The following is a 72,089-nucleotide window of genomic DNA, read 5'->3' as shown; positions in this document are numbered from 1 at the left end:
TAATAATTACTTGAGAATAATTATATATACTTCAGATATATATGAATATAAATCAAATATAATTACATGAAGCATACAAATACACTGTGGTAGAGGAAAATTAATTAATGGTCCATTTATCCATAAATAATTAAAATACATATTTGTTGATTACAATAAATAATTTCAAAGACAACAATTAGCAACAATTATATTTTACCCAATATCTTTCATGCAAACCCTAGTCCAATTTCATCAAACATAAATTTACAAAAACAAAATTAATAAAAAAACCAAACCCTAGATCTAGATCTACATGCACATGAAACTTCATAAAACTAACTAATTGTTCACTAAAATCAAGAAACATAGACCAAATAAGGATATGATCTTGTTCCTCTACCTAATTTACCCTAGTACATTCAAAACTTGGGTTTAATTTGCTTCATAAGTAGCTCAAGCACCATAGAAGAGAAAGAAAAGTAAAACTATAATTACTCATTAACCAACCTTTAAAACTTTAAAAAAAGTGTGGAATAATATTTTCTTACCTTCTACAACCTCTCCACCAAAGGATTTGAGATCAAAACCTTCCACCCTTAGTAGAGCGATTTTTGGGAGGTGTCCAAGGCCTCCCTGCCTTTTTTCACGGGTTAGAGTGAGTGACTCGAGAAGGAATAATGGGGCTGCAACCATTTATACAACGGATATTTGTAGGGGCGACTGGTGATTGAGCCGTCCCTACAAATCTAACAGTAGGGGTGGCTGGTGAATGAGCCGCCCCTACAAATATACCCATTTATAGGGGCGGCTCGTATCACCAGCCACCCCTACTGTTAGATTTGTAGGAATGACTGAAATCATGGGATCCGAGCTCACCCACTGTAGGGGCAGTTGGTAGTGGAGCCGCTCCTAAAAAAACTCCGTTGCTAAAAATCATTTTTGTAGTAGTGGTGGTGCGGCGGGCCGCTAGGGCGCGCCGGCCGTGGGGCGGAGCAGGGTGGCACGGTGATGGAGTAGGGCCGCCGGGCCACGCTGTACGTCACAACGGTAGGTGGAAGGAGACGTATCGCTGACTGTGACGGGTTTTACAGTACCATCCATCCCAACCCATTTAATCCCTTGTACTAAACAAAAAAAAACTAGAAGGGCTCCAACCATCAAACTAAACATGAAATGGGTTCAACAAAGGCAGAGAGGGAGAAGAAGGCGGATGATCGCTGTAGCCGCTGCCGTTCACCGGTCGACGGACGCTAGTGCAGACGCAAAACTCGACGACTTGCCACTGCCGCTAGCGTCTCGCCCTTGTTGCGCGCGCGCGCGGCTCCTCACCATCGGACCTCACGTCCTCACCCCAGCAGATGCTGACATGGACTAGCGCAGCACTCGAGGATTTCAATGGACGAGAGTAGCAGCTTTACGTGATTTTGGATCGAGCTGGCTTCAAAAAAGAAAAAAAAAACAGCAGACTCGGCTCGTCGGCGCGGAACGAAGAACAACGCCCCGGCTCAACTCACGCTGACGACGGGCCGTCTCGCCTGGTGGTCCAGCGGGACACGCGTGGCCCTTCTTCGCGGTGTAGCAGCGGGAGCGGCGTGCGACGCCGTCGCATACAATTTTCTTCCCAGATCGACGAGGACAACATAGCACGGCGCGGGACATATGCAGCCGGCGAAAGCGGCACGCACAGAGGTATTAGTATTAGGGTGGTCGCAGTTTTCCGGGACGTGCATCCGTCCGTCCGTCCGGTCCAGCCTCGTGAGCACACATCCACATCGCATCTGCTGCGCCAGCTGCAGCTCCACTACCACACACCCGGCGCTTTATTTCTTTGCATCTACAGCAGACAGGACACACGGTCTCATCCACATATTATTCCACTCCATGCTTAGCCACAAGCCCACAGGTGGCAGCCTCAGTTTAGTGACCCACTCAAGTGCAAGTGCGAGTAAGCTGTGCTCAAGAGGAAACAGCAAGCAAAGTGATAGGCCAAAGCTTCCCCACTTGGTACATCGCAAACAAATACAAACACCAACAGGCTGTAAGAGGACGGAGAGTGGTGTCCTGCTTCTTAAGCCGTGCTAATGGAGGCAGACTTGATGAGCCTCGGCTTTGACTTCTACTTGCAGCCACCGCCTTGCTTCTTCGACGACGAGCCCCAGGACCTAGGCGTCGTCGACAGGTACGTATATGTAGATGACCCACCTCTCTGTTCGTTCGTGTTCTTGAGGGCAGCCGGGCCAGGGAGAGAACAGTAGTGACCTGACTGCATGGCCTCTTGGCTAGCTGCTCCAGCATCATGTACGTGCCGAACGAGGCTGAGTCAATTACCACCGGCCAGTACCTCTCCTGCGGTGAGGACTCGAGCTCGCCTGACGGCGCCAACTCCTGCTCAACGCAGCAGCCGGTGGCGTCATCACCGTCGTCGCCGCCACCGCCACGGGAAGCGGCGACGACCAAAAACGTAGTCTGGGAGAGGAACCGCCGCAGGAAGCTCAACGCGAAGCTCTACGCGCTCCGCAGCGTCGTCCCAAACATCACCAAGGTGGGTGAGTAGGTATATACGTATTATTTTTAGTCCACACTCCACAGCCATGATACATGGACGGGGAGATGAGCACCTGCAGTGCCTTTTAAGTTTTAATTTGTTGCGTACGTGACGTTGCTGCAGATGGACAAGTCGACCATCATCAGGGACGCCATCGCCTATATCGAGCAGCTGCAGGAGCAGGAGCGCCGGATGCTCGCCGAGATATCCGCTCTCCGCTCCTCTGACGACACCACCGCTGGTGCCGCCGTCGAGACGGAGGATGCCGCGACCGGCCAGGCAACGAACGACTGTGGCGACGACAGCAACCCGTGGAGGAAAAGGATGAGAATGGCGGCGTCCGACGATGGCCTTCCCCTTTCCATCGACACCTCACCGCCACTCCAGATCCTCGAGGTAATTAAATAAACTGAGATCGACCAAGACAACCGAAACTTGCCGACACTTAGCAGCAAGGTACTGAGCTGTCTGCCGCCACATCACGATTGAATACGCATTTGCAGGTGCAGGTGTCGGAGGCGGCAGGGGAGAAGGTGGCGGTGGTGAGCCTCCGGTGCAGCAGAGCAAGGGACGCCGTCGGCAAGATTTGCCGGGCGCTGGAGCCGCTGCGCCTCGGGGTCGTCACAGCCAGCATCGCGGCCGCCGGCGACACCATCGTCCACACCATGTTCGTCGAGGTAAACGTACGTACGCGCAGTCTAGTGTTCTTTGGCCTGTTCGCTGGTTGGTTTCTAGACTGATTTAGAGTGGCTGGTGCTGGTTTATTGTGAGAGAAAAACACTGTTGGCTGGCTGGTTTAGGCACCAACAAGCGAACAGGCTTATGCCATGCCACACGTCCGCACTCAGATCGGTCACATGCATCGCTTTCCCTTCTCTGTATGCCATGTCCTCGGCGGATGACGTCAGCCGGTGTGACGTCAACGTTCCGGCCTACCGGGGGTTTCTCTTTCTCTATCAAGAGCGTGCTTAATTTCTCTATTGTCGTTGTCATTAGCATTATTCGGGGGATGGGGCAGGCAGACCTACCCTTGAGACTTGAGTTGATCACTTTTTTTTTCTGGGGAACTAGTGTTTTACTGCCATTTTTACTTTACCAAGCCAGTTGAACTGCTTCTCGTCTTTGTCTACATTTTTTTTCTCTGTTCCGTTGGCGGCCGCTTTTGTTGGACGGCTCGTCCAGTCACGGTGTGAATCCGAATGTTTGTTTCAAAAGTTCGTTGCATCTTGTCCATAGAAAAAATCAATCCTATTTTTGTCCCATGTATAAAAATATCTTGCGTTTTACCAAACTTATAGAACATAATTTCAACATTTTGACTCCAAATACAGATATTAAAGAAAATGTATTCTATATTGAAGCTAATAATAGTTATTTGGTATCATATAAATATTTATATTGTTTTTTGTATATTTTGGTTCAATTTGAGATAGTTTAGCTTAAAACAATCATATGTGTCAACAAACGTTGGGCGATCTACTGTATCTCTTATAAAGATAAACCCCACTAGCAATTTATCTTGACATACAAAGTGTCCACATCAGCATCCACTAACACATCCAACTAACACATGCCATTATGTCTTCATTCAAGCTATTTACATTAGCAAACCCCATCATTTACTAACATATATTTAGTTGTCTACATCAGAATACTAAAAATCATCCACTAGCATGTATTATGATATTTATTCAATCATATTAGTAAATATAACTAGTATAATTGCACCAGCGATTCCCGCAGCAACGCGCGGGACATTCTTTTAGTTATTGATAATTTTTATAGAAATTCTCTAGATTTAGCCAAAAACGTGTGACCGCCACGTGTCAATATTGTATTCATTTGTCATGGTAGGACTATAAATTAAACTCTGACTCACAACCACATTCACACACGATATATTTCCATATAAATTCGTGGTCTCTTTAATAGTACTACCTTCAATTAAATCTTCACTTCTGGGATGACCGATGGGTCGTGAGACGTGACTTGCAAGAACAAAAGATATGAAGTGCGAGATAGGGGAATTACCACTTTTGTAAGTTACTCTTTGGAGTTCCACACTGTCCGTTCCAAAATTAAGGTGTCCTTTGTTTCAAATCAAACCTTTTTAACTTTGCCTATTTATTGTGTATAGTTAAAACTATTTAATTAACAAAAAAGGAGATATTTAGCTGTTATTTGAGAATTTAGTTGAATTTAATAAGATGCCTTGATCACATTTGCTGCACATCAGGTTTGTGAAACTACTATCATTTCGAGTCACATAGATTCAGCTCACACTGTCAAGGAGACGAGAAATGGGTGGATAAAGTTGTTTGCTACAACAGATTGAAGGGGAGGGCGGAAGTGGATCTAGTCACGGATGCAAGATGATTCACGAACTCGTAAATAGTTTAATTTTTTACAAGTTATGCAGATAACTTGTAAAATTAAATCTTGCACCTCTAGGTCCAATAGCAAGGAGTTGCTATAGACATAGGAAGGCGAGATAGGGTACCATGTACATCAACCTTAGTTTTGACTATATTTGAAGCATAGGGAGGACAAAGGACCGTTTGGCAGTGTTCTAGATTCTCTTAGAAACGCTTCAGATTCAGTTTTTCATTGGAAACATTTCTCCTAGAATCAAAATCACTTTGTGAACTGTTTGGTTTGTACGTTGGATTCTAATTCTCAAAAAACATGACAGTAATTAAAATGACAAATATAGCTGCCTATGTTAAATTGAACATTTTTCTCCAGTTCCTGTCTGTCGCAAAATTTAGTGGATGTGCTCATATATGTTTTGGTTTTTTTAAATACATAACTTTTATTAGGTATGTAAACATATCGTTTATTTAGGTGCATAGTAAAAGTTATGTACTTAGAAAAGCCAAAACGACCCATAATTTGGGAAAGAAGGTGTTACTTCACGTTTCTTCTCCTCTGGCGTGCACATGGCACTTCACTTTTCTTCTCCTTCGGCGTGCACATGGTCATAAGTGGAATGTCTGCCATTGTTGCTATTTCTCTGTCCCTTGAACTTCTCTATGGCCAAGCCCGTGTGGGAATGGAGACGTACAAGGACCATTCTATCTGAGAGGAGTGGGATCCGAAGGGGGCGGAGCTGGAGGTGGAAACCGATGGTCTGCCTCCAAGGCTACAGACGGGAGCTCGTAGAAGGCCGCCACCGCTAGGTCATGGGTGTGCCTCCATGGCCACGGACTAGAGCTTAGAAAAGGCCGCCACCGCTGGACTGTGAGAAGCAGAGGGTGGTCACAGGGTAGAGCGGGCTAATAAGGAAGCATTGATACGTTTCTAGTGCGATACCAAGTTTGAGTCAATTCATCCATGTAGTGTCAAAAGCAGAATCGTTCCTTCCTGTTTCTAGAACGAAACACTATACTTTTTTTTTTGTTTGACAGCGATTCTTATGTTTCAAGGCAAAATTGGAACTGCTCTAGCATACCAAACGAGCCCTAAGTGAACCACAACGGATTTCCGTACACCAGTTGGGTCTTTCAAGACAGGCTCTGGCTAGCTGGAGATTATGTTTAGACATAATATTATGGCGGTAATCTTCTAGTGGGAAACAAAGACGATTGCAATTATCAATTTCAACGGAGATAAAAAAACCACAGCACATCTATGCTGAATCTATACTGATGCCAATATTAGTTGTCGTGCAAGCTGTTTTTTCTGAAACATAGAAGTGTTTTTTGGAAGGCTAACATAGAAGTGTTTTTGATATGCAGATTGAAGAAATGGATGGTGCTCAATTAAAAGCGACAATAGAGGCTGCTCTTGTACAGCTCGATGTGCCCAGATGTCCACTCAAGACCACGAGTAATTGGGAGGATTGATTGATGCCATGGAAGCCTGACTTCTAAATAACCGGCGTGTATCCATTTTTGTTGTTTTTTCGCAATGAGCTAAGTAGTATTGCATCTGTTCCAAAATGATCTATTTTTTTCCAAAACGAAAATGATTGTGATTCCATGCTCCTTCCATCTACAATATTTGTCCATATCACACTATGATCACATACTGAGGAAAATACTACTTTTCTTAAAAAAAAGTCAAACGATAACCCAGACCTTTACTTTAATAAGAGGTTTAGATTTGAGAAGTGGTTACAAATAGTCTTTTGGGAAAGTAGTGGAGAAAGCTTGGGAAACTCCTTGCTATGCTAAGAAGAGTATGGATATTTGGCAATTTAGAGTTAGAACTTTCAGAAGGTTAGTTAGAGGCTGGGTTCTAACCAGATTGCTAAAATGAATAAGTAGAAGGTTCAGTTGTAAGAGAGTATGGTAGGTTTGAAGAGTTGGCTGAATTGAGAAGTCTGATTGATTCAGAACCAGAGAGGATGGGGGTTTTAGAATCAGAGTTGGCTAAGTTTTGGAGAATGCAAGAAATTAAAATTAGGCCGAGGTATAGAGATAGAGATATTCTGGAAGGACATTGGAATACAGCATATTCCCATGTTGTAGCAAATAAAAGAAGTAAAAAGAAAACAATAGATCACTTAGAAGGCCCTAGTGGACATGTTCATGACCAAAGGTTTTTATAAGTCCCTTTTTGCAAAGGGACCTAGTGTAGTGTCTTTGGGGTGTAGTTTTTTTGGAAGAGTCTGATAAGGTCAACATAGAAGAGAATAGAGATGAAAATGGACGGAAACCCCCTCAACTGTTTTCTACTTCTACATTTAAATAGGAAAACGAAAGTGAAAGCGATAAAGCCAGACACGAAAACAAATACAAACTTACGGAATATCAAGAATTTCGAAAACGAACTCATTCAAGCAGAATTATGTCGAACACGATCGGTACACGAAAGATCAATATGAAAGACCGACCTGTAGGACCAATGGCATAACAATTAACAAGTGCATAACAATTAACATGTGCTACAACTTTCATATAAAAAGTATCTCCATTTGACACTGTATAAGAAAGATATGATTTTTCTATGGCGACAAACGCTTGTATGCGATAAATATATACACTGCTGAAACTTTGTTTAACTTTTTTATCATCTTAAGCGACCTCAAATTAAAAAAACTCAAAACTACAAAGTTGTAGATCTCGTCGAGAGCTATAATTTCCATCTAAAAATCATATTCATCCTAGATCGTATGAAAAAATACAATTTTTCTAAGATTCCGACTTGCCGTAGTTGAGTTGGACTTAGTGGGCCAAAATCGGTATATACTGTATTTAAAAAACAGGATATCCCGAATAAAAAATGAAAAAGTAGAAAATGGTCAGGATAACATCTAAATCGTTTTGGACCCGTTTTTGAATTTGGCATACTATATCTCATACCTGTTGTTCTCAGCCTAAGCCTTCGAACACCAGGTGATTACTAAGCTAGCGAGAACCCGCGAAGGGAGTGTAGCGAAGATGTGACGAAAAGGGAATGGCGAAGTGAGTCTACGGACAATTGGTTTCATTACTCATCCTCCTTTAACAGCGACCTCTGAGGGTCATATTTATACATGCCCGTAGGCTTTACACAAGGCCAGACTGCTCTCACAACTGCTCTAGATTCGGAGCATATCCCAACAGATTCAGGGCAATTCAGACCAGCGGTCACCACCGCCCCTGGTCGTTACCATCCTTGGTTAACGCCTGGTTGCCCGTGACACCAGGAGGGGACAACCTAGGTCGAGCTGCCTTCAGCCTCCGCGGACTGCGCTTTCGGTCCTCAACCGGCCTCCCTCATTTTCCAGTGGCGGAACTACGGGGGTGGCAACCAGGGGTCGGCCCCCCTGCTCATTGTCGGTGGCCCAGCCCAGCATAGAAGAGAAGGGGTCACGGATCGTATCATGGAAGGGAAACGTCTTTAGACTCCCACGCATCGGGCCACAGCGCATCTGTGACTTTACGGGCGGCTTCTCCGGTTCTCCACGCGGAGGATGGTGCTGACGAGTGGACGAGACGACGGTCGAGGGCTCGAGGCGTAGCGCCGTCCCGTCAGGCCGTCACTGTGTCGTGGCTCGCTTAGTCGGTGCGGAACTGCCGAACTTGGCTGGTAGCTGTAATGCCGTAGGACTATCAACAACAGGAGCAGCCGAGCAGGAGCAAGTCTCCAGGTGCAAACGATTCCTATTTTTTTGAATCGCTAATTTGCTATGATAATCATGGAAATTTTTTAATTCGGTTTGTATGCTAATTCAAGTAGGAACTAATGGTTCCTAAATTTGTCTGCCCCCGCTTTATGATTTAGCTGGTTCTGCCACTGCTCACTTCGCCCCTTCTTTTGACTCGGGCGCGCTTGCCTCCTTTCACCGCTCCATCTGCTACCGCGATGAAACTTGGATACCACCTGCAGATGATATACACTCATGGAAGAATGGCGAAATGGATGTCACTGGTGCTGCATCGATAATTCTGTGCTTGCGGAATAATCCATTTGAGTAAGAAATATAAAACTTAATATCTGATTATCGGTCCCTAAGTTTTTTTTGGCTTAGGATCGACACGCTTGTGTATAATACTGACACCATGAACACCACCTCTTCCTTAAGAGTTCTTATTTCCCACATTTCGGACGCCCTAATGGATGAAACAGAGGAAACAAGCTAAGCTACATGGATCAAACAGGCATGAGAAAGATAAGAGGGAGAGAGCAGGCTCTGCTGTTGGGTGGCATTGTGGTTTGTCCGGTGGAAAAAAAAGGTATGTTTTATCTTTGTGGTATGACTTTCCTCCTTGAACTGTAAAACTAGATATCATACCCACGAACTCTCAAAACTTTTCGAACTATCAGCTTGCGTGGTATCAAGTAGTTTTGAAGGGAAATTTGTCTTTTTTAATAAGCGATAGTGTTTTGAACCATAAAAAATGTCTCTAAATTTTTATAACTTTTAGAAAATAAGTACTAGAGATATCTTAGGATAAAAAATCCAAAAAAATTTAGAGTTTGTGATAATATCTATGGAAACTTTAAAATATATATATTTAGCTCTAGGAAATCGAGAAAAGTATCCTAAAAAATCTATAAAAGTTTTAGTAACAAATGTGACCTTGAATTTGTTCAAGTGGGAGGACCTAGAGGTTGTGAGAGGTCAGATAATGTCAATAGCATGGAGATCAATTGAAGGCTCACCAATGATATTGTGTTTTTCAGTAATTGGAGATGAGCCGTTTTGTAGTGAACTTAATTAGATTATGTAAGCTACATTTGACTTGTGATTGCCATTTGACCTAGCTAGCTAGGTTGCCTGTGTACTTTTTCTTCTGAAAAGATGCCCAAGTGCAAATCTTGGCTTCAATGAAAACTTGAGATATGTTTATCTAAATTATGTTCTTGATGGCTAATGTGAACTGCTATGGATTATGGTGTGTTGATGAGTAATGTTATGGATGTTGAACATGCTTGAAATTATACAGTTAGTGTATATTAATTGTATATAATCATGTCAATTCGTAGGGATAGATGTATATACTGTTAAACTATTGGTCGGCAAAAGCTTGTAACAAAACATGTGTCGGTATAACTAATAGCGTCTAACTGTCAGTCGGTACAAATGTGTCGGTTGGTATAACTTTATACCGCCACTTACACCATCTAGTGCCATCGGTCTCTAAAGTGTTATACCGACGGATCCTTAGTCGCTTTACCAACTTATAGCAACACTTATGGAGTCATTGTTCTTGGTGTATGTTTTAGTGGCGGAGTCGTCATCCGACTCAGTCGTGCTCGATCTCTATCATCAACATTGGACAAGTAGCATGATGTGAGAGAGGAGCCGAGAGGATGGTGTAACATGATAGAGTAGCATGCCATAGGCATCACCTCTTCACGCCACCCTTGACTGATGAGCCGCTCCTATGCTTGACATCCTAGCCGGTGGTCCACTCCAAGGCTGACGACTGCTCCTCTGCGCCGTCCTCACACAAATTAGGCGCAGGCCAAGGCTAGCCGCTTCGTGTCATACCTTAGGATCAGAGACTTGCAAAGATATGAGGATGGGTTCTCCACTGACAGTGGACATCCCTAGTGTACAAAATCAATGGACACTCACCTAGAGGTGACATCCACACTAAATCTGTGACCTCCACACCAAATCCAAGAGTCTCACGGACACCGCTCCATCGGACTCAACTTTGGCCTTCGTTTAGCGGTAAGTGGGAGGCAGAGGCATCTGGGGCATGCCTGCCACATGCTCAAGATCATGTCATGCACAATAGCTAGGCAACCGCAGTACTTCACAAAGACCTACAAGGGCAGCAGATGGAAGGGGCTCTCGGAGTATCCATGGTGGATGGTGGTGGGCGACTAAAGGGGAGGTTTAGGGAAGAGATATATGAGATGGGGAATTAGGGAGGGCAGAGCGGATAGAATGTGCGGGGTGAGGCGACGGAATAGGCAGATGTCTGTGCTAAGTGGACTACTTGCGGTAGCGTGTGGGATTGATAGGAGCGGCGATGGTTGAGAGTGGGACATTTGTTCACCGGACAGACGATATCATTTGTTTTTTTATTTGTATATGAGATTATCAAAACATAACCTAAGATAACATCTAATTTGTATCTAAATTTTCTATCTTTGTCATTATGGAACAATTAAAATAACCTAATGTACCCTCTCTATATATATGTTTTTAAATCGCAAAATTCTCTTCTTATTTAATGTGTGAAAAAACTAATTCAATATGAATAAATAGTAGCAAAACCATGTTGAATGCTCCAATGGAAAAGAATTGTGTCGATAACTATGTTTGGATCAGTTATTGCATTTTTGCTAAAAAAATTAATAATTTGTACAATGATAGTTTAATATCAAGAACTCCAATACATGCTATCATATAGTAGGGGGGGCGTTTGGAACAAGGGATTTTTGAAGGAAAATCATATGAATCTAAAAACAAAGGAAAGGAACTAAACTGGACCGTTTGGAACAAATGAAAGTATCAATTCCTTTCCTCTATTTTACTGTAGCTGGATGCACTTTTCACAGGAAATAAAACATCTACTCGTGAAGAAGACAGGAAAAAAGGAGGGTAAAGCAGCTTGTCAGGGTGTCAGTGACTCACATTCGAGCTACGGCAAGTGAAGTGAAGTTACATGCTGCTATTGTTTTTTTTTGCCCTTTCACTACTACAGAATAGCACTTCACTACCGGCCTCATCACTATCGGATTTAGGAGAACCAGCAGTGTTGATCCTTTACTAGCGGTTCTTCGCTCTGAAAACCAGAAATTGATTTGGGATGTGACCGAACCGGCAGCGATGACAATTATCACTGCCTGTTTGTGTCTCTAACCGGCAGTGGCTTGATGGCCACGTATCACTGCCGGTTCAAGCCAAGAGCCGACAGTGATTGGGCTCTATCACTATCGGTTCTATCCATGGACCGACAGTGATAAGCCTACAGCACAAAAAGGCTGTAGCCATCCTCTTCTTCCTCCTCTCTTCCACCCCAAGAATAGAGGCGCGCGTTTGAGCCCTTCCCTCCATTATTGCGGCTGCTCTTCACCATGAAGCTAGTGCTTGGATTTTGAAGAATGGCTTGATCTTTTTACTTTAAGGTTAGTAGCAAACATCCACTCCTTTGATTTTGTTTCTTAATTAGCTTCATTTTGATGACTACATTGCTTGATTCTCATTCTAGTTCTTTCTCCATTCTAGAGAGTACTTTTCCAATTGGAAATTTTTGCCAGGCACAAATTGTGGTGAATCCATCATTCCAAAAGGTTGGCGTCTATGAACATATTAAAATTCCTAGCTAATTATTCCATGGTGGTCAAGATCATCATTATTAGTATGTGATGCTATAATTAGTTCCAATAAGTAGAGTAGATTCTTTTACAATTTGTTGAGAAAATTAATCTGTCACATAACAACGCATTATTTGGAGCTACATTGTTGTTTGTGATCACGTCTCCAATTTTAGACTTATTTTTAAAATTAGTGTCTCCATTTTTATGTGGCATGAAGTAGAATAGTTGTTCTTCATTATTGTGCAATATTTTTTTTATGGGGCTACGTTTTTCAATTTATATGGGCATTGTTTGTAGCTATATTGTTGTTCATGATCATGTCTCCAATTTTAGTCTTTTTTAAAATAAGTGTCTCCATTTTTATGTAGCATGGAGTAGAATAGTTATTATTCATTATTATGCAATAATTGTTTTTTTACTATGATTTTCAATTTACACGACCGGGGCTATAAATTTCAATTTTCCAATAATTAGTGTACAATAATGTTTTCTAAAAATGATACTTTCGAGCTACAATTGTTGTTCATGAAGCTCAATTTCTTATTAATCCTTTGTAATTACTGTCTCAATATTTTCTTGTGCAGAGATGGATCGAGAGTGGATGCATCTGTCCCGAACGGACAAGCGATACATGCATGGCGTCAGCCAGTTTATCACCGATGCCAAAGCCCAAGCTGGGAATGGAAACCATATCTTCTGCCCATGCAAAGATTGCAAGAATCAAAGGAACTTTTATCAAATTGAGTCTATACGATCGCACTTGATTATCAGAGGGTTCATGCTAAACTATACGATATGGACTATGAATGGCGAGGTTGGTGTGAATGTTCCACAGGAAAATGATGATGATGTGGTCATGCCTGACGTAGCCATCCACGATGCTGATGAGGAACCCGGTGTCAATACGAAACATATGGCTACAGTTAATAATGTGTTTAGGAACACGCTAGTTGACGACACCAATGATAATAATGATGTCATTTCTCAGCTGCTACGTAATGTAGAGGCCATATGTCTTAGTGAAAGACAGCTAAGAAAGCTAGAGAAAATGAGACAAGATGAAAAAACACTATTGTATAAGAATTGTCTAATGAGCAAACTGAAAGTCGACATCATGCTATTAGAGTTCAAATCGACAAACGGATTGGGCGATAAAGGCTTCGATCAGTTATTAGGTATAATAAGTAAAATGCTTCTAGAAAAAAATAAGTTACCAGAAAAGACATACTTGGCCAAGCAAATGATCTGCCCCATCGGCCTCGAGGTTGAAAAATCCATGCGTGTTCTAATGATTGCATATTGTACCATGGAGAAAAATACAAAGACTTGAACAAGTGCCCAAGTGTGAAGCTCCACGGTACAAGAAAGAGCCGTCAGATGAGGGTACCAAGACCAGAGGAGATTCCATAAAGGTCGTTTAGTATTTCCCTATAGCTCCACGGGTGCATAGGTTGTTTGCATGTGCAAAGTCAGCCAAGTTGTTACGCTGGCATGACGAAGAGCGTAAGAAAGATACAATGACAAGGCACCCCACCGATGAGCATGACTGGAGGACTGTTAATACTATGTTCTATAAGGACATTGGTGGAGAGGTAAGGCACCTTTGGTTTGCTTTGAGAACAGATGGGATGAATCCTTTCGACCAGGTTAGAAGCAATCATAGCACCTAGCCAGTGACGCTCTGTATATATACAACCTTCCACCTTGGGTCTGTATAAAGCGATCGTACATCCAGATGCCACTACTAATCCAAGGGCCAAGACAACCTGGGAATGACATCAATGTGTTTCTAGAACCAGTGATCGATGAACTAGTGGAGATGTTTGAAAAGGGGGTGCCGGATGTTTGGGATGAGTACAAAAAGGAACATGCCACGATCAAGGGAGTATTTATCGCTACAATCACCGACCTGCCAGGTTGAGGTTCGTTGTCCGGAGAGAAGATAAAAGGCTATACTGGATTTGTCAAGTGCTTGGACGACACCGATGTGGTAAATCTACCAAATAACTCAAAGATATTTTATATGGGACACCGTAGGTTCCTACCTAAGGATCACCCTTACCGCAGGAACAGAAAAGATTTCAACGATACTATTGAGAAACGCTTAGCTCTAAAATATTGAGATGGGCCTGTGATACTTTGAGAACTCAACAAACTAGAGGTTGTCCTTGGGAAGGGGGATAATGCAGTAGCAGCGCCTGATGGGAGCGTTTTGAAGAAAAAATCGGTTTTGTGGAAACTACCTTACTGGCCATTTCTGAGTGTACGCCATTGTCTTGATCCCATGCACATCACTAAAAACATGTGCGCTAACACGCTTAACACCTTGATGGACACCGGGGGGACATCAAAGGATTCACTAGCCATATGCCTAGACATGCAACACTTGGGAATCAGGAAGGAGCTGCGTCCATGGAGATAGAGAATGGTCAGTTCAAACTTCCAGTTGCGTCATGGACATTGAAGAAGGAAGAAAAGCGTGGGCTTATTTCTTTCTTCAATGAACTCAAAGTCCCGATGGTCTACTGTGCGAACCCAAAGAGGATAGTGAACATGAGAGAACTCAAGTTCAACTATGGCCCAATGAAGGCCCATGACTGTCAAGGCATTATGACTCAGCTGCTCCTTGTTGCCCTGCGTGGTATCCTCCCCCCAATGGTCTACACCCCAATCATAAAGCTATGCTCGTTCTTCAACGTGATCTCAAAAAAGTTCATTGATGTGTCCACGCTAGAGCAGTTGCAGCGAGACATAGCTGAAACTCTTGTTAGGCTTGAGATGCATTTCTCGCCGACTTACTTTGATATCTCATTGCATCTGCTCATTCATCTTGTTGACCAAATTAGATCCCTTGGCCCAATGTACCTATATCATATGTTCCCTTTCGAAAGATTGATGAAAGTTTTCAGAAGATATGTTAGGAACAGATTTAGGCCAGAAGGGGGCATGGTTGAAGGATAGTCAACGGAGGAGGCCATTGAGTTCTGCACATATTATCTGGACATCAAAAGGGTCAGAGTTCTAGAATCTCGTCATGAGGAAGACTACGTGGCAAAGGAATGATCGGAGAGAAATATGTTATAATAGACGACTCTGTTTCTTTTAGACAAGCATAGTTTGCTGTTCTCTAGCAAGCTGAGGGTGTGATGCCATACATTGACGAGCACAGGCAATCGCTGCAAACTCTATATCTGAGAAGGTGACAGGCTTGGCTGGATAAAAAACATAAAGAGGAATTTGTCAACTGGTTACGACGCCGCTTGCTTGGAATAAAGTTGGGTAATCAACTGTATGCCTTAGCCAAGGGACCTTCAAGTACATATCTTAAGTACAAATGGTATGAGATCAATGGATTCACATTTTACACAACCACAAGGGCAAAGGGTTTTTGTGGCGAAAATTTTCATCACAAAAGCTTTTTTTTCGCCACAAACCAGCCTTTGTGGTGAATTTTTAAATCGCCACTAGTCGCCACAAATACTCGCCTCACAGATACTCTAGTGATGAATTTTTGTTCCCCACAAATGACCATACTCATTAGTGACAAATTGTACTGCCACTAGTAACGGGACCATTTGTGGCTCATTCGTTGTCACAAAAACATATGCATTAGTGGCAAAAAATGATGCCACTCATGTTTTTAGTGGTGATAATAGTTGCCACAGCTATACAGAATCTATGGCAATATAATTGTCACAATTACCATTGTAAAAGTGATAAATTTTGTGGTCACTAAAGGCTACATATTAGTGATAGAAGTTTTGCCATTACTTGAGTTTGTCGTGTCGATGCTTGTTCTCACTATTAAATTATAATTGTGTCTAATTGTTTGCCACAATATGTATGGAAAAAAGTGGTAACTTGTTAACACAAATACTTTTCATTTGTGATGCAAACTAATCCTCACATGTAAACTATGATGGCAAACCTTTGTCACAAAAAATTATCTTTTTATGAGAACTGACAAGACAAAATGTATCAATAGTTTCATCACAAAAAAACATAGCATTTGTAGGAAAATATTAGTCATGACAAGTTTTGTCACAAGATAAGTTTCAATTGTGTGAAACACATTAGATGTTGTGGCGACCAAGTTATCATTATTATCCTTGTTGTAGTGACAAAAATAGCTCAACAAATGTACATTATAGCATTATGATTATTTCAAATCTGCACCAATAATATTTATTTCAATAATTCAAATTTGGCATTCAAGCATTACATAAAACTAAGAACACTCAAACCTCAAAATAACTCTCTTGACACTACTTTAAAGTCTCACAATAATTATTCAACTAAAGTGTTTAAACTCTAAGATGCTGGAGGCTGCGAGGCACCAATGCGTGTAATTAATGCAGCCATTTGATGATCAAGTTGTTCTCTCACTAGGCGAGCAACTTCTCCACTCTATGCTTGACGCAAAGAACTCATCTCATCACGTTGGGATTGCTGCTCTTCTTGCAGTTGTGCATTTGTTTCGACCACCGTGGAAACTTGGCCTTCCAAAGCTTGTGCTCGTTGCTCAGCAGCCTCAGCACGTTGCTCAGGAGCATCTGCACGTGCTCGAGCTGTAGCTTCACATTGTTCTGAAGCCTCAATTTGCGCCTGCAATCTGATTCTTTCCTCAGCCACTCGGTTTACTACACGAATGCCAACACCATGTGAATGGTTTGGCTTTCGACCAAGAACTAGTGCGAAGTGCTCCACTATTGGCACGGGCACAGAAGAAATCTTTTATTGATGTATCCCAATAGCTTCATGTATTTTGGTCTGCAAAGCATGAAAAACAAAATAATTAAGAACCCATATACTACACAGCAGGCAAAAGCGTTCATGTAATGAATCATAGGTATGAGCACAAATTAGCTATAGGATAGTGTAACATTCAATTGTTCTTAGAGTTGCTACTGTTCAAAAAATCTGGAAACATGTTATCTAATAATTGAAAATTGCAGACAAATTAAAAAATATATGAAATTTACAAATAGCTTAATAAAACGATATTGTTCATGATTAGAGATACTGCAAACATTTCATGGTGCCTAGACTTTTCAACTCATTAAATGAATAATACAGAGACTACATTGTAGAGATAATAATCATGAAAGAGTCATACATAATTCTACTACCATACTTTTTCATACAAAAAACACACCACTTCCACCTAATCCTAGTTCAAAAGGTAGGATACAAATTGACAAATGTGAAACCCAAAGATGCCATCAGAAAGGGAAGTAATATGGTCATACCATTATTTCTTCACCCGTTGGAATGGACCATGTCCCATCAGCCTTTTGATATGTAGCCTTCCAAACTTGCATAGCAGTAGGCCATTCACCAGTTTCTGGGTCTCGCTGCATTGGAATAACAAAAGCATATATTCACTAATTCAGAACGATGTGTAATAGAAAAAAATCTGCCTAGTAACTATTTTCCTCACCAGATCGTAAGCGCTTTGAGCAATTGATCTAGTTCCTACTTTGGACCCCATCTCTTGCTTTCCTCTGTTGATAGAGTTTTGGTTGCTCCTTTTCTGGTTTACAATTTGCATAAATGTATCATTAACAATTATGCAGCACTGTAATTTAGGACATGAGTTGTATGTACCTAAAAATCATCATCCGTCCACAAATTCCTTATCAACCATTGCCAACCTTCTAGTGAGACATGTTGTGGCCTTGGCTTGTTGTTTCGGTAAGCTTGAAGTAGACGGTAACGCCGATTATTATATTGACTCTCTACTTGTCTTATGGCACAATCTTTATCTTCTTCTGAAAGCTCAGGAACTTTTGCTATACAACAAAGATATACTGTAATAACCAGCCACTGAATGCAATGATAACCTATGCATGCCAAATATATTCATTTCATATGAAAAGTAGGTCACCTTTAGTTTTCTCCAAATAGATGTAGTAGTACCAGGATGAAACTTATCCATGTCCCACCACTTCTTCACTAGGAGTGGTACAGTTCTTACAAGAACTCTTATCTCACTTTTAAATAAACTAGCATGTTCTCCACACACTTTTGCAAATTCTTTAGGGAACTTTATATCAATATGCTTTCCTTTTGCTCTTCTCTTGCGAAGTTGATTGTTAATTGTAAGTTTTCTTCCACTCTTAGCAAGGCCTAGTTAATTTAGGGAAAACAACAAGGGTAATTAAATGTAATGTTTATTCTCTATAGTGTCAAGAATCAAATTTTAGATTAGTATAACAGGTTGTGACATGCTAAATGTAGCACTTGTTATTATGTCGTATAAAGAAATAAATATAGATCAACATAACAGTACCTAGCTAAATCAGTGAAATAAACAATGGTGTAAAGAAGCAGGTTTTAGATTAGCAAAACACCTTCAGTGTTGTGTGTTGCAGCATTTATTTGATTATTTTCATCCGTTGCCACATGTGAATCAAATTGATCACGTTCATTGTCAGTTCGAGAGCCACGTGAACGTAACTTGGTTGTTATTTCACCTGTAGAAACAAAAATAGGCATTTTGTAAATTTTATATGACTAAATACAACAGAAATGGCTATCTTTTATTGTACCATCAGCACACGAAGTAATGCAAGTGAACACAGTTGCAAGTAATATAACTTGGATTTTTTACATCGGCATGAACACAAACCCCATGTGTTTGTTCATAGTAGCTCTCGTTCAGATCTATGAACAACTAATGGTGCATTCAATTAAACAAGAAGTCAAGAACTTGCATGTTCTCATGGAGATTATTAATGGAATCGCTATCAGTACTAATAAGTCAAGTTGCTGATAACTAGAAGACACATCATATGAACTTAACAAAAGATCATGTAAGTTTTGTTATACACTAGAAGCAATATAGAAACATTATATTACAAATGAGGCTGTAGAAAATTGTAGCTTTCCTAATTTCCTTTGATGCAACATGCTACAATACATCAGAATTTTTACGCAAAGAAATATTTGGTGGTGCTGAATGTATAAAACAAACCTATACCAGAGGTCAATTGGTCCCTTGGATCTTTGGATAAAGCAGAGGCAAGCTCATCAAATTTTGTATCCATTTTAGCAATTGTTTGTTGAGGCACCCGCGGAGCCATTTTCCCTGCGAAACAGCAATGGAATTGATAGAGAAACATAGCCATCAAATTAATGAATATTTTACCAAAAGAAAGAATCTGACGAAAAAAATAATTTGAGACATACAAAGGATGGAAACAATCTGTCAAAAAATAATTTGAGAAATATAAAGTTGGACTAGTCTGGAGGCATGGGTGTTGTAGGTTGGTGTCCAGTACAAATATGGTATGGATGTGATGCATATTCATAGATCAAAATCAAGATATCAGTATGGAATTGGAGGTATCGCATCTTATTGCGGTGTAGAGATGGCGGAGGCGGCGATGATGGTAGTTGTGGAAGCCGCAGTGGTGGCGGCCGTGGCGGTGGCCGCCGCGGCGATGGTGGCCGTGGCCGTGGCAATGGCGGCACTGGCCGCGGCCATGGCGGCCGTGGTGGCGGCGGCGGCCACGACGAACTAGATCGGAGGATAGGGATTTTCTGCATCGGCATCATGGATCCGTGGGGTAGCTAGCCACCGGAGGCATCTGGGCATGCGCCATGGCGATACATTGCCTTGGCTTTGACACAGGACAGGAGTAATCATTGGTGGCTAATAATGATGATGATGGCCGGATGGAGGAAGACTTGACGGATCAACATGGCAGTATGGAATTGGAGGTATCGCATCTTCGTGCGGTGTAGAGATGGCGGAGGCGGCGACGATAGCAGTTGTGCAAGCCGCAGTGGCGGCGGCCGTGGCGGTGGCCGCCACGGCGACGGTGGCCGTGGCCGTGGCGATGGCGGCACTGGCCACGGGCACAGCGGCCGTGGTGGCGGCGGCGGCGGCCACGACGAACTGGATCGGAGGCCGCAATGACAAATCACAGTGGTGGATTTTTCGCATCGGCATCATGGATCCGTGGGGTAGCTAGCCACCGGAGGCATCTGGGCATGCGCCGTGGCGATACATGGCCTTGGCTTTGACACAGGATAGGAGTAATCATTGGTGGCTAATAAAGATGATGCTGGACGGATGGAGGAAGACTTGGCAAAAAAAAAGAAATACTAGTAGTAGTACGCAGTGCACCTTTGTGGTCACCTGTTTCTCTCCATCAGTTGGCTTTATTCAGCCTGTTTGCTTGTTGGTTTCAGCCAGCCCAAACTAGCCAGCCAACAGTATTTTTCTCTCACAATAAATCAGCACTAGCCAGCTCAAACCAGCCCAGAAACTAACCAGCGAACCGGCCGATTGTTTGGTAGATCCGTAGATATGTGTGTGTATATATATATATACATACTTGATGTCCAATGCAATATGGCGGGAGTAAAAAAAATTCGTGGATTAATTGGAGGGAAAGGTGAATGGATATTTGGAGAGAACAATTTTTCACTAATTATAATTATTAAGAGGAAAAGATTGCGCTCGGTGTGAAAAAAACAATAAACAAGGCCAATAATATTTCTACTAGAGATATAATGTGAAAAATATAAACAAGGTCCATAATATTGCTACTAGAAATTATAATTTTTAATACCAAAATTATTTTAATGTGTGTTTATTGGAAAAATATTTTTGTTATTTTTTAGATAGTGAATAGGTGAATTGATCAAATAATCTAAACTGGAGAGCAACAGTGCTTACTATCCAATCCTATGACCTCGGATGAGCCGCCTTGTTACGCCCCTGGCCACACGAGCCACTAGCTGCACAGGTGGTCCTGAAGCTCTAGTGCTCCACTACGGACACGCCCGAGCTACGACCGCCCGCCAAACGCGTCCGCCCGCCACACGCCTGAGCGGGCTGCCCGCATGCCTGCCCTTTTTGACGCCCGCAAGATGACCGTACTCGGCTCACAGTACGGTGCGAGCAAGCAGCTCGGCGTCTTCCTCCTCGCACGCAGATGGCCGCGGCCAGGGACGCAGCGAATCCAACCTTTTGAGAGCTCGTCGAGATTAGCGGCGGCGACCGTGGGCAAGCTCATCGAGTGCGAGGCGAGATTCGGTGGATCCGGGTGGGAGCAGGGATGGCCAGAGACCATGGGCGAGCTCGTCGGCGCAGAGCAGAAGCATCGAGTTGGGGGGCGGCCGGAGACACTCGTCGAGATAGGCGGCTGTGGCCGTGGGAGAGCTTGCTAAGTGCTGCATGTGCAAGCTTCGGTGCAGCCATGGGCGAGGGCATCGATGGCCGGTGACTATGGGTGAGCTCGTCGGCGCTTGGCGGAGCTCTGAGCTTGGGGGCGGCCAGAGATGCTCCGTCCAGTAGTTGCAGCTGCAGAAAACGGAAGAAGATATTGTTTCAAAAAAAAGGAAGAAGATAAGGTGGAGTTTGACTGACAAGTGGGACCCATGATAATACAATATTTGCCACAAATTAGTTATCATACGGAACACATGCTTTTATCACTAATATAAATGTTATATAACAAGAAAATTTATTTGCTCACAATTAACTTGGTAACAAGTGACAAAAGAATATTTTGCCACAAAAATTTCTCAGTAATCAGCTACCATGCGGCGATGCAAAATTTTGTCACAGATTATCGTACTAATAGTAGGGGGGAATTGTTTAATCACAATTAAGATGGTAAATAGTGGCAAAATACAATTTTGCCACAACATTTTCTCACTGACCTTGAACCATGTGGTGATATAATATTTTGTTACTGGTAGATAGCAAAACTGTGAGGAAATAAATATTTAGTCACAATTAACCTATTTATTAGTGACAAATTAATGTTTCATCACTAAATTCATCACTGAAGGTGCATCCTGTGGTGATATAGTAGTTTGCCACTAATAATCGACGCAATAGTGATGAAAATTAGTTCGGGCACTAATAACATGGGAATCAGTGACAAATTAAGATTTCTGCCACCACACTTTGTCACTGATGCTCGGTCTTCCTATAGTGAAGATAGTAAGAACACATACCGAAAGTGTGGTGTTCGTTTTGATGCACACGACCAAAATGACAACGTGCAGGAGACATACTATGGTTTCATAGAGGAGATATGGAAGCTAGCCTACGGTCCATTAAAGGCAGCTCTTTTTCGCTGCCAGTGGGTCCAGCTCAAGGAAATCAACACTGACAGCAAAGGGTTCACTACCGCTGATCTCACCAAGACCGCATACAGAGACGACCACTTCGTCCTTGCAAGAGATGTTATGCAAGTCTTCTATGCAAGGGATAACAAGACAAAAGAAAGGCTAAAAGTAGTACTAGAAGGGAAAGAGAAGATTGTCGGTGTCGATAGAGTGACGGTCGAAGAAGACCACAAGGGCTATCAGGAAATGCCTCCATTCGGAGTGAACGTACCCCTACCTATCCTTCAAGAGGGTGACGAACCTGCTTACGTACGGCTTGATCATAATGAGGTCCTCATTGTTGATGCACCTAAAGATAGTTAGATTATTGTTAACTATGTAATCATTATTTGGACGTTGTTCACCAACTATGTAATCTAATTTATATTTTGTGCGCTTCTCTAAAATTAAATAATTAACTATGTAATCAAATATTGAGATGATGTTCAGAAACACTATTATTTGATAATTATAGACTATTAATTAATTATCATGAAAATAAATAATCGAGACACAAATATTTGTATTATTTTACAACAAATTATATGTATTTACATGCACTAAACAGATAAAAGAAAAAACATAACCTAAACTAACGTGATCCCTAATGCTATAGTAGTGGTTAAGGCCCTATAATCTGGACCTCAAATTAATTAACTCCTGTTCAGAGGATAAACCAAAAAAGAAAACGTACCTTGACATACTCTCTATCATAGCGCAGCGGTAAAAGCCAGCTAGTGTGAAGCCCGCGCCCTTGGTTCGAATTCTAGGTGAGGCAAACTTTTTTTATATCTTTACAGAATTAAATGAACCTCAACTTAAACTATAAAAATGACAACAAAACGTATCCTAATGTAAATCCTTCTTTAATGTAGTGGTTAAGCCACTAATCCCTCTTTCTCGCTCCCTCGGTTCGAAACTCAGGTGGGACAAATTTTTTATTTTTTTATCCAGAGCCCGCTGCAGTGGCTCTAATTTCAAAAAAATAAAAGCTAAGCACCTGCGGCAGCGGCAGCTTTTGTAGGCCTATCACTGTCGGTTTTTTCATAAAAACTGATAGTGATACATGGAATCACCGTCGGTTCTAAAAACCGGCACAAATGACCTCTATCATTGCCGGTTTTTTTTATCAAACCTGACAGTGATAAGAATATTCTCTCCAAGGGCCAGTAGTGCTCCCACTAATCATCACAGTAGGAGCACTGCTCCCACCTACCACGACAGCTAGCCTATAAAATGGCGCCCTGCTAGGGAGCATCTCCATGGCTTGTTAGTTTCAGCCAGTGCTTATCAGCCATGATACAGTGTTTTTCTCTCACAACAAACCAGCACCAGCCGGGCTTATCAGCCCAAAAACCAACTAGTGAACAAGTTGTCTATTTGTTTGCTGTTTATTTCTCTAGATCGTTCTCGACTAGCTAGTTTCCACATACATGGCCTCGATGTGGGAGAAAGCCCTCCATGTACAGATATCGTTATGCGTCATAGTCCACTAAAATGGTGCACATAAGAGGTACTAGAAGAATGCTACTAAATATAGAGCATTGTCGAAGATTAGAGACAACATGAGGTTCACAGAGCCATCCGCTGTGGTCTGCTCTGGACTGTATGTCTAGAGAGACATGGCATCCTCCATGCTCGGCCTACCTGGTGTGCTCTGGACAATTTCATGTCCCGGAGCGGCATTGGTTCATCGGTGCGGTGCCGAGCTGAATCCAGTGTGCTCTGCTCTGGACTGTACCGAGAAAAAGGCCATGTACAGCAGAGGCATGGATTCATCAATGCCACCTTGTCATCTCTAACTGGTATAGCTTGTAGACCACCTCGGCACTGTTGTTTGACCCTAGTTGGTGCTAGAAGAATGCTACTGAGGTGGTTAAATTATAATGTGTTGATACATGTTGATTGTAACATTGACTTATACGCAAATAGGTCTTTGTTATCGTATATGGAATTTTAGTGTAAGGTCTTTGTTATCATATATGTAATTTATTTCTAATATTTTTGTTATTTTTTTATGTATTTCTATACTCTATCTAAATAAATATAGCATTGCTGTTAAAACTTTCCCACGGTCCTTTACATATATGCACCTTCACTGTCTGTTCTATTTAAAAACCAGCAGTGATATTCACTTTCACTATCGGTTGTAACTAAAACCGACAGTGATGTCCATGCCCCCCTATATAAAACAAACCGCCAGACACATACATCAATCCCACCCACTCATGAACTCTCACAGTCTCATTTCTCATGTTTCACTCTCACTTCTCAAGAAATCCACTCTATCTCTACGTGATTTTGTCGAGGCTCCTACATTTTTCATTGGTATTGATATGTTGTCTTCTCCAATATTCTATCTATATTCATTTGATCTATATTTATATTCATGTTTCTTTTCATTCTACATTTATATATATTATTATTCCTTGCATTTGATCTATATTTAATTATGTTGCCACATTTTATTTGGAATAATTTTTTGTGCATATATTTATGTTCATATTTTTTTGCATTTTATCAATCGGGTGGTATGAACAACGAACCTCCCCCACCACAAGAACTAGGTTTCCACCTTGGCGATGAGCCATCGCTCCTAATGTGGACATTCCATGTTTCCTTGTTACAGCTATTGTATGAAATATTTTTCAACATCTTTTATTTTTTTATGCTAACAAATAAGTGTATTTAGTTTAATATCATTGTTGCATACATATATGTCACAGACTATATCTCCAAAGATTGGCTACGAACAACACTTAGCTGGTTCTTTATCTCGAACATTGTCGAGAACATGATATCTAATGCAAGTGGTCAGCTATAGATGTGTGAACTCAGTTTTTCCATCCCTTTGAGGGGTGCAAATCATCGGAACCTTATCCATGAGATGGGAAGACCGAGCCCGAATGTGATAAGTGCCCAATTCAGTGCCGTGTGCTTCTGTTTAGAGGTACTTCAATGTGTTTGCTATGATGTGCCTGATTTCTTGCACTTCAAGGCACTTGCTTTGAATGCTGGTGATATCCCTATCCTGCAAGCAAGCGAATGGTTTGCGAGCTACAACCGTGTGGATGTGGTAAAATGGTCACTTATACCTGAGTCATGGTTATTTGTTGTTTATTATTGTAATAACATTCTCTAGTTTTTTTCTTTTTCTCCGCATGCAAATTGCGCTAATGGACCTTACTTATGCTGCATGTGGCTTATGGGTCGTTCTAGACCAAGCTACGGAGCAACTCGGGTATGATTGGGACTTCTGCAATGGAAACCTCGGCCAGCTCACTATAGAAGGACACCAGTACTACATAAGGATTACTAACAGGGGTAGTGGTCGTTTAGTTGGTTACATCTATGGCCGACCATTCTTTTGGTATTGTGAGGCACAAGAGAGTGCACTCATATGGGCATTGACCTTCATTGATACAAGCGGATACATAATCAGTGACATCAATTACCATATATGTCTATAGAGGCATGTTAGTGTGCGTGACCCGATCGATCCTAGTAGTGATTCTAATAGTAATTAATATTTATTTAGTTAGATTGGCAAGGTTGTAGTTTAATTGGGTTCTAATTTTAATTTATACGGCTTGTGTGTTTAATTATTGTCATGCATGTAATTCGTGTAATATTTGTTGGGCAACTAGAAATATATATTCTGGCGTCATATTGGTCTCAAAATTATTCTCAGGCTTGCACATGACATAGGTGAAGGAAACACCAAGTTTGAGATTTTTCGGAGATGGTTTACTACTTTCTGAGGTTTAGTTGAATTTCCGTGTGACGACACCGATTAATTATAGGTTGAACTGTGCCTACCCACGAAAAGATCCACAATGCTGCCAAATTTTTACATAGGCTCTCATATGCCCTAGGGATAAGGATTTTGTAGAGGTCGATGAAAAAAATCTATTGGGTCCAAGATGTAATTCACCCTCTTTTGTCTCATTCAGCACAGAGAAAATATATTAATAAAAAATAATCAGAAAAACCTAAGATCTTGTGTGGGGCCTTAATTTGGGTATACATTCTTGCTAAAAAAATTCAAACCATTTCGACATAGGCAGAGTATACATGCTTCACAGAGGTACATGAGCCCTTTCATCGAACCATGACTATACATATAGGTTATCAAAGTTTCTGTGGTTCATATGCATTCCGGCGTGTATTAGTCTCAAACTTTTTCTTAGGCTTGCACATGCCATGGGTGAAGGAAACACCAAGTTTGGGATTTTTCGGAGATGATTTGCTACTTTCTGAGGTTTAATTGAATTTTCGCGCGACGTCACCGATTAATTATAGGTTGAACTGAGTCTACCCAAGAAAAGATCTGGAATGGTGCTAAACTTTTACACAGGCTGTCATGTGCCCTAGGGATAAGAATTTTGTGGAGGTCGATGAAAAAATCTATTAGGTTCAAGATGCAATTCACCCTCTTTTGTCTAATTCAGCACAAAGAAAAATATATTAATAGAAAAATGATCAAAAAACCTAAGATCTTGTGTGGTTCCCTAATTTGGGTATACATGCTTGCCAAAAAAAATTTAAGCCATTTCGACATAGGCCATGCCTCACAGAGGTACATGAGCCCATTCATCGAACCATGACTATACACATATGTTATCAAGGTTTTCGTGGTTCATATGCATTCTGGTGTCGTATTGGTCTCAAACTTTTTCTTAGGCTTGCACATGCCACGGGTGAAGGAAACACCAAGTTTGGGATTTTCCGAATATGGTTTGCTACTTTTTGAGGTTTAATTGAATTTTTGCGCGACGTCACTGATTAATTATAGGTTAAACGGAGTCTACCCACGAAAAGATCCGAAATGGTGCCAAACATTTACACAGACTCTCATGTGCCTGAGGGATAACAATTTTGTGGAGGTCGATGAAAAAATCTATTGGGTCCAAGATGAAATTCACCCTCTTTTGTCTCATTTAGCACATAGAAAAATATAATAAATAAAAAACTGATAAAAAAACCTAAGATCTTGTGTGGGGTCTTAATTTGGGTGTACATGCATGCCAAAAAATTTTAAGCCATTTTGACATAGGAATACACATGCTTCTATTTATTCAGTATATAAAAGGAATTTTTTATATATATATAAACATCACTGTCGGTTTCAAAAAATCGGTAGTGATGAGACAAAACCGACAGTGATGTTGGTTATCACTGTCGGTTCATTTTGAAAACTAGTAGTGATTTATAAAAAAATTAATAAAATTATGCTAGCCCTCAGATTCGAGCTCGGGTCTCGGGGAGTAGAGTTTTGGGTCTTAACCGCTGCTCTAGTATAGAAGGTGTGTCAAGGCTATTTTTTTTCTTTTTGACCTTTTACAACGCTTAATAATTTATAAAATGAAACAAAAAAAAATTGGGCCACCTGGGACTCAAATATGGGTCTCAGGGGCTATGTTGCATGGTCTTAACCGTTAAGGTAGTCAAATGATTTTGAGAGAAAGAGAAAAGATATTCTACTTAACCCGTAACCGCTACACCCCCATCACTATTGGTTCTAGAAATAGCCCGGTAGTGATGTTGCCTCATCACTGTCGGTTTAGACCTTGCAACCGGCAGTGATGAACCATTGGGATAAAAGCAAGGCGTGGGGTGAAATTTTCCAAAGTCATTTCAACCTCGCGTCGACCCCTCCCCCCGCACCGCTGGAACACCACCCCATGCCGACGGGCACCACCGCCCCCCACGCACCCGTCCACCGCCCCCGTGCCACCGTTCCTAGCCCCGCGCTCCTCTTCTTCGATGCCGATGCCCATGAGTCCCCTCGATGCGTCCCTGTTAGTCCTGCTCCAGCGCCCGCAACGCTGTCCACCGCCCCACGCCGGAGAACCACGCCATCCGTGCCCTCGTTCCTCGTCCACGAGCCAGCCGTGCCCCTCCTCCTCCACGCCTACACTCCCACCACCGAGGCCTTCAAGAGCATACGAACAACTGCTTCCCCACCCCCCACAGTGAGTGCGTGGCCCACTGCCCACTATGTGTTTGATGAAATGCCCCATGGTGAGTGCGTGGTGGTGGCGGCCAGGATTTGGTAGGTCCTCTCCTGCATTTGCTCGTGATCCATGTGGCATTTGGCATGTTGGGGATAATGGGACTTTAGGGGTGGGCATTGTGAGGTTTTCAAGGCAAAATGATAGTATCATGGTTTACTAGTGTGGAACTAAGCATGCCGGTGTGATTTGTTTATCTGTACTGCTGCCCTCAGTGTACATCGTCCTAATTTTGGCAATGTCATTCTCATTGTTGTTTTTTGTTAGCTCTGTTCAGTTTGTTGGTAATGAGCTACTGAATGAGCACTACAGCTATAGCTAGTGGTGTAGCGACTGTAACCTATTTGTAGTTGAAGTAAATTTGGATGCATTAGAAAAGTTTGAGTTTAGAACGGCAGGGGCCAAAAAATGCTTAGAAAGTCCTATAAAGTATGGGAATATCAATCCTATATAAAATTATCTAGAAGCTTGATCAATACCTTTACGCCTGCTTTGCTAGTATTAAATTTTTTTGAGAGCCAACTTATGAGAAGAACTATAGTTACTTAGCGGGGAAAAAACGTTAGGCCAATCCATTGCAGGAGTACTAGCAAAAGTACCTAATGTGGTTAAACTCTGTACATTCACTGTCATATACTTATAATCATGTTGTATAATTTATCATTCAGATATGAGGGTTCAATAAGATGGCACAATTACTCTGCACATAAACACCGTTCTTATTGTGGTATTGCAATGTTTAAGAGTGATAGTTTTTGCTTGGCAACATAATTTGATAGCATGATCTAGCCTTTAGGAAGCAACTGTTTAAATTGGCCATGTTGAGTGATATGTGCTTGGTATTTGGTAACTCCACTTTTAGTGTGATATTTGCTGGAACTATGGTAGCATGGTCCACTCCATAGTTCCTATATAATTTTGGTATTTGGTAACTCCAGATGTTGGTATCTGCATTTATGCTTGCATTTAGTAGCTTGCCATAATTGCATTGCTAGAAATCATACTTAATCATATTGGTGGGTGAATCATTATTGGTCATATATGATTTCTGATTTTTTTTCAGTGGTTGCTAACTTGCTACGACAGTTGCCCCTTATGTTCATGAATCATGTTCTGTATTGAATGTTGGCATTTAAAACAACTGTTTTAACTTTTTAGATGAGAAAGTCTTTGTTACAACAACAACAAAGCCTTTAAGTCCCAAACAAGTTAGGGTAGGCAAGAGTTGAAACCCAGTAGAAGCAATCCAAGTCCAGGCATGTGACTAGCTATTTTCCAAGCACTCCTTTCTAAGGCTAAGTCTTTGGGTATATTCCATCCTTTTAAGTCTCCTTTTATTGCCTTTACCCAAGTCAACTTCGGTCTTCCTCTACCTCTCTTTATGTTACTATCCTGGCTTAGGATTCCACTATGCATTAGTGCCTTTGGAGGTCTTCGTTGGACATGTCCAAACCATCTCAACCGGTGTTGGACAAGCTTTTTCATGCAAAAATCATGAAGAACAATTTAATTTGTTAGATGCTGCAAGTACCTCCTCTCACAATGTAGCTTGCTCCATGCCTCTTTATCTAGATAATATTTGTTCATTAGTTGTATGTGAACTTAATATTCTAATACATCATGTTTGAATGACAACCTAATTTACTTAAATGTATAGGCAACTATGGCATGGTATGTAGTGCATGTTGGTCACGTGCCTGGGATTTATCGAACCTGGAAAGATTGCTATGCTCAAGTCAATCGCTACCCTGGTAATTTGCACAAAAAATATAACACAGAAGCTGAAGCTTTGAGGGCCTACTATAGTCATCCAGCCTACCTTGCAAACCATGGGCAGTCGGCCTACTATGGTCCAATGAATGCAAACCATAACTATCCGCCGGCACTGGAGATTGAAGAGAAGCCACCCACTAGAGATGTGAAGATTAGGAGAACTGCTCTTTGGTCTTGGAAAGATGTCATGCTTTTATTTATGGCTATGGTCATTGTTTTTCTTATTTGGAAGTTGATGTAGGCTTAGTTTCATAGAATAGTAGGTGGACTTTGTTGTATGTGGTCAATCAAACAATGAATTTGTTCTAGGTGAACATATGCTATTATTAGACTTTGTTGTATGTGGACTTATTATTAGACTTTGTATTAAACATATTATATATATATATAATATGAACATAGCTATTAGTAGTTGTCCACAGTGAAAACTAATCATGATTGTGTCATAGCCATGACTCGTCGTCGCCTGTTACCCCGTCGTTGAAGAACAGATCGGCAATAAGAAGCGGCTAATATCGCTAGGACAGGAGAGCCGCATGATCCGACAAACGGTGATGGTGTCAATCAGGATGGTGAGAACGAGCAACCATGGACCCCGTCTGGCCTGCTCGAGCTAGGTCAAAATGACCAAGATGGGCAGATAACTTTGGTATCATGTGACTACATAGCCACAAACGCTAAACAATTGAGAGGGTCATAGCTTACTTGGAGTCTCTAGTAGGAGCCTCCGCCGGCCGAGGAGCCAAAGGGTTCGGGTAGAAGGAAGGCCAGATCCAAGCGAGGCATGTCAAAGCTTCCTGTTGGTAGGAATGCACACTAGCACATCATTGAGTTTGATGAAATCAGGGATCCACTCTCATCGCCTATAGCTTTGACCAAATACAAGACTATCCTCGGGTTACTTGTAAGGGACTTCATCCCGATTAGGTACAGGAAGTGGATTGGGAAAGATAATGACCCATGGAGGGTTCTCAAAAGTGAGAAGGATTACATATGGGATATCAAGATCCCAGAGTATTTCACTTTCCCAATGGAATATGACAAGGAGTTAGTCAAGAAAAAAACAAAAGAAATCATGGGGACATGCTTCAAGAATTTTAAGGGGACATTGTACAAGCATTTTGTGCTCCAAAATAAAGAGCCAAATTTTGATGATGGACAGTTTAGCAAGCAGAAGGACTTATGGTAGAATTTCATAGAATACAGGTTATCTGAGTACTTAGAACTAAGCAGGAAGAATAAGGAGAACTCATAGAAATGGATGAATTCTCATCATCTCAGCTCTCATGGCTATGCTAAGAAGATGCTAGAATTTGAAGCAGAACTTGAAAAAATGGATCGCCTTGCTGAGGAATGCGTTCAGGTTGAGACCGCCCATTGGGAGCCAAGATCAGTAATATATTGTATGGGGAGGAATGTACGCCACGATGAGGACGGGAGCTTTAGCTCCACAAATCCACCCATGAGCAAACTCATCTAGAGGATCTCCCAGGTAACTGAGGAGGTGAGGCAAGTGACTCACACTTCTAATAGGGAGAAAGACATGCTCACCCAAGCACTCAGAACTAAGGAGCACCATGGTCGCACTAGAGGAATTGGTGTTGTTCCTTGGAAACTAGCATTCGCCAAAGAATCTAACACTTACTAGAGCCGCTCAAGGGGTAGAGTGGAACCGGAGACAGAGTGTTTGAGATGACTAAAAGAGATGGAAGACAGAATGGAAGCACGGATTGAGGGGACTGTTGAAGCACGAGTCTAGCAAATTTTGTTGTCTAAGGGGTTAGGAGTACCACAAAACCCTACTCCTACTTCCTTTAGCCCACAGTTGAGTGGTCGCAGCAGCTGCGGATCAACCCCGCTCGACAAAGAAGATGCGAATGTGCCTCATCCGATGGATGGCATCACTGAACCTGTCAATGTCATGTTGTACATCCGTTAGGAATGGACAAAGGACATGGCGGCGCTCGACCAGGCCTAGCCTGCGAGAGACGGGACCATTAATGGCCGCCCAATTCCATAGGGGTATGCTCACATCACCATTGACAAAATACTTGATAAGAAGTATAACAAGATACACATTGAGTACCCCACAGCGGAAGACAGGCTGAACCTTTATCATAACAAGGGCTCTCAAGTGGCTTGGCGCAAGCACTTAATTAAGCTTGACCACCAATTGTCCTCTGATGATGAGGACGACTGCGAGTCTTCGTCCACCCACGATGATCACTCACCATGTCCCAACAGAGATCACTCCCCTCCTCATCCCTTGCCATCACCCCCGAGAAGACAAAGGTCTCCTTCTATTCCTCCTCGTCTGACTCCATCTTCACCAACCCCGAGAAAAGAGAAGACTCCTCCTCCTCCTCGTCCATCTTCATCAGCCCAGGGAAAACATAATTCTCATCATCATCCTCCTCCTCCTCCTCCTCCACCTCTGCCCATGATTTTATGTAGGTGTATAGCAAAATTTTACATACTAAAAAGCAAATGGGATAACATAGGTTTCTTAGACCCCTTGTGAGTCAATGAGAAGACATGTTTAGGTCTCCATGGATGTGACATGGAAGACCTGAAAGAGAGATTAATTGCTGTTTTTGATGAATTCAAGATGAAGAAAAAAACTCACATACTTCTAGCCTACAACTGCGAGTATGTGTTCTTAGCTTTTAATATTATGCTTCTTTTTTCGTTAAGATTATTCGATAATTAGGATTCTGTGATTGCAGCAATCATTTCTTCTTCATTTGTGTTAATCTTGCTAAAAATCTGATCGAGGTGTGGGACTCGAAGAAAAAACCATTTCATCATCTAGATACACCGGTGGCAGTGCTGAATTAGTAAGCGATCCTAATAACATATTATTTTCTAATCACACATACCGCTTTCTAATGTTTCCCCTTCTAATGTTGCACAATCATATCGGTGGGACGCAGGTCCGATTCAAGGTTGTCGAAATGGAGGAGAAGTACCTAAAACAGCCGGCGGGAAACAATGAATGCGAGTTTTATGTAATGTGGGCAATGCTTCGTTACATCGGCGGGAAATCAGAAGAAGCAAATAAGTTGGTGTGTATAATCCCCATTTCATTTATGTCTGTTAATAATTCAACAAAATAATTTTCTGATTTCTCTTTGGATATCATCTTTTTTGAATGACATCGCAAGAAATATAACCACGAAAGGCTGTTAGACATGGAGATTGTCGCACTACAATCGGAGCTGGCAAAATTCATCTTAGCCGAGGTATTGAAAAAAGATGGAGTATTTTTCATTGCACAATCTATGAAGTTTAAGGACCAGTATGGCCCAAAGCGGCTTGCTAGATTATTGTAAGAAGTCCGAGAAGCATGCTTCATCTTATCGAATAATTTGTTTTTTATTTTGAGGGATCGAGATCTTGATAAGAACATTTGAACTATAACTGTAACATTTGTAATGTTTAATATTCATGGACCTATCATCTATATAGCGTATATAAAGCGAAACCCGATTCCACGAAAAAATATAAATTAAAATAAATTATAAAATAATAAAATGCGAACGGGCCATCATTGCCGGTTAGCAACAAACCGGCAGTGATGGCCAAGATGGCACTGCCGGCTTGAGCTATAAACCGGCAGCGTTGGCTTAGCCATCACTGCTGGGTCTTGTCACAAATCGGTAGTGCTGGTTATGACAACACTGCCGGCTAAAAACACAAACCGACAGTGATGTTCGAGGTTACACTGTCGGATGGTCTCATGAACCGACAGTGTTGGTGGAACTAAACTCTGCCGGGTTGTGTAAAGGACCGGCAGTGAAGTTGAGGGACACTGCCGATTTATAGGAACCGACAGTGATAGCTAACCCTCATCACTGTCGGTATGGTTGTGCCGGTTCAGAATCCGGCAGTGATGGGCTGTTCTGAACCGGCGGTGAAGTGCTATTCTGTAGTAGTGTTTGCTGCCCACCAAAGATTCCTATAATTCTAATTCCTATGTTCCAAACGCCACCTTGTATATATTTCCTGCGTTTTTCCTATTCTCTGTTTTATCATCTCATCTCCATCCTTTTCATGTGTTTTCAATTCCTCCGTTCCGAACAAGCCCTAGACATATAAGAACATGGTCTAGGCATAGACTCTAGATTCTAATAAAATCAGAATATAGGATCTAGAATAAGAGATATAATAAGTGAACTTTATGAACTTAAAGTGTCAGATGACTTTGAATTCTAATGAAATTATTAGAAGATAGAGTGGCAGGCGCATGCAGCATGGTATGGTATATATGTTGGTATCGATCCTACAAGTTTGGCAGCACCGGGCCAGAGCCGCTTGTCCACGTTTCCTTCCATCTACTGCTATCCCCTCTTCATGCAGCATATCTACATCTACATCCATCCAGCGCACCAAATGCTTTGAATTGCATAAAGGCTAGATGCCACCTGCCCATCCACGGAAACAATCCCACATTGTTCCATTGTACGAATATAAATGCGCATAAAGCCTATGATAGCTGACAGGCAGCACATCAGTATATTAGACGTAAGTAAGGGCAAGAGTTTGAGTGGGCAGGCCGCAGATGCAAACTAACACAAGCTGAAAAGTGAACAGGTAGACACGAGAAACTACAAGAACAAGAATAGTAAGGGAGTGGAGGCAGATAACATGGTGGCCATGGGTTTCGGAGGTTTCTACTGGCAGTCGCCTCCTTGCTTCCTCGAACCGCCCGACCTCGCCGACATGGTCGACAGCAGGTGTCTCTTCTTCTCCTAGTTCCTTCAATTCCTCCCCTTGGGGAAGAGATCCTGAGAAATAAATGGGTTCCACTGGTACACTGGAGCTCAACACTGGCAGTTTTAGAGGCATTGCAAGGCCAGTGGAAAACTAAAATACTTCAGGCGGTTAGTTAAGATGCGCCAGTGTTAACACATTTTAACTGGTTGTTCTTCTAAGGCATCCGCTAGTGATAATATTATTTACACCGGCGGTTGAAGTAAACAATCCGCCAGTGTTAAAGTATTTGCACTGGCGGTACATTTAAGTCAGCCGACAGTGTAACTGTTTTAGCACAGGCGGTTCACCAAAATCTGTCTGCCTCTAGAATACTTTTTCTAGAGACGGTTTATTAGCAAAACCGCCAGTGAATTGTTTTTAAAATTCAAAATTTGGCGCCATATATTTCCCGCCAGTGAATTGTTTTTATTTCCCGCCAGTGAATTATTGTATACAAATTGAAACGAATCCAAATAGAAATCACAAGAAATTATATTTGCATGCATGAAAAAAGCAATATTTGTTGCGGTCTACCGTATAGTCATCACACGCTAATAATGTATACATAAAACAAAGTTTTTTCCACTCATAGCCAGCTTGGTCCCCATGACGTACTTCTCTAATAATCTTCGTGGTTTAGCTCTAGCCTAGCAATATCTACGAGATCTCGGTATTGTGGCTTAGCTAATTCTAACTCTAGATCAAAATACTTCCCATCGAAGTGAGTTATCTCTTTCATGATGAACCGGCTAAAGTCCTCGCAAATGTTCATGGGCTCTCCATTGTTGAGGCAGTTATCGATGGGAGAACACTTGTATATCTGCAAAAAACATAATAAGATTTACAACTATCCAATATAGAGAAGGCATCAGTAATGACAAAACTTCGCATATGACTATTACTTACTTCATTAGGGTTGTTGGTGTATCTCCCATTTTGTCTGAGGAATTCGCACACATAGTACCCATAGTGCACCGATCCAGGTGGTTGCTTGTGGCACTATATAAGAGTTGTCAATTGGTTACTACATAGTTGCTATGTGTACATATATACAAGACAAATATATGTATCCTTATTTAAAATTTATCGGATATTTATTCCGCACTGATAGCGGTTTTTTGGCTTTTTTAACCATACCGTCCACCCTTGAACTTATAGAACTTGTATGCCCTACAGAGCTCGAATGAATTCAACACGTCATATCCAAAATCTCATAGATAATATAGAAATGTGGAAAAACACGCATGCAAATCTCGACTTCCTGTTGTAAAATATCGATGAATTTTTTATAACTGCTCTGTGGGAAATCTACGGAGTCAGGGACCAGAATCCATGCATCGTAGAGCCAAATGTACATATAGACCCAATGGCCCCTGCATGGATTTAATGAAGTCAGGTGTTGAGATAGTAAGAAATCTATAAATAAAAATTATTAAGGGAGTTTATGACCAACACATACTTGAACATGTACGGTGCACATACAATTCTCCTATCTTGGTATTGAAGAAATGTGTTTCCTATTTAGGTGGCCACTGCAGTTTCCTGCTTGTCTTGCTCCTCCACTCTAATTTTTTCTATTTCAGCCTCGGTCTTGCCCACAAACAAGTCATGATCAGGACCCATGATCATTGTGTGCTCGTTCTCGCTTATTCTGGCCAGGTTGAGATACCCAACCTTTTTCCACATGAAGAAATGGTTCCTCAGTAAACCGCATGTCCTGGTCGGCTTGTTGCATTCTGTAAAGCGCGCGACCTTGTCAGATACTTCATATGCCCAAACATTATATTCTAGCCGGTTAGCAATAGTTTTTTTTGGTTCTGGCATAGCCATGGAGGAAGGTTGTAGATGGTCAGGATCACCGGCCATGTGTTGTGCTTGTTGCTCCTCTCGGCAAATGGATTCATTCCATCGGTACTCAGCCTGAACCTCATGTTCCTTGGTTCATCAGCAAATTCCTCGTATGTGTCATTGAAATTTTGCCACTGTTTGACATCGGATTGATGTCGAAGTTTTCCATCGCATTTGCACTCATCAGAAGCATGCCAGCACAAAAGTTCTGCATCCTCAGGGTTTACGAACAAACACCTCAATCGATCAACCACGGAGAGGTACCACATCACCAAAGTAGGAATCCTTCTCTGCGCGTAATGGTCTACTTCTTCGTTGCTATTGGTTTTTGAACTCTCTTTGGTCTTCTTTTGGGTCTTCTTTTGCATCTTCCCTATCTTTACACAAGCTCCATTCTCTTCCTCCAGATAGTCTTTATTTATCTTATACCTACTCGCACCATAATTCGGACAACTCTCCAAGTCTTTGTAATCATTACCTCGATATAGGATATAATGATTCCTACATGTGTCGATCTTTTTGACACCCATAGTCAGTGGACTGATTACCTTATTTGCATAGTATGTGTTAGCAGACATTTTGTTCCCCTTTGGAAGGAGTTTTGCAAGAACATGCAAAAACTCATTGAAGCTAGCATCAGACCAGCCATACCAAGATTTTAGCATCAAAAACTAAAGGACAACTCTCCGCTTGTTGAATGGTGACAGTCTCCACTAGTGCCCGGAGGTTCCGGTGGATTGCTTGTTCCTAAGGGTTGTTCGGCTTGGGAAGGCCACGTAGAAGCATTGCCACAGCGGCGATGTTCTGATTCGCTCGAGCGAACTATGGGGGATCGTTCCCCTGTCCATGGTGTTGCGCTGGACCCGACGGGCACAACCCCGAGCGCCACTCGCTGGTCTATGTGCGCGGGGCGTAGTGTGGTGCGCTGAGTGCACAGGTGCAGTCGGTGGCTGGGGCAACCACTATTGTCGTAGTTCCTCGCCGTGCTCCCATGTGAGCTCGGTAGTTTCCGCATGAGGGTCCAGAGGGGTGTGACTCTGTAGGGACTCTGTTACCACCGGTGGCTGTCCCAGAGCATCCGCCATAGCGCACTCCCAGGACGAATGGTGGCTTGGCGCCATGTCTCCGATGCTAGAGCCGTCACTCTCAACATCGTCATCCATGAGGTCGAGGAAACAAGTGGGAGCATAGCTCGCCATCCCCACGAATTTGGACGTGAGAGGGGGTGGCGCCGGCATCCTTCAGAGCCCCCAGGCGTACGCGTCCGTGGGAGACATGAGGTCGTAGGGGAACCAGTCGTATGGCGGTTGCGATGGGGACAATAGGGTCCCTCCAGGTAATCGGCGGAAGATAAAAAATAGCAAGTAAATAACAACATGTACATTACTCACAGTGGGGTTTGAGCAGAGAGTTTGCTCGAAATGAAGCGCAGAGGCCTTATTGTTGAAGTCGTCGTGCGTCCTAGAGCTGATGGAGGGCACCCCTCCGATGGGCACTAGAATGAGAGCCTCCTTGCAGAGATGTAGTATGCCGAGCCGATCGGCGACGAAGTCCAGGCTTCCAAAGAGGAAGGCCTGGGATGGCTCGAAGATGGGTGGAACCCGCATCCCAACTGGTGGGAGAGCAAGAAACTCGAGTGAGCCAAAGCGAATCATATTGCCTAGGCCCACCATGGTAAAGGTGGCGGAAAAGTGGGGCATCCGATGACCAAAAAGTGTTGAACGTACAGTGTCCTCCCCATGGACGGTGCCAACTGTCGGTGCAAAAAATGACCAACAAGTAAATATTTGTAGTTTTGTCGTACGTTGTGATCGGAGGTGGCCTAGCACTCAATGACATAGGGTTTATACTGGTTCAGGCAATGTGCCCTACGTCCAGTTTGAGTCGGTCTGTGACTTTATTCCTGAGCCTAGGTGCTCAAAGTTTGTAGTGGGGTTACAAATGAGAAGGAGAAAGATGGGGGTGTAAGAGGTTCAGTTGGCTCCGGTCGGAAGGGCTAAGAGCGATAGGAGCTCCGCTATGAGCTAAGTGATCAAGCATGTGCTTGAGGTCCGAACCTGGCAGTTCTGTGGTTGTGAGCTAGTGAACTTGATCGATCTAATGAATCTGGAAGCACTTGAATCGACCTAGATTAACTGAGTCTCTTGGGAGAGAGCGCATCCCCTTTTATAGATGAATGGGATGGCCTTACAAGTGAGAGGGAGAGAGAGTATGTATGCTTCTAAACCTTGCTGCCCACGCCGGCGGGCACAGGATGATGGTAGGCGCCTACAACACTGTTGGATGTTGGATGCACGTGGGAGGTTGCGTCATCTTGTTCGGGTATGGCAGATGTCGGTACCTGCTATACTATTGATGCCTAGAGGCATGTGAGGGGTTTTACCATGTTCACTCGGTATGGTAAATGTTGGCGTCCACAACACTGTCGATGCCTAGAGGCATGTTGGGGAGCCTTACCGTATGAGAGTTAATAGTGCCCATAATACTATAGGGAAAATGTCGGCGTCTACAACATTGTTTGTGTCAAAGTGGTTGTGGAGTACTATTTCTGCAGGTGTACAAGGTATGGTCCCTAGTATCGTGGTTCGACTTGGGTGCCTTGCCTTGCTTTCTCCGTTCATTTCCCTGGTCCTTTCCGGGCGGGCGTTCCTGATCGGTCGGTCCTAGTCGGCTCTGGTTGTGCCAGTCGAAGAAGAGCAGTGAACAGGGTTTTTGTGTACCCTGGTCGGAGACGTGGGGTCGGAGTCAGAAGTAGTGTCTCGGCCAAGCCTTTCGGTCGGAGAGGCCATCTTGAGGTGAGCTGGAGATCAAAGTGAGTGCTCTAGTCAGAGAGGAGGGTCGGAGTCAAAAAATGGGCGCCATTCCTCCTCGGCCAGGCTTTCCGGTCGGTGATTGGATCGCCCTTCTGGCCTGTTGTTCCAATACTTGGGCCGGCCCATGAGTTGCACATTGTCTGCTTAGGCCGAGCCTTTGTTGGGAAGCCGGTCCGTGAGGGACCCTGGGTTTATGAACCCGACAATGTCTATCAAAGGAGAGAGAGGGGCGACGAGAGAGTGGAGACAAATGCCCGAACTTGAGTTGTAAATTCACTGAACCCTTCATATGTGGTGCATGTGTTTATTGAACATGTCTATGATAACATATCTTAAAACAAATGTGTCTCACTCATATACCAGAGATGCGTTTTCTTGAGCTGTGTCTTCAATATGTGCTCCCACGTGACCTGTATCTTCAGAGCCAATATATCAATGACACGTTTTTACTAGATACGTCTATATTTGGCCATCTGGCACTAGCACTATAGGCCGGCCCAAGCACGGCATGAAGAAGCACGGCCTAGGACCGTCCAGCCTGGCTCCCACCGTGTCCGTGCCTGGCACGGCTTGGTGGTAGTGCCATGCCTAGGACGGAGGTTCGGCCCATAGTGCCGGCATGGGCACGGCATGAATTTTGGGCCAGCACGATGTGGCTCGATAGTTTGTAGCCATTGGATGATTTTAGGGATTTCCAGCTGTTGGATTGGAGTATATAATCACCTTCCCAAACCCTAACTCCTAATTTCCATGTACTCCACGGTCCCCACTACCTCCTCCCCAATTTCCTCTCGTCCTCCTCCTTCTCGCAGCCTCCTCCCCATGTCCGATTCCTCAGTCCTATGCCCAAACTCTCCACCCCTGCTGCCCACGGTGCCTCCTCCTCCTATCCCATGGCGTCACGATGACCTCGGCGCTGTGGAGCTGGAGAGCGGCGCAGCGACCACGGTGTGGCAACGTGATGACAGCACTTAGCCGGGGGCACGTCACCGTGGCGGTAGCGCTCGGCCACGGGCGCATCCGCATCGGATCTACATCTATGGCGAGCTTAGGCGCGGGATCTACAATGGCTACACGGAGTCAACACGACGACAGCGGTGGCCGGGCGCGGCGACGGCGGCGGCTAGGCGTGCCGTCGAGCCTGGGCCGGCACGGGAACTGTGGGCCATCGTGCCCCGCAACATGGCATGGCACGACTCGGAGACCATAGTGCTGTGTCTGGGCCAAGGCGGCAGCACCAACAGGCATGGCACAGCTAGCTAGCGTGCCGCATAGTGTCGTGCCTAGGCGTGACGTGCCTGGCCATGCCCATGCCTGTGCCGTACAGCCCGGTTGGCCATGTATAGATACGTCTGTGATACACACTAGATACGTGTTTTATTTTCACGTCACTAAATTAGATGTCTCCTTTGTGCTGTTTTGGCATAGCGTAAATGCCTAAACACTCATTTAAATAGTGTTTATATGGTAATCATATATAGGTCAAACATGTTGTTTGGGCTAGGCAAAATAGGCAATGTCGTCCTTCAACTTTTGCTCTTGGGTCAAGTTCGTCCCTGAACTCTTGCGAGGATCAATTTAGTCCTCGAACTCTTGCTCTCCGGTTCAATTTCGTCCTCCATCTGAGCTGGACGTCCACGTTGGCGTGCAAACTCAGCAACCAGTCAGCTTAGGGTTCCAACTCCTGTTGAAATGACCAATTTACCCTGCACTCGTTTTGGACAGAGCAGCCGCATCGAGCCCGACCACTCCCTCTCCTACCAGGTCGCCGCCCCTCCCAGTAGCGTAGCTCGCCACCCCTCCCTACCAGCGCGCCGCCACCTCCGAGCCAGCTTGGCTAGCCACGCCTCGGCACCCCCTCCCTAATAGCGAGCGCGGCCCCTCCTAGCCAACTCGGGTCGCCGACCCTCGCCGCCCCTCCCTGCCAACAAGCCTGCCGCAGCCAGGCCCGCTCGCCACCCCTGAGCACCCCCCAGCCATCTCTCCAGTCACCGACCCCATGGAAGCAGCTTGCTCGTAGGATTTGTTTGGACCAGAGGGGATTCAACAGCAGCACGACCATGATTTTGAGGTGAGCAACCAGGGGCTGGTCATGGAGCCGTGGCCCTCTTGGACGGAGGAGGAGGGAACCAACCAGCGGTACATAAAGGTATGCTAATTCTTTTGCATTTTACTTCGTGGAGCTGAGAAGCATGTTGGTTTTTTTTTTAAAATCTAATGTTAGAATGCATCCTATAGGGCTAGGAGAAGATGGGAGATTCAGAGGTACTGGTTGTTAGATTTCATTTCAATGGGGTATTTGTTCTTGATGGATCATCAGTACAATATTGTAATGGAGATGAGGGAGTTTCACATATAGATAAGGATAAACTGTCCATCCCAGAACTTGAAGGCCATCTGATGGATCACACAACTTTTAAGAGGTCTGTTAGGATGTATTGGTTGCCATTTGGTGTAGTAGTGAATACTGGGATGAGGATGCTGGTAGATGATAAGTCATGCCTTGATATGGTAGATGCAATAGGATCTAATGGCGCAGTGGATATATACACAGAATTAATTGATGTGGACATGGTTAAATTTAGTGAAACGGATTTACAAGATGGAGCAGGAGATGAAGCTGTGTTTGACCTGTTTAGAGATGAAAATGTCTTAAATTTTGATGCACATCATGGTGGCCAAATTACAGAGGATGCACAGATTGGTGAACCAAATACTAAAGATGAACAAGAAGATGGTTTAGATAGTGAATGTGAAGCCACAGGGTTCACATCTGATGAGGACGATGAAGCAAAGGAGATAAGAAACAATTATGAAACATATATGTCAAAAAGGAAGAAGAGAGGAGGCATTCCTGAGGACACCCCCACTACAATGGATCTTCCAACAGGGAATGATCCTAACAGTATGGTTCAGGTGAATGAATTTGGAGATGGCATTGCATATTTTGATTCAGATGAAGATGTATCATATGATGATGATAGTGAGACTGATGCCAAGAGAAGGAAGTGCAGGTTTCCAATATTTGATAGCCGTGTGAACACACCTCAGTCTGCCTTGGACATGTGTTTTAGAGGCAAGAAGGAATTAAAAGATGCAATAGAAAGGTATGCACTGAAGATGAAGGTAAATATTAGGTTTCCTAAGAATGACAAGAAAAGGTTAAGGGCTGTTTGCTCATGGAAAGGTTGTCCTTGGCTTGTGCATGCTTCATACAACTCCAAAACTGACTGGTTTCAGATTGTGACATATAATCCCAACCATCATTGTTGCCCAGTCTTGAAAAACAAAAGATTATCTACAAGTAGAATATGTGACAATTATAAGAGTACTATCAAGGCTAACCCAGCATGGAAGGCTAGAGCAATGAAGGAGACAATACAAGAAGATATGGGTGTCGAGATTTCATTGACAATGGCGAAAAGAGCAAAAGCAAAGGTTATTAGGAAGGTCATGGATGCTCGGAGTGGAGAGTACTCTAAGTTATTTGACTATGCCCTTGAGCTGAAGCGCAGTAATCCTAGTAGCAGTGTGCATATTGCCCTTGATCCTGAGGAAGAGGACCATGTGTTTCAAAGAATGTATATTTGCTTGGATGCATGTCGAAGGGGTTTCTTAGATGGATGCAGGAGGGTGATAGGGCTTGATGGTTGCTTTCTAAAGGTTCCTATGAAAGGGGAGCTGCTGTTAGCTATTGGGAGAGATGCAAATAATTAGATTTACCCTATAGCTTGGGCTGTTGTGGAATATGAGAATGTAAATTCATGGAAATGGTTGCTTGGGCACCTTCAAAAAGATTTGAAAATCCCACATGGTGCTGAAGGATGGGTGTTCCTTACAGACAAACAAAAGGGTTTGCTGAAGGCAATTGACCTATTCTTTCCAATGGCTGAGCATCGAATGTGTGCATGACACATTTATGCAAACTGGAGAAAAAAACATAGGCTATAGGAGTACCAAAAGAGATTTTGGAAGATTGCAAAGTCATGTAATGAGATACAGCTTAATCATTACACGAACAAGCAGCGGCGGATCCAGGAAATATTTTAGGGGGGACTGAACAACACTGCTGCTCGATCTTAAGTCTCAGCCCCCCTACACTATAGAACTTTGCCTAAAAATTTATAGGGGCTCTACAGTAATTTGCACCCCCCCCCGCCCCACTGCTGGATCCGCCCCTGCGAACAAGTTAGCTGCCAAGACACCTAAAGGATGGGCTGATTTGCAAAAAATAGAACCAGTACATTGGTGTCGGGCTTGGTTCAAAATTGGATCCAATTGCGAGTCAGTTGATAACAATGTGAGCGAATCATTCAATAGCTGGACTATAGATGCAAGATTTAAACCTATCCTTGCCATGTTAGAGGAAATACGTATCATGGTGACAAGAAGGATTCAAGAGAACAGAAGCAATAGTGATAGATGGGCAATGACAATATGCCCCAACATTCTCAGGAAGGTAAATAAAATTAGGCATGCAACCCAATACTGTCATGTCCTATGGAATGGTGCAAATGGATTTGAAGTGAGGGACAAGAAATGGAGGTTCACGGTTGATCTGGGACAAAAGACATGCTCCCGTAGATATTGGCAAGTCTCGGGTATCCCATGTCGACATGCTTGTGCAGCCCTGTTCACAATCTCAGATGAGCCGAACAATTATGTAAATACATGTTTATCTATTGACCAATACAAGATAACTTATCAGCATGTCCTCCAACCGGTAGAGCATGAGTCTGCTTGGCCTGTGTCTCCAAATCCTAAACCGTTGCCTCCTAGAGTGAAGAAGATGCCAGGTCGCCCACAAACAAAAAGGAGGATGGATCCTTCAGAACGAATGAACTCGAGCACTAAATCCTCTAGAGTTGGCACTAAAATCAGATGCACACGTTGCAACGGCCTTGGACACAACACTAAGACATGCTCTGTTCAGCTGGTGTTTATACATTTCACCTTTTTAGCTTTCTATTTTGTTCCTGGAGATAATAACAATGAGATGGCTCTAACTTTTCCCCTTTGTTATGCAGCAACAGGACTCGACATCGAATAATCCTTCTCACAATAGTAGTGCACCATTGGCCATTGAAACAGCACAATCTAAAGGAAAAGGTCAAGCTGCATCTCTGAGCACAAAGTCAACTAAAAGAAAGGCAATTGAGGGCTACGGATTGTATTATAGTGAAAGAACTGGTTCATCATTTATTCAGGTTAGTAAATGGTTAATGTACACTCGATCTCTATGTATTATTCCAATACATCAATCTAATTTCAATTGCTCTGCAGACTGGTCAAAAGAGAAGAGTAGTGCCCTTTGGGAAGTCGAAGTCTGAAGCTAAAGCCACTGCTGATAGGAATGCCTTTGTTGTCATTGAGACAAGTGCAGGTGGTGCCACCTTGTCTGCAAGAGCAACCATCAATGTTACAAGCGGGCGTGCAACTGCAAAGATTAAATCTAGTTCAACTAGCAGAGGAAGGCCGAATAAATCGTGACAGTAGTCTGTATCATCTAAGAAGACTTTGTTGTCATTTGCATTACATTTTGTAATGGCTCTTGTGTCAGCAACTTATACTCAGAACCTGAAATATTTGCGTCAGCATCTGCTACTTTGAACCTGAAACATTGTGTTAATTTCATGCCTGTGTATCTATACATTCTGTCAGTTTTGTGCTGTCGATTTGGCGATTAACTACAGTGGAGGGGAAGGGGAGAGCCGGCTGTGCAGTAAGCTGCTAAATGGAAATGAGCTAGTTAGGAGAGAGAGACGGCTGTACATAAACAATGGCAAGGGCAATATGGGCTTTGAACATGCATATCAAAATCCTAAGACATCTGGCTGAATCTGGCATGCCAACGTGGATGTCCAGCTCAAATGGAGGATGAAATTGAACCGAAGAGCAAGAGTTCGAGGACTAAATTGATCCTCGCAAGAGTTCAGGGACGAACTTGACCCAAGAGCAAAAGTTGAAGGACGACATTGCCTATTTTGCCTTTAGGCTATAAATGGTCCTTTAAAGATTTGAATGATTGAAATGGTAAAAACTGAGAAAAAAGGTTTTCGCGTTTTATGAGCTAACTTTTAGTGAAGTTTTACCAAGAGGTAGAGAAGCCAAAGCTAAAGCTCTTGAGAGCTTCGTAATAAACGGAACAAAGTTAAATGCTATTAGAAGGGGTGAACACCTATTTAACCCATTGTTTAGTATTGATAAATTTAATACAAAACCTTTTTACATCCATAAATATGTATAGCTTATTTGCTACACTAGTAGCCATGTAGGTGCAACACGCACGTGTTTAAATTTATGATAGACTACAACTTATATATATATATATATATATATATGACGATTTTTAGATACTTGAAGTTGTGGTTTTAGAATTTTTTTTATATACTTACCAGACCATAGCCCTAAGGCGAGAGTAGATATAAACATACCTATTATATAGTTGTTAATTTACCTAAAGCATTGTTGAATCCACAATAATTGAGCAAAACCAGATAGCACAAGGTACGGGTGACCTATAGTATGCTCAAAAGAATAAATACTGCTTAGATTGTCAGATGTTTGGCTATCAAGAATAAGAAAGAATATGTAAGTATTAGTAGGCAAAGATAATTTATAATTATATCATGAATTTTTTTTATATTGGTGCACTTGAATTCGTCAATGCCAACTTGGAAACCCCGGCCATAGTCTGTTACTTTGCACGATAGTTACATGGACGCTCTTGATTTTAGCCCGTCTTTTCTCTTTGTTATCATGAGACATATTCCAATACCTCTTTTTACACGGCCACCATGATCTCATGAACTAAACAAGCAAAGGCGTGGTGATCACAATGTGATAAAGTTGCACTCTTCTTACAAGATTATATAGGTTAAAACATCTTCTGCAGGGGAAGCACGTTCATTTAACAGACAATGACAAGAAAATTTACTTGTCTGGTGGAACCAACAAAGGGATAAACAACTATATTACTGTAAATTGCAGAGGTGCAGAATCTAAAACCAAATAGTCAAAAGGAAGCACTTTGGCCAACAAACAAACTGATTTGAATCAATAGAATTGTTATACTATGAAGGAGATTTTAGGAAAGAAATACTGCTGCAACATTGTAATCTGTTAGCTGAAAATCTAATTATACAATTGAGCAAATGTTAGATATACCCAACGGCAGCAACCTAATATATATGTAAAAAATTTGAGATTATGGACACAGATATATATGGTACTAATGTTACAGCCTATGAAGAATGCAGCTTTAGCTCTAGGCACACATTCTTTTACATAAACCTGATGTTTCATTTTTAAGACATTCACATGATATTTTTAAAGGGGAACTAAATGATTACTAAATACATAAACCATTTAAATTAAGTCAACCAAATCATGCTGCAGAGAGGTTGTAGCTAAACATGACAAAGACTGCAGCATCGGCAAAACTTTAGTCATGCCTAACCAATTGGCAAAAAAATTATGTTCAAGCACTTTCATATCATTATGTCATTATGGCCTTGATTTCATTGCATTCTGGTCATATATACTCCAATGCAAGAATAGAAAGGGATTTGAAAATAAGATGTTTACCTACAGTAGACCAGTAGTGATGGTCATCTACCTTTTCAGCCTGTCTCAGCAAAGAGAGGCTGTAAACAGCACTCTGCTCGCTATGTCCTTACTTATAGGTACTGAATAAGCAAACTGAAATTTAGAAGGAAAAACTGAACTCTATAAACTGAAGCAAGAGTCTAACTTGTAGCTATAGCTATCACAGCTTACTTAATTTACATGCTACCATGTGGATGAGGACATGCATGATTACGTTAGAAGAATCAACAAAAAGAATACTTACAGAAGCAATCACTAATTTTAGTAAGGCTAGTACCCACAGAGGCAGAATATGTAAAAAATAGATCACTAAAGCTGAGATATGTACGAACTATGAACTTCCAAAATCTAGTATTATTTTCTGAACCGTAGGTACAAAACATACCTGGAGGCAGAAGAGACATTCTGATAGAGGCATTCACACATATTCAGATCATCCACAGTAAAACCATCTAATATCATGCATAAGAATATCTACACATCCAAAAATTTGATTAGAATTTCCCAAACATCCATATCCGAAATCATGAGACCAATTCATTTGTGTAAACAGAAATTAACCGATGATTATCTCATCAACAAATTTGAATTTGAAGGAACAAAATTTCCTTTCACCGATAACCCATAAATGCATATCACAAGATCTAAAAAACAGAGCCTAATGGCCTGCAGGCACATGTGTACATGTAAACAAAGATCTACCAAAGAGAATAATTGAATCGAGCCTTACAGAATGTAATGGAACCAGAAGAAATTTGAAAAGGAAAAAAAAACTGAGACAGAGGAAGGATTTTCATTTGGGAAGCTAGGATATAAATATATATCCTGTATGAAGACAGCAAGAACTGGAAATCTTTATTTTTCAATATCAAGAGCAACAAAACTTATCTTGGTATACCAACATAATAAAAGGAAAATGGTAACATAATAAGTGTTCAGGCTTAACGGAATGACACAAAGCACAGTGATTTTGAAGAATCTAAGCTTTGAACATAGTAGATAATTGATTGATGCCTGTCTCTGACCAAATCGACGAATAATCACCATATTGCTGGTTGTCAACGCAAGTAGTGTACCGCATCATTGTTTTGAGGCCTGTACGTCTAATCATTAGCTACTGTTTCAAACTGGAGACAACCATGTGAACAGAGAAGCAAAGAAGGAAACAGGGAGAGGGAGAGGGGGAGGTTAAGCACCTTTCTATAACATGATGAAGATCCCCAGATTCGGCTCTTGGGTCACCGCCTCGTGGTTTTGTTTGCTCGTCTGCCTGCCACCAGGCATCGAATGAACAAACACATCTTACACCATCGCAGCAACCTTGGTGCACAGCCGCTTGAGATTAGCACAAATACGATACAATAGAGAGATCATGGCCAAAGGCAAGAGGAAGGGGACGAACCAGGAGTCGACCCCGCTTTATCCGGAGGTGAAGGACGGCGTCCAAGGACACCGGCAGGCGGCAGCATGTAGAGGAGCGAGCGCTATCGACGGGTGCACACTAGCATTTCACTGCAGTTTCAAAACACCCATCGCTGTCGGATTTTGAACCGGCACAACCATACCGGTAGTGATGAGGGTCAGCTACCACTGTCGGTTTCTACAAACCGGCAGTGTTCTTTAACTTCACTGCCAGTTCTTTATAGAACTGGCAGAGTTTCGGTACACCAACACTGACGGTTCATTAGACCACACAGCAGAGTTCAGTTCCACCAACACTATCGGTTTTGTGGCATCTCAAGCCTAACGAGAGTTTCGGCTATGTCCCGCTGCAGTTGCTCTAGCATGGACATATCAATGACCTTTTTGAGATCGCGTTAAAGAACGAGCAAAGCTTTATGATTTGGGCGTGGACCTTTGGGGGAGGATACCACGTAGGGCAACAGGGAGCAACTGAGTCATAATGACATGACAGTTATAAGCCTTCATAGGGCCATAGTTGAACTTGAGTTCTCTCATGTTCACTAGCCTCTTCGGGTTCGCACAGTAGCCCGTCGGGACTTTGAGTTCATTGAAGAAAAAATAAACGCACACTTTTCTTCCTTTTTCAATGTCCATGACGTAACCGAAACTTCGAACTGGCCATTCTCTAGCTCCACGGGATGCAGCTTCTTCCTGATTCCCAAGTGTTGCATGTCCAGACGTGTGGCTAGTGAATCCTTCGATATCCCCTCGGTGTCCATCAAGGTGTTAAGAGTGTTAGCGCACACGTTTTTAGTGATGTGCATAGGATCAAGACTATGGCGTACACTCAGAATAGCCAGTAAGGTAGTTTCCAAAAAAATGATTTTTTCTTCCAAACGCTCCAATCAGGCGCTGCTACTGCATTGTCCTCGTTTCCAAGGACAACCACCAGTTTGTTGAGTTCTCGAAGTATCGCAGGCCCGTCTCGATATTTTGGAGCTAAGCATTTCTTAATAGTACCGTTGAAATCTTTTCTGCTCCTGCGGTAAGGGTGATCCTTAGGTAGGAACCTACGGTGTCCCATATAAACTATCTTTGAGTTGTTTGGCAGATTTACCGCATCAGTGTCGTCCAAGCACTCGACACATCCAGTATAGCCTTTTGTCTTCTCTCCGGACAACGAACCTCGACCTGACAGGTTGGTGATTGTAGCTATAAGTACTCCCTTGATCATGACATGTTCATTTTTGTACTCGTCCTAAACATCTGGCACACCCTTTTCAAACATCTCCACTAGTTCATCGATTACTGGTTCCAGAAACACATCGATGTCATTCTCAGGTTGTCTTGGCCCTTGGATCAGTAGTGGCATCTGGATGTACGACTGCTTCATACAGACCCAAGGTGGAAGGTTGTATATACAGAGCGTCACTGGCCAGGTGCTATGATTGCTTCTAACCTGGTCGAAAGGATTCATCCCATCTTTGCTCAAAGCAAACCAAAGATGTCTTACCTCTCCATCGATGTCCTTATAGAACATAGTATTCACAGTCCTCCGGTCATGCCCATCGGTGGGGTGCCTCATCATTGTATCTTTCTTACGCTCTTCGCCATGCCAGCGCAACAGCTTGGCTAAATTTGCACATACAAACAGCCTATGCACCTGGGTATAGGGAAATACCAAACGACCTTTATGGGAACTCCTTTGGTCTAACGGCCCTTCCTTGTAAAAGAAATTGTAAAAGAATCTACTCTACTTCTAGGAACTAATTATAGCATCACATACTAACATTGATGATCTTGACCACTATAGAATAATTAGCTACAAATTTAAATGTGTTCATAGACACCAACTTTTTGGATAATGGATTCACCATAATTTGAGCTTTGCACAAATGTCCAATTGGAAAAGTGCTCTATAGAATGGAGAAAGAACTAGAATAAGAATTAAGCAATGTAGTCATCAAAACAAAGCTAATTAAGCAATAAAATCAAAGGAGTGGATGTTTGTTACTAACCTTGAAGCAAAAAGATCAAGCCATTCTTCAAAATCCAAGCCCTAGCTTCATGGTAAAGAGCAGACGCAACAATGGAGGGAAGGGCCCAAACGCATGCCTCTGTTCTCAGGATGGAAGAGAGGAGGAAGAAGAGGACGACTGTAGCCTTTTTGTGCTGTAGGTTTATCACCGTCGGTTATTAGCTAGAACCGACAGTGATAAATCCAAACCACTGTCGGCTCTTGGCTTAAACCGGCAGTGATGAGTGGCCGCTAAAACACTGCCGGTTCAAGCCACAAACTGACAGTGATGTGGTCCTTCACTGCCGATTTTAGCCCAGCCCCAATCATTTTTTTTCATTTTCAAGCTCATAACCAGTAGGGAAGGTACATCACTGATGGTTGTCACAAATCTGACAGTGATATCCAAATCTGGCATAGTGGCAGATCCTCCCTGCCTGGGAGGCGAAGTTCTTGGTGCAACCGACGCCTCTTCTTCAACCCACGGCGGCGTCCCTGGCCCTGTACGCCTAGCTCCGTGCACCCGACGGCGTCCACGTCGAGAGCTTTTCGTCTTCGTCGTCAGTGTCAGCCCAAAGCTGCTTGCTATGTCTAGGTCCCTGGCTGCGCCGCCGACCTAGACCTTGTCTGCCCCAGAGTTCAAGGCTAGGCCACCACGACGTTTGCGTGCTCACTGCTCAGCCATGGCACTAGCGTGTCATGTGGAGGCAGGAGGGGCATGGAGTCATGGGTGGTGGTGGCCAGATTAGGGTTGAGACGTGACTTGCCAAGCTTTGCGGCATGGACGGTGGCATCACATGGGCCTCCCGTGCACGTTTCAAGGCTTACCTAGGGAGGAGCTTTCCTTTTTCATGCGTTACGTAGAAAGACATGGGTACATGGGGCGGGTAGTGTCGATGACGGTGGAAAAAAATCCATCGCATGGTGTTGACATGAGAGAAACACATGTAAACGTTTATAAGTTTTGTCGCTGGGTCCATTTGTCAGATCACAAGGGGCCAGTTAGATGCGTTGGATCTGATTTTAATGTAGATCTAAGGGACAAGAGTGCAGGTGGGCAGAAAATATCAGGGTAAGAGGCTGTTTTCAATTCCTTCACTAAGGGACAAGAGTGTAGGTGGGCAGAAAATATCAGGATGAGAGGCTGTTTTCAATTCCTTTACTATTTTATAGTACCAGTAGTGTTGCACACGCTTGTTTTCTTTTACTGTAATATATAACAACTATATTGCAGTGTAATGACGCGCGAGAGATTATCCACTTCAAGGGAAAAACATTGGAGTTGGAGGTCGTTACCCTAGACATTTTCGTCCGAGGAATAACAAAAGACTACTAATGATCAGCTTTTCCTCCTCCTTGTATATTCTCTTTTTTTATTCCATCTGCTAATAATTAGCTAAAAACGTAGGCAGTAAGAACTTGGTCGTGTCTTCTAGTTTGACATAGGCTGAAACAAATCTGTTTTCTTTGAAAAGATATATTTTCCATGCTTTATCAAATGATGTAACATTGTTATCAGGTGTTTACACCAAAATTTGGAATAAGAGTCATAGGGACTCGGAAGCTCCCAAGATCATGTCATCAAGGAATTAATTGCATGATCGGAACCAGCTGATTCGAACACAAAACTGGAATCGACTTTCTTCAGATAGCGTCAGCGGATAATGACAAAGGTTATGATCAGCGCCAGGACGAGACATGTTGGACTGTACAAAAAGGGAAAGATTAGAGTCCAAATTATCTTAAATTAGGAATATTTTCTCTAGATTCAAAAATTGTAATGAGTCGTGCATAGACAGGAGTCATGCACAGGGCCTGGGTATAAATATCAAACCCTGGCTATTGTAAAAAAACAACAATCAATCTAATATACAAGTCATTTACTTTTTTGGCTCCGGCCACCCCTTAGGAGTAGGAGTAGAGTAGATCTCGGTGAGTTGTTCAGCAAGTATAGTTGCATCGATCTGGTCGACCTCCACTGCTTATTGTAAGTACCATCATGGCTTATACCTCTGTTCGTACGGCTGCATCGATCCAGTCGACCTCCACTTCGACTCTGGTATAAGTTAGTTATCGATTCTTGCCTAGTTGAAGTATGGCTGCATCGATCCGGTCGACCCCCACTGCATGAATTAGATCAAGGTCAAGTTATCGGCTCTACCTTAGAATGACAGTTGATAGATTCATTAAGTTACCGATATTGCTTATTGCTTTCATTATTCATCTAAATTACAGCAATATCACTCTGACTGATTGAGATTATCTAGATTGGCCTTATATCCTGTTTAGCTCATCGTTTTTAATCTAAAACTAATCTAATATGTACATTAAATGATGAGTTATGTTTTATCGACTGTTTTGCATCAATTTTGATCGTGCATATCGTGCGGTTAAAGCATGTTACGACTTGAGTAGATTTATTGGCTATCGAAAACTGTTCCATGGCCCATTATCACGGCCTGTGTGATTCTGCCTCACACCCCACTGTTAGCACTATGAAGTGGGGATCGTTATTCGGTAGATCTATTCCTGATAAGGCATGACTTTAACTGTGCGCTATGCCTGAATCGGTTGTTTTAGCCGATATCAAATACTTTCATGAGCAGTTCGTATCACGAGACCATTGAAGTAATGATAGGTTGAAAGATGTGTTAGCCCTATGATCATATTATTGTATTATGGCCTGCATGATTCTGCCTCATGCCTCACTAATATTAGTAATGAGTTAGGGTCGTTGAGTCTATTGTTATTTCTACGGCTGCATGAATCTGCCTCATGCCCCACTGGTCATCGCAATAGATGAGATCTAAAATGTTTATTAGATTTATCTTTATTAAACGGTTAAATGGTGTTGAATTATTTCTTTATATGAAAGGTGTTCGGTTGCTTCTAATCATTGGCTCAGCATAAACCAATCATTATGGACATCTTATTGTCATTTATTAATATCTGTTCAAATAACGATATTTATCTTGAATGATAATCGATTCTTCTTATACAACCCAATGAGCTTTAACCGATTTATTCTCATGAATATGCTGAAATCAACTGTTTAGTCGATCTCCTTTCATATCGGCTCTTAGAGCCACACATTCGAGACTGTCTGGCAACACCGGCAAGTTCTGCCCTTAATTACTAAAAAGCTTTCTCTCCTTGTCAATTACAGGGTCAAATTAACTAGCATGTCTCGGAAGGAGTGCACATGATCAACCATCCCTGCGCTGAAGCTAGGCGGATCTACAGCTCCATTGAGCAGACCCTTCTGGCTTGCTGCGTGTGTCCTCGACATGAGACGAAAATTCTATGTCGACACATATTTCTGGCACGCCCGATGGGACCCCACAATCATCATGGCTGTTCACAATAACAATGACATCCTTATGCTGCATTATGAAGATCTACCTGATGGGGATAAGGGTTTCATCAGCAAAGCTATAGAAGAGTGTAAAAATAAATGTTTGTTGTCCTACACCAAAACATGTGACAACATAATTGTTCAGAAATTTCCACTACCAAGAGCTCTACTACACGGGCAAACAGACACAACTAAAGATGAAGACATATGTTTCTTTAAGGAAGTTGTAGACAAATCTGTTCGTGATGCCATATCAAGCCATAATGAAGCTTTCGTGGACATATTCCACAACGCCATGAGAGAGGTGATTCATGGATTTCCAGTTGGTTAAGGCAGACCAAGCTTATTACAATATTCTAGATCCATCAACCCAAGGGACTAATCAAGTCGGTACTAACCATCAAGAAGCAGCATCAGCTGGTAATGGTGATGTCTAGACAGTTCAAGGTTCATCTAAATAGGCTCAAGGAACTACTACGAATCAGATATAGTACAATCCTGGATCATCAGTACAGCATGTGCAATAGCTGGCGGAGCAAAGTCAGAACCAGGTGATCAATTTTTGCACATCAGGCCACATACCGTCGTCGGCTCAAAAAATAGCACCATCAATTCAAAGGATTCGTAGAGATATAGATCCTTATGTCTATAATAAGAGACTTCAAGCAGCAAGCCAGCAAAGGGCCCAGCAGATTGAGATTGCACAAGGGTATCACTATGGCATAGATTATAACACTCTTCACATGATGCCAAATCTAGGATACCAAGGCACACGGATTTTCAATCCACAGATGGGTCAGCAGGTGCAAAGAAATCCAAATCTGCAAGCTGATGAATTACTGTTGAGGGTGACCGAGATGATGAAGAATTAGTTCGATCTGAAGCCAAAAGGGCTGACCTTTTCGTACAAACGCCCATATCCAGAATGGTATAATTTGGTCGCTCTTCCAACAAATTATAGGCTCCTAGAATTCGCTAAGGTCGCTGGCCAAGACAGTACAAGCACGATAGAACATATCAGTCGGTATCTTACACAATTAGGCGAAGCATCAGTTGAGGATGCCCATTGAGTTCGTTTCTTCTCTCTGTCCTTATTAGGGCCAGCCTCCACTTGGTTTTCATCATTGCCAGTCAATTCCATTACCAATTGGACTGACCTGGAGAAAAAGTTTCATACATATTTTTACACTAGGACTAGAAAAAAGAAGATTACCGATTTGACAACTATAAGACAGAAGACTAATGAATCGGGCACTGAATTTCTTCAGAGGTTTCGAGAAACCAGGAACTTGTGCTTCTCCTTAAACTTGGTCGATGATCAACTAGTTGCTTTAGTTGTTCAAGGAATGCTGCTGATGTGGAAAGAAAAGCTGCTGGGATAAGAATTTGACAACTTGGGTCAATTGGCTTAATGAGTAGCAGCACTCAATAGCCAATTCCAGAGTATGCGCAGAGATACCCGGTTCCAGAAGAGTACCATAGTAGCTAAAGCTTATGATCCATACTCAATCGATGATGGCTATGAAGACGAAGAAGAAGAAGTTGCTGTGGCTAAATGGAATTGGGGCAAGAAGACAGTGATGGTGCGAAATCCTTGGGGAAGAGGAGTTGAGGAGAGCTATGACTTTGATGTCACCAAATCAGACAAGCTCTTTGATTTCTTACTTGAGAAAGGGCAGATCAAGTTGCCCGATGATCAAGTCATGTTGCCCCCTGATCAATTAAAGAATAAGAAATTCTGCAAGTTCCATAATGCTACTTCTCATTCCACCAACGAATGCAGAATTTTCTGGCAGCATATACAGAGGGCTATTCAGCAGGGGAGGCTCAAATTTGATACGCCTCGGAAGATAAAAGTTAATGATAATCCTTTCCTAGGAGATCAAAACATGTTTGATGCTGGGCTATTTAAAGGAAAAACTAAAGTCCTAACATCTACCAAATCAAAAGAAGATAGAACAATCCCAAGATGCAAATATCGGCTGACGAGTACAAAGAGATTAGGAGACGTCGTGCCTGAGCAAAAGAGCCAATACAAGTAGGGAGAGATGACAAAAGCAGAGACGACAAAGCCGTAGATTACATCTCAGATTCTATTGAATAAGTGGCAGTGGTAGAAAGAAAATGATTATCAACGTCGGTTAAAGGATCAAGCATACCGACATCAACTGAAAGAAGAGATGTATGAAAGAAAACAAGCCAAATTACATTGGAATTGTCCTTTCTTCAAAACATTGCTGGAATGAAGGTTTGAAGTTGCCTACCAGACATGACTGTCTAGAATGTAGCAATCAATATCGGGAGTATAGGCAGTCTCAAACCAGCCGCCTGGTCTATCCATGCTCAAGATGCATATCATCATAATAACATGGATCAGCGCTTAAAAAATAAAAGTGTTCATGATCGGCTTAGAAAAAGAGTTGTTGACCAGGACTAGGCTGATCATAAAGAGGAAGGCAATGAAAGAAAGTATGTTTGGTAGGAAGGCCAATGGTGTCTAGGAGGTTTAACAAGGAGCCAAAAGAGAAGGGTGCAACAGCCTAAGGAATAAAGAGATGGAATAGGCTCAGGCATCCGGTAAACCTCAAGTATGGCATACCAAGCAAATAGCCGATAGAAAGCAACCATCGGCTAATATCTAAATGGCTTTTCTGTTGCCATCAGAATTTAGAGTCAATGATAAAAGCCAATAGTCGATCCAAGCAGTCGGCTTTGAAAATTTGTATTAATGGATAATCTAATAGTTGGTACAGATAGCAAACTAGAACATGGCTTCACATCGGCCGATGAATTAGAAGAAGTAGATATTGGTCCTGGAGATAGACCTAGGCCGACGTACATAAGTGCTAAGTTGGATCCGGAGTATAAGCGGGAATTAATTGATTTATTAATGGAATTTAAAGACTGCTTTGCTTAGGAATACTATGAGATGCCTAGTTTAGACCGGTCAATTGTTGAACATCGGTTGCCAATCAAACCTAGATATCGGTCATTTAAACAAGCTCCAAGGAGATTCAACGTGAACGTGCTTGATGATATCAAAAAGGAGACTGAAAGGTTACTGGAAGCAAAATTTATCCGACTGTGCCGATATGCAGAGTGGATATCGAATGCTGTCCCTATATATAAGAAGAATGGAAAATTGAGGGTTTGCAATGATTTCAGGGATCTGAACAAAGCCACACCTATGGACGGTTATCCGATGCCGATAGCTGATATGTTAGTAGATGCAATAGCCGAGCACAAGGTTATTAGCTTCATGGATGGTAATGCAGGATACAACCAAAATTTTATGGCTGAGGAAGACAGAGCAAAGACCGCTTTTAGGTGCCCCGGACGCAATAGGTCTATTCAAGTGGGTTGTGATGACCTTTGATCTGAAGAATACCGGTGCAACTTATCAAAGGGCGATGAATTACATTTTCCATAAGTTGATCGGTAGGATTGTTGAGATCTACATCGATGATGTGATGATAAAATCCAAAGGGTACAAAGAACACCGGACTGACTTGCATGAGACTCTGGAATGCACGAGGAAGCATGGTTTGAAGATGAATCCTAATAAGTGTGCTTTTGGAGTATCAACCGGATAGTTTTTAGGATTCATGGTCCACGAGAGAGGAATCAAAGTTGGTCAGAAAAGCGTGAAGATAATTGATGAAGCAGTTCTCTCGACTACCAAAATAGAATTGCAGTCTCTGCTTGGTAAGATTAATTTTATTAGAAGATTCATTTCAAATTTGTCGGAAAAGATCCTGCTGTTTTCTCCCTTGTTGAAGTTGAAAAATGATCCAGAATTCAAGTGGGGTGACATACAACAAAGGGCGTTTGAAGAGATAAAAGAATATATGAAGTGTCCACCTATGCTGATCCCTCCTCAGCAAGGTAAGCCATTTAAGTTGTATATATCGGCTGATGACAAGACAATTAGATCGGCCCTGATGCAAGAATTTGAAGGAAAAGAGAGAGTTGTTTTCTATCTGAGTAGAAGACTACTGGATCCAGAAACGAGATATTCTCCCACCAAAAAATTATGCTTGTGTTTATATTTCTCTTGCACTAACCTTATGACACTACTTATTATCGCCTGAGTGTACCGTTGTTTCCAAGGCTGATGTGGTTAAGTACATATTATCAATGCCAATACTGAATGGAAGAGTGGGAAAGTGGATTCTTGCGTTATCGGAATTCGACTTGAAGTACGAATCGGCTAAAGTAGTCCAAGGACAAGTAATGGCCGATTTTATCACTCAGCATCACAAGCCAAGCATTAGTTATGTAGAGCCAATGCCTTAGACGTTGTTCTTTGATGGGTCATCATGCAAGCAGGGTGGTGGCATTGGTATTGTTATTATTTCACCTCGGGGGGCAAGTTTTGAGTTTGTTTTTTCTGACTGAACCAATGATCACTAACAATCAAGTGGAGTATGAAGCTATTCTCAAGGGACTTCAACTTCTTCATCAAGTAAAGGCCAAAGCAATTGAAGTATTTGGAGATTCACAGTTAATTATTAATCAATTGATCGGTCTGTATGAGTGCAAAGAAGAGACTTTGAAAGGATATTATGATGAGTCTCAAAAGTTGCTCAAGGAGTTTCTTCGTATCTCTTTCCAACATATTCCAAGAGCACAAAACCAAGAGGCTAATCAGTCTAGCTCAAAGTGCATCAGAATATCGAATGCTTCAAGAAGTCATGAGTACTGAAACCTCAAGTAATGATTGGAGAGTTGAAATAGCCGATTACCTTATAAATCCATCTCAGAAAGTTACCATAAAGCTAAGATATAAATCAGCTAAGTATGTTTTGTTAGATGATTAGTTATATTATAAAACAGTCGATGGAGTGTTGCTCAAAAGCTTGAACCAAGAAGAGGCTAAGGTGTTGATGGGTGAGGTGCATGAAGGGATATGTGGAGCTCATCAATCAGCTTATAAGATGAAATGGATTATTCGCAGAACTGGATATTTCTGGCTAACGATACTAGAAGATTACTTTGAATATTACAAGGGGTGCCAGGACTATCAATGTTTTGGTAATGTCAGAGATCGCCTGCATCGGCCATGAATCCAACAATCAAACCATGGCCGATTCGAGGTTGGGGAATTTGATTTAATTGGCTAGATATTTCTGCCTTCAAGCAAAGGACATAAGTTCGTATTGGTAGCAACAGATTACTTCACTAAATAGGTTGAGACAATTCCTTTGAAGATGGTATCCACAAAGAACATGATTGATTTTGTCAGGGAACACACTGTGTATCATTTTGAGATTCCTCAAACCATAACTACCGATCAAGGGACAATGTTCACATTAGAAGAGTTTCGGAGATTTTGCTGTTAGTATGGGAATCAAGCTATTGAATTCCTCCCCTTACTATGCCCAGGCTAATGGCCAAGCAGAGGCGTCCAACCAGATTATGATTAAGCTGATCAAGAAAAAGATCAAGGAACAGCCAAGGAAGTGGCATTCGATGCTAAATGAGGCGCTGTGGGCATACAGGATGGCCAGCCATGGATCAATTAAAACGTCACCTTACTGAACTTATGTATGGCCATAATGTAGTTCTTCCTTGGGAAGTTCAGACTGGATCGAGGTGTATTACGCTACAGAATGATTTGTCAGCTGAAGTCTACAAGAATCTTATGATAGACAATTTGGAAGACTTGAGTTGCCTTCGGCTGCATGCTCTTGAAAATATCGAAGCCAATAAATTGAGGGTTGCAAAATATTACAATAAAAAGGTCAAGATTAAGCGATTCTCTGAAGGAGACTTGGTCTGGAAAGTGAAATTGCCGATCGGATCAAAGGACAGTAAATTCGGCATATGGTCACCTAACTAGGGAAGGACCTTATCGGATCAAACGGTGTGCGCCTGGTAATGGTTATATTTTTGGAAACACTAAAAGGAGAGAAAGAATTTGACCGAGCAATCAATGGAAAATATTTAAAGAAATATTATTCTAGCATTTGGATCAATACTTAATAAGCGATCTGTTTAGTCGATAGCCTTAATAGCCGATATCGGAAAGGTATCGTCTCCAGTGCAAAAATGAACCCAAAGGAGTAAAAGCTAATACAATGTGTATTGCCTATAGAAGCAAAGCAAACACGAACGAGGTGATGGGCTATGAAGCACGAAACAAAGGGAAATCACTCAAGGAGAGGAGGTTGTTTGCTAAACATCACCTATTACAAGCTACGGACCAGAAAACACTTTGCCTACTATATCATCGGCCAGAGTATTGAAAGCTATAGAGTTGGTGGCGCTCATAAAATCCTCAACCAAGCGCTCATGCTCCCCAGGGTACGCTACGTCCAGAAAACCATGGGGAAGAAGCCGAAGATTAAGGCCCGAACGGGCTTGTGCAGCAGCCAACGCCATGACAGCGTCATGACAAACGCCATGAAGGGTGACCTCCCTGACATGATTCGGGATGTCATGCAAGCGAACCGCCAAAACGGACACCCGTGGCATTGACAAATCCCGTCGCATGATCCACAGCTGATCGAAGACTCTCCAACTGAGCAGTTAGATCTAAAATATTCAAGGAAAGAGTGATCAGAAATCTTGAGGGCAAAATTAAGAAAAATAGAGAGATAATGGCAGACATCTCACCCATGATTCTACCTTCAGCCCTGGCCGACCTTTCTCTCACCAGGCTGACCTCGGGGGGGGGGGATCAGTCTTCAATCATGGCCAAAGTCGATTCCGCTAGGGAGAGACAATTGGCTAGATGCTGGCTCGGTCCGATCCATGGAGGCCAGCAGATCATCATTATCGATCTGTCGCCTCGAGTAACGAGGAAGCTGGCGGTGAATCGGTGCCAAAGATGACTCGAAGGCTAGGCGGAGCCAGCCATCTGATCCGAAGCGATGAGAGTACCCCAAGATGCATCCTCTTGGCGATGAAGGCATTGGCGTGATGATGCAGATCCATTGAGGGCTTCTTTAGCAGACCTCTTGTTGTTCTCCATGACCTCGAACCTATGGAAAGACAGGAAATATACTAAAGACGGAAAAAGATTGAGACAACGCGGGTTGTTTTTTGATCCATAGCCATAGCCCGTATATATAGCCCAAGAAAGCGAGAAGATAGATTTCAATGGAGGTGTGAAATTGAAATCAAAAACAGAAATGGATCAACACTTCAGAAATTCAGGGGACTGGATAATGAAAAGATAACGGACTCGAATTTATTGCTTCCCCAGATTACAAAATATCGTGGGAAGGATACATTAACCAGATATTAACCCACCAAGACTTCTTTGGATTAAAGGGAGTCCGGATCTCCATAAGGCCAAAACTCATTGTGAACCAAGTCACATCGGCCTATCGATAAAATTATACTAGAGAAGAGGAAAGGTCGCCCACCTAACATATGCTCAGCAGATTTCTTGGTAAATTGAGGAACTATGGGAAAGAAGCCTGAGGCTTTCTCAGTGGCCATTTGGAGGATCAACAAGGGGAAGGTGTCCACATATTCTAGCCCTCACAAAACACTAGAACAGCTTTGTGAGCATGGAGAGAGGACTCAGGTGATATCACAAGAATTCTTCTAACCGCAATGGCTGGTCTTCTTGCTCAACGAGGCGCTAGAATAAGTGACACAATCACCCTATACACAAGAATTCTTCTAACCACTTGAGATCTTCATAAGATAGACCATACAGGGTCCAGCGGAGTCGGGAGCACTTGAAGAGGCAGATAGAAGAGAAACATGGCTGAATTGTTGAGTCACTTTCGCTAGGGTCGGATAGACATTTTATAGCCAGCCTAGAAGGATGAATCCAAGTGCCCGTGAAGCAATGATGCTCTCGTAAAAGTTTTGAAGCATGGGTTCATGAACTGGCATAGACGGCGACAAACAGTAGACCCCAGATCAAGATTCTTTACCCTTGACTGTGGACCTATCGGGGACACAGACGTGATAATTTTGGAATAAAATTTCTTTTATCACAAAATTGGGGTGCATATATTTACACCAAAATTTGGAAGAAGGGTCACAGGGACTCGAAAGCTCCCAAGATCATGTCATCAAGGAATCAATTGCATGATTGGAACCAGGCTGATTCGAACGCAAAACTGGAATTGACTTTCTTCAGATAGCGCTAGTGGATAATGACAAAGGTTATGATCCGTGCCTAGGACGAGACATGTTGGACTCTACAAAAAGGGAAAGATTAGAGTCCAAGTTATCTTAAATTAGGAATGTTTTCTCTAGGTTTAAAAATTATAATGAGTCATGCTTAGACAGGAGTGATGCATAGAGCCCGGGTATAAATATCAAACCCTGGATATTGTAAAAAAAAACAACAATCAATCCAATATACAAGTCATTTACTTTTTCGGCTCCGACCACCCATTAGGAGTAGGAGTAGAGTAGATCTCGGCGAGTTCTTCAGCAAGTACGACTGCATCGATCCGGTCGACCTCCATTGCTTGTTGTAAGTACCATCATAGCTTATACCTCTGATCGTACGGCTGTATTCGATCCGGTCGACCTCACTACGACTCTGGTATAAATTAGTTATTGATTCTTTCCTAGTTTAAGTATGGCTGCATCGATCTAGTCGACCCCCACTGCATGAACTAGATCAAGGTCAAGTTATCAGCTCTACCTTAGAATAACAGTTTTTGGTAGATTCATTAAGTTACCGATATTGCTTATTGCTTTCATTATTTATCTAAATTACAGCAATATCACTCTGCCCGATTGGGATTGATCTAGATCGGCCTTATATCCTGTTTAGCCCATCAGTTTGTTAATCTAAAACTGATCGAATCTGTACATTAAATGATGAGTTATGTTTTATCGGCTGTTTTACATCAATCATGATCGTGCATAGCGTGCGATTAAAGCATGTTACGTCTTGAGTAGATTTATTGGCTAGCAAAAACCGTTCCATGGCCCATTATCACGGCCTGTGTGATTCTGCCTCACACCCCACTGTTAGCACCGTGAAGTGGGGATCGTTATTCGTAGGTCTATTCCTGATAAGGCATGACTTTAACTATGCGCTATGCCTGAATCGACTGTTTTAGCCAATATCGAGTATTTTCATGAGCAGTTCGTATCACGAGACCGTTGAAGTAAAGATACGTTGAAAGATGTGTTAGCCCCATAATGTTATTATTGTATTACGGCCTGTATGATTTTGCCTCATGTCCCCACTTATATTAGTAATGAGTTAGGGTCGTTGAGTCTATTGTTATTTCTACGGCCTGCATGATTCTGCCTCATGCCCCACTGGTCATAGCGATAGATGAGATCTAACATGTTTATTAGATTTATCTTTATTAAGCGGTTAAATGATGTTGAATTATTTCTTTATATGAAAGGGGTTCGGTTGCTTGTAATCATTGGCCCAGCATAAACCAATCATTATTGACATCTTATTGCCATTAATTAATATCTGCTCAAATAACGACATTTATCTTGAATGATAATCGATTCTTCTTATATAACCCAATGAGCTTTAACCGATTTATTCTCATGAATATGCTAGAAACAACTGTTTAGTCGATCTCCTTTCATATCGGCTTTCAGAGACGCACATTCGGGACTGTCTGGCAACACCGGCAAGTTCCGCCGTTAATTACTGATAAGCTTTCTCTCCTTATCAATTATAGGGTCAAATTGACTGGCACGTCTTGGGAGGAGTGCGCAGGATCGACCATCCCTACGCTGAAGCTAGGCGGATATACAGCTCCATCAAGCAGACCCTTCGGGCTTGCTGCGTGTTTTCTTGGCACGGGACGAAAATTCTATGTCGACATCAAGTGATTAATAAAGCTTGTCGGATGGATTTATAAAAAAAAGATAATTTGGCTTGTATAGGCGTTGGAGTCTTACATCTCACGTGTATTCAGATTTTTATTATTTTTCTTTTTCGAGGTTTAGGAGGAATCTTGGTTGAGGAGGGGTCTTACATCTTACATGTAAGATCACGGATGATGGAGGGCTCATATAGTATGACGTCTAGATTGAACGGTTACTATAGAAAGAGAACCCCTAAAAAACTCGCTCTTTTATAGTGTGATGATGATGATAGATACATAAATATGTATTATTGATGTTTTTATATTATATATATATATATATTTATATATATATACTTGCTACAATATATATACTTTGATTATTAAATGCAGAAACATGTATATTGCGGTGATATAATATAAAACTATTTATACAGTTTGGATCGGCTTATATATATACAGATGATTCTACTTAGGGCAGCTCCAACAATGTTAAAACAGCTAATACATTTTCCAATGCTAAGCTTATACATTTTTCTATGATTCATATGTCTATGTTCACACTTTTCCTATGCTAATATTAATATGTTAGGTTACTTAATTTTTATTTTTCTTTAAGTTCATATCAGCGCGCTATCGAGGGTGCCCTAAGGAGCAGCTCGTGAAGCGCCGCCGCTGCTCGCTCCAGCCTTTCTTGACCGCCCTCTACAGTTTTGAGTTCGAAGCAAACTTTTTACCACGTACTGCCAGCACTCTTGATAAATGTTGCCTTTTTTACCACTGCCACTCCAATAATTCCAGAACAAAAGCCTGCCCAGCACCAGGTCTCAGTGCCTCATCAGTCTCTCTGCCTCATGCGCGCATGCCGCTGGCCCTTGATCCCTCGCAAACTCGGCCTGCATTCTGCCGAAGCAAACGTCCCTTTTGGACGACGACGATCAGACGGCCACCCTGCGGTTTGTCGAGAATTTGCATCCAGCGGCCGGCAGGGACATATGCACGCCTCGAGCTTCGCGAGAATGCCTCGGGTTTCGCGGGAATGCTGCACAGGCACAGCAGCCTGCAGGCATCGTCGCTTGTAGTAGTATCTGCATGGCGTTTCTTTCCCATGCCAAGATGCCCACTCGTCTCCGTGCATGCATGCGATCACTCGTCGCTCTCGCGTACCACAGTACTCTGAAACCCAGTCTATGCTACGCGTGTCTCTATCTGCGTCCTATCCTATGTGAGCAGCATGCTGTGTTGTCGACGCTGATGACCTGATGGGCTAGCTACATAGAGCTTCAGCCTTTTCTCGCTATGGGGAAGGAGTTGTAGGGCAACGGACGGGCAAGGGAATGTAAATTGGTCTTTGTCTTTTGTTCGTTTCTGGAGAACACTACTGTTGGTGGGAAAAGTGACGACACTTAAATATTTATAGTTTTGTCGTACGTTGTGATTGTATATGGCTTAATACTAAATGACTACAGGGTTTATACTGGTTCAGGCAACGTACCATACTGTCCAGTTTGAATCGGTCGGTGACTTTATTTCTGAGCCCAGGTGCTCTAAGTTTGCTATGAGGTTACAAACGAGTGAGAATAAGATGAGGTGTTAAAGGTCCAGGTCGGGCTCTGGAAGAGCCGAAAGTGACGGAAGCTCCTACGTACGCTAAGTATTGGACGCTTGCAGAGAGAGTCAGAATTGATTGTCCTTTTTAGAAGAGAGCACATCCCCTTTTATAGGTGAAGGGGATGACCTTACAAGTGAGAGTGTGTGTGAGAGAAAGAGAGGGTGTGTACTACCTAGTCTTGTTGCTCCACACCGTCGGGTACAAGACGGTTTATCGGCATCCACAATACTGTTGACGCCCAGATACATGTGGTAGGCTCCATCGTGTTCTTCTGGTATGGTAAATGTCGGCGTCTACCATACTGTAGGACAAATGTCGACGTCCACAACACTGTTTGTGTTCTGACATGTCTAGAAGGTTGCAAAGCACACTTCTGACATGGCCTGACAGTACTGTCCTGCAGGTGTGCAGGGTACGGTCCTTGGTATTGCGGTTGACTTGAGCGCCTTGCTGTTTACACCGAAATTTGGAAAGAAGGTCGCGGTGATTCAAGCTCCCAAGATCATGTCATCAAGAAATCAATTACATGCAAATCAGAAACAGCTGATTCAGATGCAAAATCTAGGAATCAGTTTTCTTCGGACAGCGCCAGCAGATAACGATGGAGGCTATGCTTGACGCCAGGATAAAAACGTGTTGGACTCTACAAAAAGGGAAAGATTAGAGTCCAAGTTATCTTAAATTAGGAATATTTTATTATACCAAAGATTGTATTTAGTCGTACTTGAGTAAGGTTCATTTCAGGCTCCGGATATAAATACCAAACCCAGGCTATTGTAAAGAAACAACCAATCGATCAAATACAAGTCAATTACTTTTTTCGATTCTGGCCACCCCTTAGGAGTAGGAGTAGAGTAGATCTCGGCGAGTTCTTCGGCAAGTATGGCTGCATCGATCTGGTCGACCTCCACCGCTTGTTGTAAGTACCGTCATGGTTTATACCTCTGTTCGTATGGCTGCATCGATCCGGTCGACCCCCACTACGGCTCTGGTATAAGCTAGTTATCGATTCTTGTCTAATTTAAGTATGGCCTGTGTGATTCTGCCTCACACCCCATAGCTTGATCCCACTGTTGGCACCGTGGAGTGGGGATCGTTGGCATCGGAGGGGTTGGTCTAGTTCCATGCATTACCCCGTCCGCAGTTTCCGCAACTAGAGGGGCTGTGCTAACGTCGCTTGCCTCGATGGCTCGAGTGACGCGCTTAGTGAACTCGCTAACGGGCACGTTCGAGCGGAATCCGAGTCCATCGTTCGTGACGGGGTCGACATAGACCTCATGTGGCATTCCACTGCTCCTTAACCCGCCTCCCAGCAGATGCCTAGGTCATTCCGGAGATTGACTCAGGTGTCCCACTGCCTCCCCCCCCTTCCCCCCCCCCTCGATGGAGATTCTATGGGCATGGCTCAAGGTTAGGATCAAACAAGAAGGTTGAGATGGCCCTGTCTGCTTCTAGGCAGATCGGGCGAGGGCCGCTAGGGCTCATCTGTGTTTTCTCCCGTGGCTCTATTTGACATGAGGCAGCCTCGAGCCCTTCGCGGGCCAGCCTTCGAACCCCGGTCGGTCTTTGCTCATGTTGAATGAGGCAACTACCGCTTCATGACGCAACACGAAGCGTTGTGATGCATTAATTGCATATGCAAAGCTTTGGATGTATGGGATGAATGAATGATTGTATGAATGAATGTGTGAATGTGTGTATGAGAAAGGATGAATGAATGATCATGTCTCAGAAAATAAAGTAAGAAGGTTTGGTAAAGTTACCTTGATGACTCGAGTGATTGGTTTGAGGAGCTCTTATCGGATATGTCCGAATGGGATCTATGTCCGTCATTCATGACGGAGTTGGCATAGCCTGTATGGGGCATCCCTCTGCTCTTTACCTATCTCTCGGCATTTGCCTAAGCCGTCTGATTGACTCAGGAAGCCCGTTGGTCTCTCCTTTGATGGAGATCCCGTTGTTGGGCCCTTGCAAGTCCTGCCTGGGAAGATGGAGGGCTATTTGCGTGCGGTTGTGCCTTGTTTCCTGCGCCCAGCATGTGGTAGTGGTAGGCCATGCCCAGGACACGTCCCATTTAATCAGGCGTTATTTTGTTGGGTAGGGCACGTCCCATCAGTCAGGACATATCCCACCGCATGCCTATCCGCATTAAATAGGGGAAGGGAGAGGGTTTTTCACCCTATTCCTCTGCCTTTCTCCAATTGCCGCCTTTCCTCCTTAAATAGGGGAAGGGAGAGGGTTTTTGTCCCATTCCTTTGCCTTTCTCAAATGACTACCTCTCATCCTTCTTCCTTCTTGCCAAGTGCGTTCGTGCGCCATGGTGGTTTCTAAGAGAGAGGGTAAAACGAGGGAGAGGAGAACTCACAGAATTGTTCGTGAATCCGGAGTGCAATGTTGAACTAGAGGCCATCCAACATAGATGAGGCGGTGCTGGCCGCCTTCGCCGAGAAGGGGCTGCTCCTGCCGAACGAGGTGGCGCACTCGAGGGCTCTCACAGTAGGGGAGGCTGTTCCATGACCTCGGGCCGACGAGGTTGTCTCCTTCCTCGCCTTCCACGAGCGCGGGCTAGGATATCCCGTGTAACACCCTGGTGTTACATTGTAACGTTTTGCTAAAATAATTCGTAAGCATCTGATTTATGTGCATTGGTGTATGATAGGCTTTATAATCCATGTTTGGCTTGGAAACATTTTTACGAAACGTAAAGAAAAAGGTTATGTTTCGTGTCACATAACGCGTTTATTACCTGAATCAAAATTTTGTTAACACAAAATGTTATAAACGTTTTGGGAATGATGATAAAAAGTTGCGGTCGATGACATGGATGGCTAGCGCGTACGTCCCGGGGGTCGGGTTTGGAGTTTCGACGCGAAACCCTTCAAAACGACGCCCTCCGCGGCGGTTTTTGAAGTGGTCGACGAAGCCACCTTTGGCATTAGTTGTGGAACAATTGTCTTAAGGAGTAGCAAAATGTCACAACTGTGGGTGATGGCTCGGTGTACCCCTTGTCGCATCGAGCAATTAGCTTAGCGTTTGGGACATGGCATACGCAATTTCTAGCTGCTTTAAACATCGTGCACACCACCTGGCTGAGCGCTGGGCGTGGTCACCACCACGGTCGGCTTGCCAGCAGCGCTGTGTCGCGTAGGCCTGTGCCACTGCCGCGCTCGGCTGTGCTGACGACGCCGTTCACTTGCACGCCCCGCGCGTCTTGATGCTCTGCCTCGCTGCTGCTCGCTTCACCAACCGACGCGTGGCGCCTAGACCGCGGCCGTGCTCTGCCCGCGCCTTGCTCTACGCCACTGTGGCCATGTCGCCACCGGGTCCCGCGTTCGCGTCGCCAGCGGTTACGTTGGTACCACACCTGGACTCCCTTGGCTGCTTGCGCGCTGGTCTACGGCCTGCTTCGCCATCTCCTCGACGTTGCGTTGCGGTGTCCGTGGGCTGGTACTACCCGCAGGCGAGCCATGCCGCGTTTCGTCGTTTGCTGCTGCGGCCGTGCGAACGGCTGTCGGGAGCATGCCCTGAGGTTCCCCATGGCCAGGCAAGTCAGTACCGAGCGTTGACGTCGCTGGTGAGCCATACCGCGACGGGACCTCCTCTGTCTCCGTTGTCCCCTTGCCGTCGTGACCTTTTCTTCCAATTCGCCGTAGTGGGTGCACCGCTTTCCAATTGGCTTTGCTTGCAGCTCTGTTAGACAACCGGTCGTCTAGCCTACCCCACCGCGCTGCCATTCTCGACTCACTGTGCTTCAATTTTGGACTACCACGCCACCGGGTCCATAAGGCCGTGCCGACGCCCTCCAGCGGTGAGCCAGTCTCGCAGTGCACCTCGTGGCGATTCTGTGCACCCACAGACTCGCCATGTCCTCCTGAGCACCCCGCGCACCTCAGTCCTAGCATCGCAGCAGGCCAGCCCCACCGCCACGGTAGTGCCCCCGTCGGTCATCACCGCACCGCCGCGAGCTCACATGGCCAGCCTTGCTCAGACCGCTTCCAACCTAACCATCAACACAGGGGTGTCGGTGAGTGCTCCCTGGTGCTCGCTAGCTCATGCGCTGGCCACACCTTCGATGTTGCTCACGGGAACGCGCTCGCTCTTGTAGGTCAGGAGCCACCGCCGAGGAGGGAGGTTGTGCCTGCATCTCTGCTCGTCGTGTCGCCTCTAGTAGCTTCTACGTGCTATCCAAGGTACCTATCGACCCCTTAGGTAGGCTGTAGGGGCTTCAGGTGAGGCCGGCGTGGTCGCTCGGTGCCATGCCGTCGCGTCGGTGCGCGCCCTGGGGGGGCCAGGGACCTCCTCGCGGTGAAGAAGAGGAAGTGGGAGGGTGCTGGTGTAAAACGGTAGAGTAGAGAAACAGTACCGTAGAGCTCATAGTAAATGCTGAGTTCGTTGGGGGTGTTCGTGCAATTTTTACCGCGCGCGCAGGCTTTCCCCTTCGTGGGCCGTTGGCCATCTGGGCCTGTGCCTCCGCGTGGGCCGCCCGCCTGGCCGCTGTCGTGCGCAGGCGGGATGGCGAGTTGGGTCAGGGCCGCGCGTCGTGGGCCGGTCAGGGAGGTTTCGTTTTCTCCATTTCATTGTATTAGAAATTGTTTATCTATTTAGGTTATGAACTGAACTTCAATAATTAGTAGTAAATTGCATGATTGTCCAAAAATAGCGAAACAAAGTTTGTTAGGTTCGCAAAAATATCGACTACCTGTTAGTACAGTTGGTTCCCCATTAGTGGTTAGGATGGTAGGCCCATAAGCTTGAAGTAGAGGGCTTAGCGGTATATCGATCTTTAATTGCAAGATTTGTTGTGGTAAACCGACGATAACTTTAGTTTTGAAATCGTTACCGTAGGTTCCTTACTCATTTATATACTTGCTGTACTGATGATAATCATAGAACGAGTCGTTGGATGACGTAGTTGTTATCCTTGCTTTATCATAAACTGACATTAGGAGTATGAATATCCGTAGTCATTGTAAGAATGTAGGACACGGTCATACTTGTTAGTAGTACTGGTATGTGGCTTAGACTTTAGTAGGTAGACCTCACTTAGTAATGTAATAGAGGTACGTTTGCATTGAGAATTGCTATTGCCATAGTGTAATCATTGCATCGTCATTTCATGTAGATCACGAACAGGTAGACTTCGTGCCCATCGGTGATCCAGAGTACGACGAGGTGATCGAGGAGTACGAGGAGGAGCTTTTCACACAGGAAGGAGACCAGGAGCCTGTTGGTACTGACTTTGCTGACTCGGCACCTGCCCAAGGCAAGCCCCGGTGCATAACCCCTATTTTTAAATGATCACTGAATATATTTATATGATATGCATTTACTGTTACAGGCATTTTATGGAAGCTACATGCATAAATATATCCACCATGAGTCCTACTAGTACAGGTCGAGTAGCTGCTATGCTCAGGATGTCGGTAGCGTGAGTAACCTGTCGTTACTTGCAAATAGGTGATTAAACTATGATATCATGATGAAATAATGGAAAGGAAAATGGTGACCGGACAGGGATGTGGATTTCGTACTGGTGGGTGCGAGGGGTTGTGTCCTGCGGCCAACAGGGCATAGCCCGGTTACACTTTTTCCCTGTCTGTATCGATTAAGGACCGGTCAGTTGCATATGACTCTAGGCAAGTCACAGATTATTGTCCCGAGCACATACTTGGGTATGGGCACAGGGAAGGCTTGCTTCTCTCTTGTCATGGATCCGGCTCTTTCCGGACCGACTGATGGGAAGAGGAGGTGGTGGAGGTCCTTGAACCGCACTAAGTCCGGGACTTAGAGGCGGGGGCTTGGAGTCCAAGTTTAGACGGGGACCTGGACACCCGGGACAGGAGAGTGGTGGGTTAGTCCTGCTTGTGCCTAGGGGTACAAGCGGGGCGTGTGTCTTCAGGGGCACCCAGCTGGGCACATTGATTCGCGAATCGCCAGGGTTATCCCGGTACGGCTTGTCTGCGGTTTAGCACCGTAGTAAGAACTGGAAGTGGAAAAGGAGAAGAAACAGTATCGATTGCTCAACTCTTGCTTGAAAGTAGCACAGGTGCTTATATAGATTGACTAGATAAAAACTTAATACGGCTGATAATAATAATATATCAATAAGGACTCACTATTAGTACTGCTTTTGGCTAAAAGAAAACCAGCAACCATAAAGCCTAGCATATTCCTTGGAGTCGGGAGAGTATTCCCACTATCGGATAAGTCTTGCGAGTACATTATGTACTCAGGGTTATTTACCCCTGTTGCTGGTGATGCTTGAGGAGTACCTTGTGTGGAGGATTCTTCTGGTGGGCTCAGACGAAATCCTCGTTATCTTATCGCTAGATGTTATCTTTTAATATTTCGCTGTTTATCATTCCGAACTCTGTATTTGGTATTGTAATAATGTACTTTTCAGAAACTCTAATGTATGAGATGGACTTGTGTTGTAACTCGTTTTCATTATTGGATCCTTGGGGAAAAATGTGGATCTTTCGGGCTCTCCCTCGGGGTGTGTCCGACGGATACCGCTCGCGGTAGTGGCTTTCGGGGTGCTTAGTGTCTGGTGGAAGACGAGCGCCTCCGTAAGTACGCTATTTCGGGTGGTTCTGCCATAGTTGGTATCAGAGCCAATAATGGTCACGAGTTCCTCACTCTTTTACAAAACTAAAAGTTTGACCAACAAAAGTTTCGCGAAAAGTAGGATGCGATTAAGTTAAGTTATATAAGTATAAGCCCTAGCTATATGGTGTATCTAGGATAGCGGCACTGGTTTTAC

General features: G+C 43.2%; 2 protein-coding genes, 1 long non-coding RNA gene and 2 pseudogenes across 5 annotated transcripts; 3 read left to right on the top strand and 2 right to left on the bottom strand.

Moving 5' to 3' along the window:
- The first annotated feature begins 1,830 nt into the window (after positions 1-1,830).
- LOC136497482 (transcription factor BHLH6-like) lies at positions 1,831-6,512 on the top strand. 3 transcript variants are annotated; one of them, XM_066493299.1, is made up of 5 exons: positions 1,831-2,161; positions 2,266-2,524; positions 2,651-2,923; positions 3,031-3,210; positions 6,265-6,512. In XM_066493299.1, the coding sequence occupies exons 1-5, from the start codon at positions 2,064-2,066 to the stop codon at positions 6,370-6,372; spliced, it is 918 nt and encodes a 305-aa protein (XP_066349396.1). In that variant the 5' UTR covers positions 1,831-2,063; the 3' UTR covers positions 6,373-6,512. The 3 variants fall into 3 exon arrangements, with proteins under 3 accessions (XP_066349396.1, XP_066349398.1, XP_066349397.1); XM_066493301.1 differs by having other exon boundaries at positions 1,833-2,161; positions 2,275-2,524; XM_066493300.1 differs by having other exon boundaries at positions 1,835-2,161; positions 3,031-3,204.
- On the top strand, positions 3,219-5,259 carry LOC136497483 (uncharacterized). The gene is made up of 2 exons (XR_010769336.1): positions 3,219-4,565; positions 4,764-5,259. It is a non-coding gene; the product is annotated as an uncharacterized lncRNA (long non-coding RNA).
- Positions 6,513-16,546: 10,034 nt separating the features above from the next.
- On the bottom strand, positions 16,547-19,591 carry LOC136495624 (uncharacterized; annotated as a pseudogene).
- A 1-nt stretch (position 19,592) lies between these two features.
- On the bottom strand, positions 19,593-20,192 carry LOC136495623 (effector CFEM1-like). Its single transcript, XM_066491505.1, has 2 exons — positions 19,941-20,192; positions 19,593-19,757 (listed from the first exon to the last, which is right to left on the bottom strand). Exons 1-2 carry the CDS (start codon positions 20,190-20,192, stop codon positions 19,593-19,595), a joined length of 417 nt encoding a protein of 138 aa, XP_066347602.1.
- Positions 20,193-41,819: 21,627 nt separating this feature from the next.
- Positions 41,820-45,407, top strand: LOC136495622 (uncharacterized; annotated as a pseudogene).
- Positions 45,408-72,089: the final 26,682 nt, after the last annotated feature.

This window comes from Miscanthus floridulus, chromosome 12, assembly GCF_019320115.1.
Source record: "Miscanthus floridulus cultivar M001 chromosome 12, ASM1932011v1, whole genome shotgun sequence".
In the NCBI taxonomy this organism is placed as follows: Eukaryota; Viridiplantae; Streptophyta; class Magnoliopsida; order Poales; family Poaceae; genus Miscanthus; species Miscanthus floridulus.
Note: the sequence above shows the minus strand (reverse complement) of the source record. Positions and strands in the feature narration are given on the sequence as shown.

What these genes read in the sequence shown, in the direction of transcription:
- LOC136497482 (XM_066493299.1), top strand. Translation starts at nt 2,064, where the DNA reads ATGGAGGCAGACTTGATGAGCCTCGGCTTTGACTTCTACTTGCAGCCA. An exon ending in CGCCACTCCAGATCCTCGAG is followed by an intron (nt 2,924 to 3,030) that starts GTAATTAAATAA and finishes ACGCATTTGCAG; the next exon opens with GTGCAGGTGTCGGAGGCGGC. An exon ending in CCATGTTCGTCGAGGTAAAC is followed by an intron (nt 3,211 to 6,264) that starts GTACGTACGCGC and finishes TTTGATATGCAG; the next exon opens with ATTGAAGAAATGGATGGTGC.
- LOC136495623 (XM_066491505.1), bottom strand. Translation starts at nt 20,192, where the DNA reads ATGCCGATGCGAAAAATCCACCACTGTGATTTGTCATTGCGGCCTCCG. An exon ending in CTCCAATTCCATACTGCCAT is followed by an intron (nt 19,758 to 19,940) that starts GTTGATCCGTCA and finishes CCTCCGATCTAG; the next exon opens with TTCGTCGTGGCCGCCGCCGC.